General features: G+C 42.2%; 2 protein-coding genes across 2 annotated transcripts; both read left to right on the forward strand.

The window, feature by feature from the left end:
* The first annotated feature begins 18,991 nt into the window (after positions 1-18,991).
* Positions 18,992-54,412, forward strand: LOC117813283 (gamma-aminobutyric acid receptor subunit alpha-1-like). The gene is made up of 9 exons (XM_034684418.1): positions 18,992-19,112; positions 21,978-22,083; positions 25,990-26,102; positions 27,187-27,254; positions 31,467-31,687; positions 39,222-39,304; positions 40,431-40,574; positions 42,016-42,168; positions 54,301-54,412. The coding sequence occupies exons 2-9, from the start codon at positions 22,004-22,006 to the stop codon at positions 54,327-54,329; spliced, it is 891 nt and encodes a 296-aa protein (XP_034540309.1). The 5' UTR covers positions 18,992-19,112; positions 21,978-22,003; the 3' UTR covers positions 54,330-54,412.
* A 9,853-nt stretch (positions 54,413-64,265) lies between these two features.
* On the forward strand, positions 64,266-67,710 carry LOC117813284 (gamma-aminobutyric acid receptor subunit alpha-1-like). Its single transcript, XM_034684419.1, is given in 4 exon segments — positions 64,266-64,463; positions 67,284-67,361; positions 67,364-67,498; positions 67,500-67,710. Coding segments are annotated over 4 exon segments (504 nt in total). The 5' UTR covers positions 64,266-64,280; the 3' UTR covers positions 67,608-67,710.
* Positions 67,711-72,089: the final 4,379 nt, after the last annotated feature.

Consider the following 72,089-nt stretch of genomic DNA (forward strand, 5'->3'; position numbering starts at 1 on the left):
TTCCTTTTTGATAAAGCTTATAGTTAGAGCTGGATCAGGCTTGGACCAGGTCTTAGTTATGCTGCTATAGGCTTAGACTGACACACTGGGATCCTGTCTTTCCCTCTCTCACCTCTCTCTGCCTGTCTCTCACTTTAACTCTTCCTGTCCCATTAAAGTTACTAACCATAGACCTTTCTGGAGTCCCTGAGCTCCCTTGTCTTGTAGGCGTCTTCCTGATACAGACGTTCTGGACTCCAGCAGCAACAGCTTCTACTACTCGTCTCATCACTATCACCTCTCTCTCTTACTCCCCTCTATCTCTCTTTCAAGACCCAACTCGGTCAAGGCATGATGGCTGTCTAACATGAGTCTGGTCCTGCTGGAGGTTTCTGCCTGTTAAAGGAAGTTTGTCCTCTCCACTGTAACTTGCTAAACGCTGTGAGGTGCAATGCTCATGGTGGATTAAGGTGGGGTCAGACTGAGTCTGATCCTGTCTTGGTGTTGGGTCTCTGTTCATAATTTGACATAGAGTGGTCTAGACCTGCTCTGTTTGTAAAAGCGTCTTGATATAATGTTTGTTGTGATTTGGCGCTATACAAATAAAGATTGATTGATTGCTTTTGTGCCAATATTGCTCCATAGCGCCCCCTAATGACTTAAAAGGCCAGCCCCTCAAAGCTACTTTCACCTACATGCCTGAGATTCTTTTTGCATACCTACCATCCCAAGACCTACAAAACAGTCCCTGGGCGTCATCGTGAAATCCCAACAGGAAGTGCAGAAATCTGACTTGAATGTCTGATTTGGGGGATTTGCAGGGTACGCGTTAAAGAGATCTAGCCCTAGGGTTTTTCTCCAATCCAATCCCAACAAGGCACAATCCAAAGTAGACATATTGACGAGTAAAAGTTATCAGAAAACGTTTGCCAAATATAAAGAATGGGGGCGTGGCAGGAACATCAAACTCTCATGTCTCGCCACAAGCAGGAAATGGATTTTTTGGGGGGCTTTAAAATGCTCACAATCTCACCACAATCATCGGCCACTCATCCCCTTTAAACATTTTGGGGCTCTCATCCAAATAGTTCAAAAATCTGCCCAACAGCGCCCCCTAAAGGGTTAAAAAAAACAGGTAAAATACCCCTCCCCATAGAGGTTTTTATGAGCTATATGTACCATTTCGGACATGCTCATTCAGGGCATCAGGACGCACAAAAAAGCCTCTTGCACCCATATCAGAAACTCAACAGGAAGAGCGCCACCTAGCTCTGAATATTCAAAATGGCGCCCAACTAAGGGTGCATACTTTTGAGATCTCAGCCTATCTCAGGGTTTTGTCCAATTCAGTCCCAACAAGGCTGATCTGTAGACACATTGATGATTCAAAGTTGTTACAGGCTTTCCGTTCAGACTAAAATTGTGGGCGTGGCAGACTTTCAAACGCTCATGCCTCACCATAAACAGGAAGTGGATATTTGGGGGGCTTTAAAATGCCCCAAATCTCACCAAATCATCATGTGGTGGCTCACATCAGGTGGTGGTTTATGTGATGCCTCTAAACTTCTTGCAGAGACTGGATGCTTTCATTCGGTCAGTCCTGTTACTCCCATAATTTCAAATTAGGGATCAAACGCTGTTTATCTCTACGCCGATGACGCCTCATTCTTTTACTTCTTCTTTATGGGACTCAATTCAGCGCTTATTGATCTCCACACAAATAGAGACACTGTGCTGTAACTCTTCAGTGTACATCCTGCAGGCTGTTTACACTGCCACATCACTCCTCTTCCTCCCGCTCTTCACCACAGAAGCATGGCTGAAGGTCACGGATGACGGCGGCTCATTCTGCCAGGAGGCGATGGTGCTCATGCTAATCTGGAAGCTTTCCTTCACGAGGGGCTAAAATAAGACTTCATGATCTGTGATCCATTTCCCCTCAATCACACGGGATTCATCCATTCATTGGGCTTCATAATCCAGTCTGGATTTTATGTAGGGATTCATAATTCTACTACCTTTATGTTTTGTATTGATTTTAATATTAGTTTTTATTTTCTATTTTTGTTTTAACTAATTAGTTCATTAATTAAAAATGAGGTGCATGCTTAGGCTAGGCTAACAGTACCCTTGTTTTATTTATTTTTAAATACTTATTTATTTAATTTATTGATATTTTTTGTGCCTTTATTTTATCTTCATCTTTTATCCTTAACCCTTTTTTTAAATGTGCTTATTTCAACTATTCATATCTGTAATTGTTATTTTGATGCTTTAACTTATTTTTGATTACACATATATCATTGTGATGAATCCATTCATTGGGTTTTTGTCCACTGCTTTTGATTTATCAGCAACTGGACCCTTAAAATGACAACATACCCCCCAGAGCCGTTTTGTCAAAGCCTCATAATGAACGCTGACATCTGGGACGTAGCCTTTCCTGAACCACAAGAGGGAGAGTCCAGTCTGCTCTCATAAATTGCTTCATTATTCCAATTAGAAGCCCAGATTGCTATTGATGAGGCTAGACTGAGGTTACCTCATTGTGGATTTGAGGGACATATTTAATGCCGAACATTGATGCAGCAGCAAATATAACGTGAGTGCAGTCAGAAAACTCAATATGAATGTTTATGTTAATGTGAGCAATCAAAGATGAATCCCCAGAAGGGAGCGGGGGACTGACAATCTTCATTTTCTTCTTAAAGCTGCAGTTTTCCACGGCTTATGAAACAGACTGAAATGAATTTTGATGCATCAAGTGAAGAAGACATTTAAATAATGATCCAGTATTTCTAAACCGTCATCTTTAATGCCTGAAACCATCGCAGTGTGGACAAGATTCAAAAACATGAGACAGCTTCTCCTTACATTCTCCTCCACAAAGAGGCAGCATGATATTTCTTTGTTAAAAATACTACTCACACATGTAAAGGACAAAAACAGCACAGAGGTTATTGTACTGTTTGTCCACAGGGGGCGCCAAAGTCAATACAAACTAAAAGGTTTTTTTAAAGTTATATTTTGGGGCATTTTCACCTTCATGATCGGACAGCTGAAGAGAGACAGGAAGTGTGGGGGACATGTTCTATCTCTCAGACATGCAGTTATTGTGCTTATTGGACATAAATAATAAACAGTATTTAAGTACACACACAAAGGTAAAATGGACATCAATCAACTGGTCTGTTCTTCTCTTCTTTAAGGTTTAATATTTTAACAAAGAAATCAAAAAGCTCTCATGTTGAGTCTGACTGTTTCTCCACTTTAACAGCACATAAGCTCAGGCCTGTTTAGGGCAGCACCTGTGTGACAGGCTGACAGATTGACTGACAGCTCCATAGTTATTTAGCTGTTATGCCAAATATGACTCTCTATTACTCTGTCTATGTATATCATGCTTCTCTCTCTCTCTCCCTTTCTCTCTCTCCCTCTCATGTTCTCTGAGTGACAGCAGCTCACGCAGATTGATGCTGAAAGAGCGAGGAACAGAATCAGCCGTCAAGTCGTTCTGCACTCTGATCAAACCTGCAAACCTCTAATGTTTGTCACCCTGCTTTCTTACTAATCACCTATACTCCAATCTGATTGGTCCAAACCCAAACAATGGTTATCAATTATGCCCAGATATGTAGGTTGACAGCATGTGGGTGGACGGGGGAGGGAGTCTGCTTTCAGTCCAGCCTGCCCATGACTGACTCCTTGCATACTTACATATAAGCAGTGGCAGGCTGTTTGAGGGGGCTAAAACCAACAAGATCACATCCTTTCAAACCCCTGGTACCCACAGTTTAGGGTGAATTTAAATGTATGGAGGCAGAGATAAGAAGAGGGAGGTCTGGGGCATGTAAGACTTAATTCCCTGCATCATGGTGAGACCACTTGTGGTGGAAATGAAATTATGTAGAAGGAAACAAAAAACTATTGATATATGATTTATTATGTTACATAATTAACTAACATAATCAACTACAAGGGCATCCAGAGGGCACTAAGTGGGAACTAGAGCACACTTTTTTACCTGAAGTTAAGTAGAAGAGCATCCAGAGGACACATTTATGCATTCAATCCAATGAAGAGGAACCGAAAGGACACTTTATTGAGACTAAGAAAGACCGTAAGGACTGGACCATAGAGGACTGGAGTAAGGTCATCTTCTCTGATGAGTCCAATTTTCAGCTTTGCCCAACACCTGGTGGTCTAATGGTTTTACGGAGACCTGAAGAGGCCTACACGCCGCAGTGTACTCACACCCACTGTGAGATTTGGTGGAGGATCGGGGATGATCTAAGGGTGCTTCAGCAGGGCTGGACTCAAGCTACGAACAAGGTTACCTTGGAAGAAAACTCTGAGGATTGGTTTTGCTCCATGCCACACAGCTAGGTAAATCAAGGTCATGGGCCAGCCCAGTCTCCAGAGCTGAACCAGGAGAGGTCACGAGCCATCAAACAGAGCTGAGCTGCTTGGGTTATTACTCCAGGAGTGTCATAAAGTCACACAACAGTTATGTGACAGACTGGGGGAGAGCATGTCAAGACGCATGAGTGAAAATCAGAGTTATTCTACCAAATGTAGATTTATGAAAATAAATAAAGATAATGTAAATCTAGAAAACAAAATGTTAAAATGTCATTCTTTGATATCCAAGTATGAAGTTTGACATAGAGTATCCTGACACATAAGGGGAAGTGGAAAAATAAGACTCTGGTGCTTGCTGATTTTAGATTTTAAAATATCATCCACAAAATACACAACAAGACTATAAAAACGACATCTGTTGGATGAAATCTCATATGAAATGGTCACTTTTAAGCACTAGATGGTTAATGTCACGGCCTCATTTGTATTTCAAAAACTGCCTAACTTTGTAAGCTTCAATTAGAGCTCTAGATAACCTCTGTATCTTAAATATTAAACTTCCTGTGGCCATAAATACTTCACCATACCCCATGTCTGAGAGAACAGAATTTTCAGTGTCCAGCATTCCAATTGGAGGTTAGCCTGTTACCTGAATCTAACAGTGCCTTCATATATTCTGCCTCTGCTGCTATCTGAGGTGGAGATCATAAAAAGGGATTGTTACAGTAGGACTACGAATGCTTTAAACTAGATTCAAATGTATTTTTGAACATTTTAAATGGAGAAATCAGTGCACCAAAGTCAGGGCTGTACCTAGCGTCTTTTTTAATCTTTCCAAGTCAAATGATTTCATCCTTTTTGTAACCATGTCAAACAAAATGAATAATTGTTCATAGCCAATCACTGAACCCCTTCTTTGATTTCATGCCTCATGTCATTGCTCCACTACCACAGCAGTTTGTGGTGTAGTCTAGCTCTCTTTAAATCAAGGATTAACAGTGTTTGAAGTACACTTCCAAGTAGTACTTCACTGCACATTTTTGCACATTAATTTAATAATCATAATAATTTGAACACTTTCAAACTCTATTTGTGTTTAAATTGTGTTCTTTGCATTATTTGAGGTCTGAAAACACGTCAGTACTTTATAGAATAAAACAAAAAAAGGTGATTGCACTCAAACACAAACCTCTAAAGAGTCAAATCAGAGACAATGAGGACTTTGCAGTGGTCTCTTATTTTTTTGCAGAGCTGTTTTTGCACTTCTGCACAGAAAACATGTTGGTGCACTCAGACTTCAGAAGGAAGAAGAGTCAGAATATCTATAAAAGGAGCCGACATGACTCTATATCTATATATGCATATATCCATATATGTATTAATGCACGTCCGTTCTGTGTATGACCCTCGGCCCGCCCCATAGTTTGGGAAATCAGGACTCAGGAGTGAAAGCAGTAACATAACATAGTGGATGACAAGAAGAAATGAATAAAGAGAGTTCTGAATGGCAAGTTCAGCTGTAAAACACTGCCAGATGGTTCTCTGGACAAGAGTAAAGTTATCTGCATTTACTCTCCATGTGATGGAGACGCATGGACAAAGCATCTGTTGTTGAGCTGCTTAAACAAACAGGATGTTTAGTTAGTTGGATATTACATGGTGGTAGTGTAACCATGTAACTTCTTTCATCTCTTCAGATCTGTTAAACTTCAACATCGTTAACTAGAAACTTCATTAATGATCCTTCAGGGCTGTGGGGAAGAAAGAGTGACAACTTCTGCTGTGTGTCGTGATGCCTTTAATGACCCTTCCTCAACGTAGGACAAGAGCACATTAAACACATGTGACACCTTCACTTCAACTCAAAACCATATCGCCCTGAGCAACCTTAAAGAGGCAGTGCAATATATGGAATAGAAGTATTTGGAACTTCATTAAAGAACTCAATGATACAAATACTTCTCATCTTCCAGTAGTGTTACTAAGTAATGTTACATTCAGGTCAAAATGCCCTTTCAGCAGATTTGTTGAGCATGCAGTACCTCTGATGTTGTGTGGTGATTGTTCTGGAGAGTATTTGTCATGTTGTTTTGGATTGCTGCAATAATAATAAACATGCATTTGCATAAAGCAAGAATATGTGTCCACTCCCATGTTGATAAGAGTATTAAAAACTTGAAAATGATCCCTTTAAGGTACATTTAGAACAGATACAAAAATGTGAGATCAATTTGAGATTAATCACCAGTTAACTATGGACATCATATGATTAATTGACAGCCCTAATATATATATATATATATATATATATAAACTATAGGCAGAAGTTGGTCTCTGTGTGTCTGCAGCTTGGATTAACCGTATTGATGCCACAGAGTCTAAGACCATGGTCTGGCCCCGGGGGATTTAGGATCACCTCTGTGGACGGAGCTTCTGTGTTCATTGATCCTGGTCCTGAGTTACTGTATCGATAAACATTACCTCACAATTGGCATCATAACTCTGCAGCAGCAGCAGCTGATGAATAACTTGGCTGACTTTGGAGCTCTTTCTCTCAGTTCTCGGTCCCTGCTGCTGCGATGAAAGTCGTGAGCGAAGCTTCGCCTCAGTCACGAGGGGAACGCTCGCTCTACAGATCAGTGTGCCGTTCCAATATAAGAAAACTATTCTACTGTTGTAAAAGTGCAAACAGGACTTCTGTGAGTCACACTGAAACACTTCTCTCTTCTTGGCAGGGGAAACAGTTGTATTGAAATGAGCAACAGCAGAAGCAGCGTCACTGACTTCACACGTTTTAACCAGAGAATCAATACAGGGAAGAAATCTGTGCTTGTTTCAAAGCAATTAAGCACAGTACAGTGATCTTCAAGGGGAAGCAGTAAATTAAATGTAGGAGTTGATGTTTAACAGAGCGTGCTTTCATTATTTAATATACGAGTGTGTGCAGCAGGCCCCTGCTCTGCAGCGCTCACCACCTGACCTGTTCAAATATGCTAACAACTCCTCCAAACGCATTAATCAGAGCCGCACCAGTCAAAAAGAAAAATTCTCAGTGTTGGCTGCATGTTGGGAACTGAAGAGCAACTTTCTGTGGCTGCAGCCCAGAATAGCACCTCCATACAAACTCTCAGTTTTGCTGAATGACTGAATGATGGGCTCTAATGAGGTAGTAGGAGATGTGTGAAAAATCCTGCTTTTCCCTCCTCCTATTTCTGTTTTTATTCTGTCACTTTCTCTCTCTTCTACACACACACACACACACACACACACACTGACACCAGCGCTCTCTCTCTCTCTCTCAATCACAAAGACACACACACTCATAGGAATGCACACAAACACTCCTACACCTCCAGAAATAGAGGCAGCAACAGTCTCACTGAATATCTCTGGGCCCACGTGTTGATAATGTCACCTTCTCTGTGTTTCGTTACCCTGTGCTAACAATCAGAGAACATCTCTCTCTCTCTCCATATCTCTCTCTCTCTCTCACTCTGTCTTTATTTTGGGATTAGTGGGGTGTACGAGTGGAAGCGTCATTCCATATGATTGCCATAAATGCAGTTACGGTGCTGCACTGCAATTTCTACATGGCATCAGGAGAGGGAAGAGAGTTTATGATCCATTAATGTCAGCACTCTAACTTGTAAACTGCTCTCAGAGGAAATATCGGACAAACGGAGGACGACGTCCGAGGCTGTGGAGATTGAATCAAAGTGCAGATGTAGAGGACTTCTCTGCCGTAACAATCGTCCGGTCATCATAACACAGAGAGAGAGAACTGTGAGTTTGTCACAAAGAGGAATCCAGCAGATGGATGATGGTCACTGAGGGGTCATCAGGTTCATGCATTACACCCCAAAATATGAGAAATGAACACATTAATGCTTTTAAAGAAACTTTCTGGATCTTTTTGTGCAAACGTAGGCTGGGATAATCAATTATTAGACATCTTTGTGGATAGAAGAAGAAGAAGAAGAAGAAGAAGAAGAAGAAGAAGAAGAAGAAGAAGAAGTTGTATTTATAAAGCACCCCAAAAGGTTAAAAAGAATAAATACAAATTAAATTGAATAAAGTGATGAAACAGTAAATCATTAAATCATTGTTATAGAGGTTTTTTAAAAATAATAAATACATAAATAAATGAATAAAGGCATTTAGGACAATAAAATAAATAAATTCAAATTGATCAGTAAATTTGAAATACAAATAAATAAATTTTCATTTTAAGAATATGATGTCAGCACATTAGAGAAAATAGAAAAGGATATATTAAGAACATTAAAATAGTATATGAAAAAAGAAATAATAAAATAAAAAAAGCCAAACAATGACATTAAAATTAATTAGTTTAATAAAAAATAAAATAAAGTCATTAAAGGATAATAACAAGGTTTAAAGAAGAACACAACATCACATTAGAGAGAATAGAGAAGGATGGATAAGGAAAATAAAATAATAAATACAAAAATAAATAGAATAATAAAAAGCCAAAGAAATAAATTCAAATTAATTAGTTTAATAATGAAAATAAATAAAGGTATTAAAGGATAATAAAAAGGGTTTAAGATGAAAACAACAATTAGAGAACATAGGAAAGGATACAAAAATAAATAAAATAATAAAAAGCCAAATAAATAAATTTAAATGAATTAGTTAAATAAAAAATAACAATAAGTAAATACAAATAAAAAGCAGTTAAAAGGTGAAGTTTGTAAATGTGAGTCTTCAGGAGAGATTTTAAAGATGTCACTGACTCTGTAAGCCTTACCTCCTCAGGGAGGTCGTTCCAAAGTCAAGGGGCCTTTTTGGATTTGAGCCTGGACTCACCTGGAACAACCAGGTACACATGTGTCTGTAATAATCCAATAATAAAGCCAGACTAAGTGAGGTACAATATAAAGTGAGCAGGTGGTTATACCAATTAGAATTGCTTCAGAGTGAGACAAGACTCCTCTGTGTCTGCAGACTAATCAGCATAACTTACTTTACATTATCCTGCTTATTACAAGACTGCCATGGGAAGTAGACAAAATATATTTTAAATTGAAGAAATGTTCCTTTTTTTTTTATAAGGAAGCACCACAACATGACTTCCACATTCATCAAGTTTGATAGTAAAATAAAAATTTACATTTACTCAAAGTTATTTCAACAAGGTCAATTTAAGATCAGAAACATAAAGTCACAACATCACTGTGTGATGCTGATTGGCTGTATAGTGTAGATTTTTAGAAGGTAGAATCACCCACAGTGAAAAAGTATTTGATAGAAATCAACTCAGCATCAGAACAGATGGTCGGTGAGATTTTAAAGCCCAGGCCAAACTGAACTGTTGCGCGTCGGTTGGCTAAATCTCAGGGTTGTAATCAGTGTTATGTAAACTGACGAGCGAGAGCGCTGCTGCTGCTGTGCGGTCTGCCTCCGCTCCGTGGCCCCACTCGCCTGCATCCCAAAGCCCTGTTTGTGTGTATATGTTTAGAGTGAATGCACAAGTCAATGTTTCAGAGAAGGAAAGAAGAAGGAAAAAAAAAAGAGAGCCAGTCTGGACCTGGACCAAGATGGAGGAGCCAAAAAAAAGAGACTCTTCACAAGCAGGAGTTGAAAGTGAAAATTCAGACATTCAGTGGGATTTAAATGTGTTTTCTATCGCAGAGGCAATCGATTGACACCTCCAAGTGTGAGGAAGATGTCAGTACATCAAGATATACGGTTAAAATCACAGCCAAGTGTTGAAGCCAATGTAGAAGTGTGCACTTCTCCTTTTGGCCACTAGAGGCTGGAGTCATTAAGATTTATTTAGAGTGAGTGTGAAACCCAAACATGCTCAAAGGTGATTCAGATGAGCTGCACAAGTACAGTTTACTGTGTTTTAAAAAGAGAAGAACAGAAATAATAGGCCTTTTATTTTAGAACCTCAGAGTTAGAGTTCTAAGCTTCATGGCTGGTGTAAATTAAGTCCAAAGAAAACATATTATTCATTAATTATTCATTAAGTGTTTTTTTCACTTCAGTGTGAGTCTTAAAAGTTTGTTTCTCTTCTGAAGTATCATGGTTTGTGTGTTTGCATGAGGTGATCCAAAAGATGTATGTATGTATGTATGTATGTATGTATGTATGTATGTATGTATGTATGTATGTATGTATGTATGTATGTATGTATGAATATATGTATGTATGTATGTATGTATGTATGTATGTATGTATGTATGTATGTATGTATGTATGTATGTATGTATGAATATATGTATGTATGTATGTATGTATGTATGTATGTATGTATGTGTGTATGTATACATGCATGCATGTATGTATGTATGCATGCATGTATGTATGTATTCATGTGTGTGTATGTATGTATGTATGTATGTATGTATGTATGTATGTATGTATGTATGTATGTATGTACGTATGTATGTATGTATGTATGTATGTATGTATGTATGTATGCATGCATGTATGTTTGTATGCATGTATGCATGCATGCATGTATGTATGTATGTATGCATGCATGCATGTATGTATGTATGTATGTATGTGTGTATGTTTGTATGCATGTATGTATGTATGTATGTATGTATGTATGTATGTTTGTATGCGTGTATGTATGTATGTATGAATGTATGTATGTATGTATGTATGTATGTTTGTATGCATGTATGCATGTATGTATGTATGTATGTATGCATACATAAAATCAGCCAAGCAAACATAAGCATAAGCATGTTTCTTTACATGTATGTCTGTATGTATTCAAGTGGGTAGGTATGCGTGCATGTATTTATTTATATATTTACTTATTGACCTGTTGATATTCATGAATTGAGATCTCTATGTTCCACATTAAACTTCATGCTTTGTTCTTTCTCCTCACTTCACAGTAACTCTATATAACTCATGTCTAACCCATTGGCAGTATAAGGACAGCATGCAGTGTTTCATTGGCCAGTATCTCAGTTTAGAACAAACAGCACATGCATGAAGCTGTAGACTCAGAGCAGCTCCTACGCTTATGTTCATATTGGCATGGGAGCTAATTAAATGAATTATGGCTTCAGTCCCACTGAGATGATCTGTAACTGCATTAAAGGACACTGTGGTGCAGTTTACGAGCTGTGGGAAGAAAACTATTGAATTATATAACATGAAGAGACTGTTAAAGATTTAACCTTGCAGGAAAACTATCAACTGTGTCACTGTGGAGACGGACAGATTCAAACAATAAAAACAGAAAGTCTGATTTTTGTTTTGTTTGATTTCTTAGCTTCTATGTAAATGTCATCAGTGATCTCTAAGAACCTGCTGCATGCTCTTCCTCCACAGGTTGTCTTTAATGGACCTCACTGCCAGGAAGAGCAAACACTTAGCAGAGTTTGTTATGTTAGGAGGCCTCACGACGTATCAAAGTGCTGTACATCTTAAAAGCTGTGACCTTGTGAAACACTGCTGAGTGAAAGCTTATCACAAGCAGAGCACATTCACGCACATACAGTACATATGTGTGTGTACATGTATGCACGCACACACCCACACACTTCACACACATTCAGGTATGACAAAGTGATCCATTGAGTTTTGAATGCATGGAGAGCACTTGTCGGTACAAAGATGCAGCTGAGGCCTCTGGGTCCTTCATTCTATGTTAGCATGTTTATATGTGTGTATATATATATATATACTGTATATATTCAATAAATGGAGCTTCTTCTTTGGTATTCATGCACATGGTGTTTACAAACCAAGGCACACATTGGCAATCATGAATACTTCAAGTGTGAAAGATCAACTTGGTGGTGTAGTGCAGCCGCCTGCAGAGATTTAGGAACTATCTGCAGCTTTAGATTTCCCTCCTTATCTTTCCCTGCGTTGTGTTGTGTGCATGCGTGTGATTGTTTGTGTTTTTGAGTGTAACTGAAAGCTTGTAGCAAATACACAGGGCACAACAGCGTTCACATGTGGGATATAAACAGGTATTTGAGCACGTGTAGTATTTATATGTTTGCATGACAGTTTGTTATTTGCATTATTTGCATATTTGCTTGTATGCGTTCTTGCTAAATCATCTTGTATTTACTGTCAGGTTGATATTTTGTAATAGTTCTGTGCAGATTACATGTTGATTTAATATCTGTCCCTTCACGCTGCAGAATAAAGATGTTCAGTATTCTCTGTTGTTTGAATTTCTCTGCAGTTAAGTCAAAGAGTCTAACATCCAATCTGATGTATTTAGAGTAAATGCTGCTCGTGGTCAGTTAAAACTCTCTGATGCTACAGAAGGATTTGTTCATCTTGCAGAGTTCCTCAGTGTAAATAAAAAACAACCTGATTTCCAAAAATGCAGCAGAGCCAGAGGGTACAATATACTCAGGGACAGAAGATACTCCACGTATTACATGATGCTCACAACACAAAGAAAGATATATGTCTCTATGTGCTCACTGCTCTACAGGGGACATAGAGACAGAGATGCACTTCCTCCTCCACTGCAGCAAGTTCTCTTTTCTAAGAGATTCCCACTACAGGGACATTACTAACATGGTATCAAACTTCCCAACATTAACCCCAGAAGAGAAACTGTCAGTTCTCCTGGGGGAAGGGTCAGCAGCTCCTCTGGCGACTAAATATGTGTCTGCCTGTCACAGCCTGAGGGACGCACCATCCCATAATATCTGATTTTAGGTGAAGACATTGAGACATGCTGTATGGGTGACACCATCCTTCATTAATGCATATAAAATACGTATTGAATATATATGTAATGTATGTGTATGAATCTTATGTGCTTTGGCAACAACATGTCTTTGTTCATGCCAATAAAGCAAACTGAAATTGACATTTAAGATTTAAGTTTAACAGTGATTTTATCTTAAATATATTTGTCCTAACAGAAACAAATGTTTAAATAATCACAAATATTCCTCTAAATATGTTAAAAAAGTGTATCTGAAAAATGTGCATGTTTTCATGATGTTTTTGGAGCTAAATGTGGATCATTCTTTGTTATTCTTCCTCCACTTCTTGCACCTTTTGACATAAATATCTGACTTGGTGGTTTTATTTTTATAAAATGAACAAAATGTAATCTTCTTTGAATTTTAACCTCCTCAACAAATTACAATACATTCAAAACTCAGCTGCACGCCTCCTCACTCACTCCTGCTCCAGAGACCACATCACCCCAGTCCTCCAGAACCTCCATTGGCTTCCCATCCCCTCCAGAATACAGAGATCCTCCTCATCACTTACACAGCCCTCCATGACCTTACTCCCTCCTCCCTCACCGACCTTCTGCAACCTCCGCTCCACCAACGCCAACCTCCTCACCCCTCTCACCAAACCCAGGCACCGAACCTGGGGGGACAGAGCCTTCTCTGGAACTCTCCCCCCCAACACCTCAGACTCTCTCCCTCACTCACCAACTTCAAATAAAGTATCCAGTTTACTCCATAAGTGCAAATCATAGCCTGTGTGTCAACAGTAAACATTACTGTATGCACATGAATACAGATATCTATATGTATAGAAACTAATTTAGTGAATGTGTGTGTGTGCACATGCGTCTGTAGGTGTGTGTGCGTGTCACACAGGACTTGGCCTGACACAGTGAGTCAGAGGTGATGCCAGTTTCTCTCTGATTGCAGAGAGCAGCTCACAGAGGGGAAGCTCTCTTTTGTCTTCAACAACAGCCTGATTTATTCCTCTGGACGGCTGATTGAAGCGACTCGCCCTGACAGTCATGCTCTGCAGAAAGAGAACAACAGGCTACAGACACCGGGAGTGTAAAACCACTAGAAGGCCAGGTACCCAGTAATTTAGCAGCATCGACTTCTCTGAGTGTGCTCAGCTCCGTTTTTGGTGCCAAGCTTCATTCTGTCTTTCTTGTTTGAAGAGCTGCAACTCTGATTTCTCAGGCAGGTACTAGCACCTCTAGAATTCTGCACCTGTGGAACTTCCCTCTCAAATTAGCCAGTTTGGATGAATGAGGGATCAAAAAAAAGAGCAGGATGGATGTGTGTAAGAGAGAAGTGAGACACTGTTGGGCAGCAGACAGTAAGCCCGGGTTCAAGAGCTGGAGAGGCAGCTGAGTTTGAACCCGCTGGCACTTTGAGAAGCACAAGCCTGAGGGGAGGAAAGGAAGAGCACAAATCAAGCTTCACTGCAGTAATTGAACTGAAGCCTTGCACTTGGGTCCCTCCCTCTCTCTCTGTAGCTTCAGTAGGATCCAGCCAGATGTGCGCCCTGCCTGCTGTCGCCTACTGGACAGAGAGTGGTCTTCAGCGACCTTTTCATTGAGGACCTGAGCGAAGCTACAACTGGCTGCAGGCTAGAAGAGTCCCTGACTCACACACAGCCTCAGGAATCTCCAAAGCAGTGACATCACACGCCAAATGAAGACATTCCTCCCGTGTGAGGAGAGCGCCGGTCCTCTCCTAACAAAATGAAAAACAGCCCTCTCCACCTGTCCTCGTTTCATCCCTGTTAAAACGCTCCTCTGCCTACAAACACACTCAAACAGAGACTTCCTCCGCTGCTGTCTGTCTCTGTGTTTGTGTGTGTGTTTGTGTGCTGAAACAGAATGTGGAGGTGTGTGGATTGTGCATGTCAGAGTCATTAAAACGCAGGTGTTCACACACTAAAAAGAGGTCAGCTGAACCCTCCAGGGTTCTGAGTCCTCAAAGGGGGGCAACCTTCCCCTGAGAGACATGAATCCTGGTGATTTAAGTGAGGGATGAAGGCTCCATGGGACACCAGAGGGAGCACACCCAAACATGCACACACACACACACACACACACACACACACACACACACACACACACACACACACACACACACACACACACACACACACACACACACACACAAGCACAGCGTGAATGACTTTGAAAGATCAGATGGACAAATAGGAAGACACACACACACCTGTGACAGGGATGTTAAATGCCAACATACAAAGGTGTTAATGTGTGAGGGGGATAAGATTACCTCTGAATGTCAGATCACTACACTGTGTGTGTGTGTGTGTGTGTGTGTGTGTGTGTGTGTGTGTGTGTGTGTGTGTGTGTGTGAGAGGAAACAAATGATGAGTGTGTACAGCGCACTGATGGATGCACAAACACAGGAGGAAGAGAGGGAGGGAGGAAGGGAGGAGAGGGGGATGTAGTTTGACAATATCCCTTCTTTTAAAATTCAAAACGCTCTGTTCACAGCGAGCGATTATTTCCCCATAACCTGCACATCTCTCACCCAAATTACCGTCATCCATCTCTCTCCGTTTAGCCCCTGAATGCACACACACACACACACACACACACACACACACACACACACACACACGCACACACACATGCACACCTCACTTCACTATCCGTTCCCATCACCTGCCCAGAGATGGAGCTGTGAGGAGGAATGTGAGTCGCATTCGCTTTGCAGTTTCTTGCTTGAGCGGCGTCTCTGGGAATTCCTCTTAATTGATCAAGCGTGTTTCTTCTTCCTCTTCTTCTTCTTCTTCTTCTTCTTCTTCTTCTTCTTCTTCTTCTTCTTCTTCTTCTTCTTCTTCTTCTTCTTCTTCTTCTTTTGTTTTTTCACCTGAGAACACTAAAGTTGGGTGATTTTCACCCGTGCAATTGTGGTCATGTGATTGTCATTATGTTGCTGCTGTCTGAGTTGCATGGGTCCCTGGGTAGCTTCATGCTGCTCCCTGATGTCCCCCAAGGTAGGCCTGTTTCCATCCTACCATCCCTGTCTTTTTCAGCAGGCACATGTTCTGGTGATTTTGACCCAGCGTTAGTGATTGAGGGTAAATTCTTTGTTTATCTCTTCCACAGTTATCAGTGATCCAGGGAGAGTGTGCATCCCCTGGATATGGCTCGGTGTTCCGGTTTTAAAAGTGACCCTGTAAACTGGAGACCTTCAGCTGAACGTGTCAGTGTTTGTGGAGTTCACACAGCTGTTGAAACCACAGGCTTCCGGGTCAACTTTTTTTCATTTTTTTTGTCAATTTCGTTTTTTTTCAACTTTTTTTTTCCAACTTTTCTTTTTTTTTAAAAAAAAACTTTTTTTTTCAATTTTTTTTTTTTCAACTTTTTTTTTAAAAATTTTTTTGTCAATTTTTTTTTTTTGTCAAATTTTTTTTGTCAAATTTTTTTTTGTCAAATTTTTTTTTGTCAAATTTAATTTTTTTCAAAATGTTTCTTTTTTTCCAAATTTTTTTTTTCAATTTCTTCCAAAAACAATTCATAGTCATTGTTTTTTCCATCTGTGATTCTCTTGATTTCTCTTTCTTTCATTAGTTTTTATTTGTTCTATCTTTTTTGTATGTGTGTGTACTTTTCAAAAGAAGAAGCTGTGATTCTCTTGATTTAGCAGCTTGTAACAGTAGTCTTCTCTCAGACCACCGGGAATGCGTCTCTCCTCCCGGTGTTCCGGTTTTAAAAGTGACCCTGTAAACTGGAGACCTTCAGCTGAACGTGTCAGTGTTTGTGGAGTTTACACAGCTGTTGAAACACAGAGGGAGTTCCTGGGAATGCAAACTAGTTTAGTTTTTATTAAGATTTCAAAATATCCTCATCAGATATTTAATGATGGTCTAAAGACGTTTATAAGGGATGCATCCGGCTGAGAGTCTCCAGTTAACAGGGTCGCCGTTTAAACCAAAACACCGGCCGATCTCTGCGATCACGGCTTTTTGAGTTCAAAAGGATTTTAAAGCCGTGTTGAAACGTCTTTGCTACTCGCGCTTATCTCCTCTCACGTGTTGATTCAGTGAATCCATCTGTGATGAAATATAGCACCATCTAAAACAGACCAGCTGAGTCTCTTCATGCTAACAGGCTAACTGTTGTGTTGCTCAGAATGATACCAGCCTGTCCGTCTGCTTCTATGGTGTCATCTGTGATGAATGGCATTCCTCTTTGTGTTACTGCCCTCTACTGGTCTGGTGGTGTAGTGCATTTACTTATTTTACCCAATCTACCTGGGACATCAGCCCACGGTCAAAACACAGACAACAATAGGGGCTCAGGAACCTTTTAGTTCAGGGGGAAGTAGTTCTGGGGGCTAAAAGACCAGGAACTCTTGGTCGGAATGCACCTTATGAGATGTTTTATATTGAGAATTAAAAGAGGAGTGCTTCAATTTGCAATGTTTTGTTGTACTATGATATATTTTGATGAAGTATTTTTTATTGGGTATATTATATGATGGTGTTACTAAATGTTACATTAGTGTTCTAGGGTTAAGCTGTCTGCAGAGTAATTCTTCTCATTTGGGGGAACGAAAGGTTATTCAAACAAGAGAGAGAGAGAGAGAGAGAGAGAGAGAGAGAGAGAGAGAGAGAGAGAGAGAGAGAGAGAGAGAGAGAGAGGGAGAGAGAGAGAGAGAGGGAGAGAGAGAGAGAGAGAGAGAGAGAGAGCGATAGTATGAGACACGTCCCTCTCTCTCTCTCTCTTTCTCTGTCCTCTCTCTCTCTCCTCTTCCCTTGTCTCTCTCTCTCTCTCTCTCCTCTTCCCTTGTCTCTCTCTCTCTCTCTCTCTCCTCTTCCCTTGTCTCTCTTTCTCCCTCTCTCCTCTTCCCTCTCTCTCTCTCCTCTCCCTCTCTCTCTCCCTCTCTCTCTCTCTCGTCTCGGCTCGTGCTTGCGCGCCCCAGCTCAACGCGCACGCGGGCACGTGTTGGTTATGCATGCCTCGCACGTGCACGCGCGCGCAGAGGCACTATCGAGTCACATGCAGCGGCGGCGCTTTGAGGGGAAGCAGCTTGAAATGAAACTCCACATTACAATGGCATTAATTCCACGGAGGGAGCTCGGTGTGGTTGTGGAGGGTGTGTGTTTTATTTATCTCCCTCTGCTTGTTGTCTAAATTATTATTATTATTATTATCATTAGTTACATTAAAACACGCGCGTGCACCTGCAGCATCAGGTGAGAAGGACGGGATGAGCAGAGCGCGAGGAAGGAAAGTGGAAGAAGAAGAAGAAGAAAGAGATGACACGTTGGGATTGTTTTCTTGCTTTGGTGGATTCATGATTTATTAAAGTGTGCTCTGTGAAAAAGGAGTGTTTATTTTTACAGATAGATAGATAGACTGACTACACAGGCATATACACCCATGATGTCCCTCACAACTAATCACGCACATGTACTACTTTAACCACGCGTGAGGAGGCAACACACACACACACACACACACACACACACACACACACACACACACACACACACACACACACACACATTCTCACGTACACACACGCACTCACAGAGGAAACGTTGCACTGCAGACCAGACTGACGTGACTCCACTGCCAGCTCAGAGCTCTGCCTGCTCTGATGAAAATAAACCTCCAGTCCAAACTGAGGGCGAATAAAAACCCCACACACACACGAGTTGTCAAAAGCATTCTTAAATCAACAGCTGGGATAAATATGACTCTTATGCAACCATGAATTAGAGTGATGATGTGCTGAAAGCTGCACATAATAAAATAGACCTTGTGTTTTCCCCTCTATTGCCTCCTGCTGTATATGCAGTCCTTGGTCGGTGCTGTCCATGAAAATGTCCTCTGATTTGTAGTTTAACTTGAAATACGCAGATGACTACAAAAATAAACGCTGGGTATCATCAGCCCAATTTTTTTTTCCTCCCCTTGCAGATGCACGCAGCTCCGCGCGCCTCGCCGTGCTCAGCTCAGTCTTGAAGCAGCAGAAGATTTGTCTGTAAACAGAGACGCGGTGCTGTTGGTCTCGATGCGAAACGCAGGCTTTTAGGAGACGGTGAGTCCTTCGAGTGGGGATTTTATTACACAGAGAGGCTCGTGTCATCAGTGGAAGCTGGTGAGGGAACACCGTTGTCTTATTCTTTTTTGGGGAAGGTGTCTCTTTTTTTTTTTTCCTCTTTTGCTTGTGTGCGCGCGTATCCGAGCTGTGTCACCCCATCCGTGCTTTAGTGTGTCTGTGCTTCATATAGGCTAACTGTCCGTTTCATGAGTCCTGGTCCAAAGCTGTCTCGGTTGGTTGCGAGGCTGTCTTTGGGTACATGTCAGGGTGGTTTTTTTTTTATCCCCTTGGATATCAGGAGTCAGGCAGCTAGAGAACGCGCGATGGAAAAAAACACAAGGGATCCCATGTGAAAATGTAAGAGGATTTTTATTTAGCAGGCACTGAAAGAGAGATTAGGACGACAGCAGTGGAAGTTAAATTGTGCTGCATATAAAATGGGCGGGCTGCTCTTTATATCAGGTTGGTACAGCCTAAATTAAATGGTCTGCGCTGGAGATAAAGTCTCCATGCGCTCCATTTACTGGCACGATTAATGAACTAAAACCTTTATTTTGAAAGAGACCTCCTCATTGCATTGAGCCAGATTTGTTAGTTTAGGACGTTTTTTTGGTGTTGTTGCTGACAGACTGAGAGAGAGTTGAACTCACTACAGCATCACCAATGAACAGTGATGAGAGAGAGACCTGCGCATATCGTCAGCAGCCGCTTCTCCAGCCTCAAGCTAGAATTCGTCAGATCTGAGATCACAGAGGATTCTTCTCATTCAGACCGGCTAGGAAAAGAGATTCTGAAAAGTTGGAGGATATAGAACCCCGACTCATCTGCTGTAAGTCATTTTGCTCCATTTTGCTCGCCCTTTTTTCAATCCGGCAGAAGAAGCAGCAGAAGGGGGGAGAGAGAGGGGAGAGAGAGGGGGGGAGTCACACTCGGATTTAGAGAGCCACGGTTTGTGCTGCTGGACGCTGCTAGAATCCAAGACCAGTTTTATTGGGGAGAAGGGGGGAGTCTGCCGTCGAAATCGGGACCGTTTGAGGTGATATTTTAGGACTAACAGGATCCGTTTGATGCTGTGAGGAGGCTGCTTTCAGCACCACGGACAGCGCTCCGAATAAAACAGCATCATTTGCTTAATTACTCCGCCACGCACGGATTGGATCTCCATGCATGTATTTAGAGCAGCAGCAGCCTTGCAGAGGGATGCCAGTTGCATGCTAAAATGTCTCTCCATGCAGCTGATGATATGTTGAAACATCGTCGTGGAGACAGAGAGACAGAGAGAGAGAGAGAGAGAGAGAGAGGGGGAGACATTTCCTCTGAATAACTTAGAAAGTGTGCTTATGTGCGGGATTTTCTCCTCCATTCGTTAATCTGCATCATCCCTCTGCTTTGTCAAATCCTTGTCAACCAACGGATTTTTATTTCATGTCAAGAGGGCATTGTGCGTCCCCACATCTTCCACCTTGGAACATCACAAGCAAGTATAGCAGGGTATTGTCTCCTCTGTGTGTGGAATCTGTCTCACTGCTAGGATTTGGCGAAATTCTGCCTTAGCGTTTTTTTCCTCTTGAAGTGGAAAACTGGTCGCCTCGTGGTCACATCGAGTGTGCCTTCATCCAAATGGATCATAAATCCCAGCATTGTGTTTTGCATGCGCAATAGCGCAGGCTAATTGCACACATACTTTATGACCTGGCTGACATCATAGCTTCATGATTGAGGAGGAAGGGAACGCTCGTGTTTTTAGGAGGGATTTCAGGTTCAGGTTACTTTATTTGTACCTGTAGGTAAACTTGTTTTGCAGCCAGTGAGATGTTAGGTGGATACAAAATTACAAGATAGATGTCAGACAGAACAAACTACTTAATGTGCAGAACATGCAAAAATATCCTGAAACCAATCTAACAGTAAAAATAGTAAAATGAATAGACATGGTAAAATGATGAAGGTGCTAAAGGTTCCATTTAAAATGCACATCAGATAGAATCACATGAATAAATAAATCACACAATCTGGACTCAAGTCTTAAAATTGGAGGCTGACTGTGTGAGAAAATAAAAGCTATAGCTTGTTCAGCTCAGTGATAGCAGCAGGAACAAAGCTTTTCTTGTGACGCTGTGTCCTGCACCTTGAGACTAAAAACCGTCGTCCAGAGTGTAGAAGCTGGAAATCACCGTGCAGAGGGTGTGAGGCGTTATTTGGGCTTGATATTGCGGTATTGCGCGTTTCACTTTGCAGGGTATTAGGGGAGGCTGTGCACAGGTGCTACAGGCTCACACGGGCTGTTATGTGGTCGATGATGTGTTGCCTTGTTATGTCTTCTTAATCATTATGCGCTACAGATGCAGACACACTCAGGCGTGCGTATTGAGCTATGAAAGTCGTATTCATTCCGGATTCCTCCTCTCTCATCATCGACATGCTGAGCACTTCTTCCAATCCGGTCTCCCACATAGTTAGGGTGTAGGATATGTCTCTGTCAGGGTGACAGATAATCCACAATGATGATGTAAATCTTCGAGGGGGGGGGGCGCGTGTGTCAAGTGGCATGTGATGGCCCAACGCATGTGGCAGGGCCATTTGGTTTGATTCATGCGCTGTCAGTGAATCTGTGAGGGATGTTAAGGAGCAAAAACCTCCCATAAAGCATCTCCAGCGGGACAAGGTCTTCACTCCTCACAGCTCCCACCTCCTCCACCTCTGCTGTTGTTGCTTTAGCACATCTACATGTTTGTTGACACTTGATGTGGTGACATATTGATGGGATGGTGGGGGGGTTAATGCTGGATCTCTGGCTCCTCTGACTTGGTAATGATGCTCATTTTCTCCCTCTCTCTCTCTCTCTGTGTCTTTGACCTCCAGCAGTGAAAGGTCCTCATATTGCAACTATGTGTGGACGGAGCAGGACGGCCTTTCTGTGTCTGTGGGCTTGCTTGCTCGCCGCCAACAGCGTGCTGGGTGGGAAGAGGTAAGAAGCAACTTTAGCTTACAGATGCATGTGTCTTTGCTTTGCATTGGATGCTTTGAAATGACATGGAGGACACAGTTATCTGCACTTAACATTAGAGTCAAAATCCAAGGTCAAAAGTGTTCTTTTGGAGACATTCTCTTTTTGAATTTGGATTAAAAAAGTCTAATTTTCACTGTTTCGTTCACTGATTTCTTCTGTGGCTTGGATTTTGGATCTTTATGCAGAGTTTGCACCAAAATCCAAGTGAAATATTTGTTCTCATTCTTTAAATATCGATGCAACTCTGTTATTCGGCTAACTTACATCTGAGGGACAAACTTTAAGGCCAAACTGCATGGGGGGAATTATTTGACAGAGTTAGATCCAAACAGAATTCACCATCCAGTCAGTTTTAGTCTTTAAAATGTGGTCAAATTCTTAAAGAACCACGCTGTGCACCCTCTGTGTTGATATTGTGTCTTCCTCATGCTTCGTCTTTGGGTTTTCACAAAGTTTTTACAGCTTTCAGAGAATATTCACTGCTTTTAAAAACTGGGGCACCCCCACAGGACGCCACACGCTCATTATTGCATGGAGTTAATAAGAAGTGCAACACAGAGAGTGAAGACGAGGAGCAGAAATAGACACACTCTGAATGTTTTTGGTTCTGTAGACCTGTGGAACAACATCTCTGTCCTCAGATCGCTGAGCTGAGTGAGTGTGTGTCGCTCAGTGATATTTGGCACACATTTGCTCACATGTGTTTGTGACAGTGACTGCAGGGACAGTAGGGTCCATGTACAGACACACTTCTCAATGTCAACTCGGATGTGTTGGATGTCACCTAACCAGAAGCAGACGCGCAGTGAGAGAGAGGGAGAGGGAAAGAGAGAGGGAGAGTGATTGGACGAGAGATGACAGCAATAAGATCCAACGTCATGTGACTTGCAACTGCATTAATTCCCACATGATTCAAACGCTGGGCAGGCTGACATGTGTAGCAGAGCTCTAAACAGTGTCATCAGGATGCACTCGTTGGATTCACGTGGGTAACTTTGGCAGGGAATAAACACGCAGGCAAGATAAATGTGGGAGTAGAAACTCCAGGCCAGAAAGTACAATTCATCTGCTTGATATCTTTTGATTCCTGTGGAGAACGGCGCAGGAACTGATGGGATCTCACTCATCTGCATGGTTGAATAATTCAGCAGAGCTGTCATAGGTGGTTGACTTGAACACTGACGTCTGGAGATGGTCCATATTTCTCCTCTCTCTCTCTCTGTGACAAACCACAAACATCCACACGGCGCAGGGAGGCTACGTTTCAGTCTGTACACACTGAGCGCGTGCAGAACACAGATGGGATGTGTCCTATTTTGTATACGGTGCATCTGCGATACATCGTTATTGCAGGCTGATTTGATCCAGGTTTCAGATGTGCGCTGACTTATGGCTGAAGGGGAGGGAGGCGGGGGGGTTTGATTTACTGCAGGTTTAAGAGAATGTTAAAAATTACTGATTACTTCACCGAGGAGCTGTCACCACAAAACTGCAAAGCAATTATCACCCAAAGATTTAGTGAATAACCCAACCCCCCCCCCACTCCTTTCCTCTTTTTGAAGTCACACACACACACGCTCTCACACACACCTTGGGGGATTTCAACAAGACACGGTAATCAGGAAGACCTAGCACTCTGCTACAGTATGTTGCCAACGAGAGAAATTGCCTTATAATTAGATATCCAAGTGACGGGAGAGAAGGAGAGAGAGGAGAGGAGAGAGAGACATTTCCAGAGTGAGTGTGAACAGCACTGTTGCTGTTCAGATGACCTGTAGATGGGGATGGTGTACAATGTTTTATGAGGAAGTGGCCCCTGGCTGATAAACATGTGTATTCTTCCACAGCACCTTTTCCCCCCTTCCCTATTATTTCTTCCTTTTCCTTGAGATTCAACCTCAGACGCTCCTCTGCATGTTTCCCTTACACACTGTAAAAAATGTCCGTCTCAGAGAAGCAGAGAATCACTGCATCCATTCTCATGTGTAGAAATGTAGGGGTTGAATAAACTGGAAACACGTTTGGTCAAAGAAAGGCTCAAAATGTATTTTCACCATCTCCTCCTCTGGTTTTTAAAGACCCATGAGTTCTCTCTCCTTCATATGAAATGCATCTTAATTATAGTTTAACTTGAAGGACCCAAAGGACAGTGTAGCTTGTTCCTTCTGTTTACAGAGTCTGAAACAAGCGGACTGTAACCCCCAGGGCACACCAAAAACTGTTCTGGCGTCGTGATGTGATTTGGCAAATTGGAAATGCGTGAATAAATGTAGAAAGCAGGAATATTAAGGAGGGAGGGAAGAGGAGGTGTTTTTAATTTTGCCTCCGCTGATTTGCTTTCCTTATTTATTCATAATTGGCTTCACAGACCCGAACAAGACAGATTAATTATTGTTTTGAATTTGAAAGTGTTTCAAAGCTGTTACCTCCGCGTATGACGCTGAAACTAAATTGCTCATCTCAGTTTGTGCAGTTTGGAAGCTGGCTCTGGTTCCTCACACAGTTCCATTTGTTGGTTTTTTTTCTTTTTGGCAGATAGAATGCAGCCTCACAAATGAAGTGAAAGTAGTGGCAGAGAGATTCACATTAACCCTTTTATACAATTCCATGTGTGGCGTTTTTTTGATTTCTGCTTTCAAAGCGGACTGTTTAGCGGCTCAAACTCAAAGCTGCAGGATCTCTGCTTCAATCCCACAGCCGCGTCGTCTCCTTCCAGTTTCACTCAACAGAAATCCTCACCTTATCCCAACCTCTGCCTTTTATCTCCCCCGCCGCCATCTCCATCTTTTTCTTTCCCCCTCATCTTTGTCGAGTCCTCCTCACAGACGCCACTCTCCCTTCCCTCCTGGCGCAGGTCCCCGCTAACTAATCTTGATGACCTCTCCCTCTCCTTGGAGCCTTCCAGCTACAGCAGAGCCCTGTTTCCAAACACTGTTTATTTTTGCATGCAATCAAAACCATACACTAAGAAAAAAAAAAAGAGGGTGGGCTTAATGCTCAGCGGCACACTATAGAAGAGACTTTCATCTGATTGTTATCAGCAGAAACACACATGCAAACATATGCAGGGGGTAAGTACACACACACCTCCTGAGTGTACAGAATAAGCATGCATTAAATCAGGTAATGCAAACACACACATGCACACACACACACACACACCCTCTCTAAACATTCCTGTGGCGTCCCTGCATATATGAGGCTCAATTAAGGGCTGTATGCCTGATTATGAGTGTGCTGAAATATTTATGCTGGGAGATGCAGCAAACTCGACTCTCACAATCGCTGATTGAGATTGTTTTGGGCGTTGCTGTGAGCATTTTGTTTCATGTTCAAAGAGCACATTCAGCCAGGCCTGTGTGGTCTATAAAGGACCAGATTAGGGGATAAATAATGGAGTGTGATTCCTGAGACTGTCACTTGTTGGTGTCGGTTTGACATCATGCATACCAAGAGAACTCCATCTTTTGTAAACACACACATGTCCCCAAAGGGATGATAACAGATATTTCCCCCTCTGTGGGATTCTTCCTCCTGTGTTCCCCTCTTTCATGCACCAATCTATATGATCTGACCCCCCCGGGTGAGACAGTGAATACATACTGGGATAATACGCCGCTGTTACAGATTTCACAAAGTTCCTGGTCCATTTTTACACAGTGTGACTCATGATGCACCCTGTGCTTCCCATGTTGGTAAGCACAGCCATCTTGCTAACTTCAGAGCCCTGCTCCTCTGTTTTTGTGTCTTTGATTTATGATTCATATGCAGAGTTTCTTTCTACTCTTTTGGCAGTTTGGATCATGGTTTTGGGGCTCTAGCTGTGACGACTTTAAACCTTCTTCTTCTCTGCTTCTTTGCCAGCTCTGGGCAGAACGGCATGACAGATGAACAGAAAGATAACACTACAGTGTTCACCAAGATCTTAGACAGCCTTCTGGATGGCTATGACAACCGCCTCAGGCCAGGACTGGGAGGTCAGTAAACCCGAGTCATTGCATGTTCTTTGTCCCTCATGGTGACTGTTTGTTGTGTTCCCTGCAAATATGGAAATATCCTTTAAAAGAAGACTCTCCCTGTGCTAAGCTGCTCATAGTAATGTCTGTGTGAGTTCATGTGATGGAGGCAGGTTTGCTTTCAGCGTCAGATTGCATGAGGTGATAATTAAAAGACAGAACTGGATACTCTTTCTTCACCTGCTGCTGAATCGTCACAAAGCAAGCACTTCCAAAAGAACACAGCTAACGTCATTTTACTGCGTGGGCTCCTCTTCACTCTATTGTCAACTGTCCATTGTTAGAGAGAGAGAGAGAGAGAGAGAGAGAGAGAGAGAGAGAGAGAGAGAGAGAGAGAGAGAGAGAGAGAGAGACAAACAAAATGGCAGAAAAAGAGGACGAAGAGGAGACAAACCAGAGACAGAGAGAGAAGGGAAGGAAGCAGAGAGTGGGAAAGAGGAGCGAACAGGGAGAGATAATGTGAGAACCGGTGTGTGAAGGACACTGAGGATCGCACAGCGTGATGCGGCGGCAGGCTTCAAACACACAGATGAATAAAAAAAAACTCTTCCTGCTACAAGTTCAACTGCAGAGGGGAAGGAATTATGGATTATGATGGGTATCATTCATAAATCACGCTGTCACATTTCAGTTTCAGAATCAGCAGGAGCAAACTCTCTCTCTCTCTCTCTCTCACGCACACACATCACCTCTGCCACCGCCTCAGATTGAATCGTCAGTGGACCTATTTTTCCTCTCAGTGTTACGGAGCCAGAGTGGCAGATTTTCTGTAATACAAGAATACATACATTTATCAGGAGGCTGAAGCAGTGTACGGGTAATGGGGCTGACACTGAAGCCAACAGCAGCAGCAGAAATGCTTATCGACGTCCAAAATGGGAATTTTGATGCTTTATTTTCCTGCAATGTGTGTGTGTGTGTGTGTGTTAGAGCTAATGTTGAGTGGATCAGAGGCTATAGCCAGGTGGGTTTGTATTAACAGGTAGTTAGGGGCTAATGAATGCTACTGATAGTCACTCACTCTGGCAATTTCCTGCTTCAACAGAGCGTGTAACTGAAGTCAAGACTGACATTTTCGTGACTAGTATTGGGCCAGTTTCGGACCACGACATGGTAAGACTCTTTCTGCCTTTTTAAATGTCACCAGTCTCCCCCGTATCCCTCCACTCCACACCCTCATCTTGTGTTCCCCCCTCCCCTCTCTCTCCCCTCTCTCCCTGGTCTCTAAGCTGTGAGATAATTATTAATTTGATGTTTCATTCCATTAATGCCTGATGTGTTAATAAACCTGTCGCTGTACGCTCCACATAAACACTCGTACCTTCGACTGTTTGTGCACCTGAGTTCTGTTTAGTAATCCTTGCTTTACATGCTCTGTTTCTTTAGGCTTTAGAGGAAGTAAGATTTATTTATAGAGCACCTCTAAAGAACAGAGGTCACAAGGTGCTTTACAACAGCAACAATAGAAAACATTAACAGGCAAAACAGAGATTACAAATACACAAAAACAGACAGATTCAACAAAGGCAAGTCTAAACAGAGAGGTCTTCAACTGCTTTTTGAACCTGTCCACAGAGTCTACAGTTCTCAGCTCCACAGTGAGACTGTTCCAGAGTTTAGAATCCCTTTAGTTTTAAACCTGGTACGAGGCACAACCAATAAACCCTGATCAGAGGACCTCAGAGTCCTGCTGGAGTTCTAAGGCTTCAGCAGCTCCCTGATGTAGACTGGAGCCACTAAACACTGAGCGCTCTGTACACAACAACAAGAATTGGATAAACTGGATCCTACATTTAACTGGAAGCCAGTGCAAAGCAAGGAGGAAGAATGTATATTTCATGCACATGCTGATCCATCTTCACAGAGAAATCTGCTGCTTGGAAACATGTGGGTATTAATGTTTAAAGCTGGGGTTGGTGTTCAGATTTAGATCCACTTTCTGTTATAGTTAAAATGATCTTCATGTCTTGATGGTAATCAATACATAAGAGCCCTATCTACTGAAGGTTTGCATGTATAAAAACACCTGCAAACTTGATAGCGCACACAAAGCTGATGTACTGACCGGCTGCACCGATTGTGTCTGTCAAATCAGCAAAATAGCACCCGCAATCCATTTAGTGTGTTTGCAGAACTCATGCAGATTATCAGAACGTGCAAAATACCGTGAGAATGAGATGCAAATGTTATCATTTAGCACCTGCAATGTGATTTCTCAAACCTGAAAGCGATTGCGGTTGGTGTTTTTGCGTCTATATTTAGCACGTTTGAAAGGCAGGTGCAAACTGGCACAGCGTCACTGCTGCACCATCGCAGTTACTCCCAGTGCGTTCATCTCCTGTGCTCTCCCCTCCCTCTTCATTCGCCGGCGGCTCAGTTGAAGGACTGCCACTGAATGACCTCCTGACTGTTGCCCGGGCGTTGACGGCCAGTCAGCACAGACGCAGCAGCACTGACCAGCTGCCTCTTGTGCGCAATGATGGCGGTGGAGTGTCACAGCAGAGGGCGTGCGCCACATTGGACACAGCTCTCACCTCCTGTGCGATGGCCTGTAACACATCCGCCTGATTTCTTTGTTGCTGCAGCAACTCCAGATCAATGTCATCATAACAATCTGAACGCCTGCACGCAATCATAGAAGATCACGCGCAACACACACAGAAATAGAACATGCAACTGTTTTGTTTGCACACGCAATTTAGCGCTCGTTAACCTGCACCAACCAATCCCTGCCATCAGGAGCCAAAGGATGAAACCAATCAGATCCCATCCTGCCGTTCTGCCCGCCTCCTGTGATAATGTGTTGGTGTTTTCTAACCGCTGAGTGAGACATGAGTTGACGTAGTGCAAAACACAAACCATGTGCTGAGGACAGGTTTGGAATCAGTCACCATCATATGGTCGTGAATCAGCGGCGCTCATGCATGTGAGCGGGGGAGGGGTTAGAAGGAGTCCTGACGAAATGCTACATTCAAATTCATGCTAGTTTTCCATGACTACCAACCCTATCTTTAAGGATGAAGACGTAGCAAGAAAAGAGAATTAAATAAATCATATGATGCGATCAGGGGGTGGAGCCACACAGCTTTGACTTGGGGGTCCAAACAGGGGCTCTGACTGTTGAAGGGTTGGGCTAACCCCAAACCTAGGAGGGTTACTTCCAATAATCACATCTACTTTAACTTCTTCTTATAAAATAATTTAACTAATGTTACATTTTTGAAGATTTCTAATGTTAACATTAAAACCAATCAACCAATCAATCAATCAATCAATCAATCAATCAATCAATCAATCAATCAATCAATCAATCAATCAATCTTTATGTATTAAGAGCTTTTCACATAATGACATTGTAACACAAAGTGCTGGACAAGAAAAACAACTTCAAATAGAATAAATTAAGAAAAAAGATCCCAGCCCCGACCCCAAACCCACCCCATAATCCTAAGGTTAACAACACAATATGCAACAATAATATTAAAAACAATAAAATAAATAAATAAATAAAAAAGCTAAATAATTTGCTGAACGAACTGAGGAAACACTCTCATGATATCTTAATGAGGAAACACTGGAGGTAAAATAAGATGTTAAAACTCAAAACAGGAAATTAAAATCACCAAAGTGAAATACATTTGTAAGATAATAAAAGTCTAAAATATTAAACCATTAAAAGAAAATAAGATGTGAGACTTAAAATAAATAAATAAGTAAATAAATAAATACAACTATTAAAGATAATAATGAAAATTAGTTAAAAGGACTAAAAAGGTCGGTCTTGAGTTTTAAATGTGCTGAACTCTTTAAGGACTCAAAATGAAGATGATTGTTTAAAGTCAAAGCATCAATAAAAATAATATTCAAACCCACAGAAACTCCTGTCTCTGCAGCTCGCTGAAACACAACAGCTGAGTTGAGTATAAGTAATGCCTCTGACATGGCAAACAGCCAATCATGTTTAAGACTTCCAGGGTGGCCAATCAGTTTTCAGAGGTGACCATGACCACCTCCTGGCTCCACCACTGGATGCGACTGATGAAACATCATGACTGTCTTGAAGTTCTGGGCTTTAGATTCAAATATTTGAATGAGGAAATGCAACATTGCTGCAGAAATCTGCACTTTGATATGTTTATATTTAGAAGGTCGTTCACTTTGGAGACTCCTGTAACAGTAGGATGAGAATACGTGACGTAGCTGGCAGCGAATGTAAAGCATAAAGAGCCTCACTTTGAAATTCAAATGCACACATCAAAACGTGAATCATCACCTTTACTGATTTTTTTTTTTTTTAAATTCTGCTTCCATATGCTCTCCTTCAAAAAACGGCTGCAGGCTGTTCAAACACGAGCATCTGATCTTTACCCCGTGCACCGGAAACCAATTAATCTCCTCCAAATGTCTCGCTGCTTCTCCTTCACCACTTCAAGTAAAATAAAAAACTGCACACGTGAAGTGTGTGTCAGTGTGTGTGTGTGTGTGTGTGTGTGTGTGTGTGTGTGTGTACTCTATTTGACATAATCTCAGTTAATTGCTCAAGCTGACATGCAGCTCAGGACGTTTTTTTGCTGCTGTGTTGAAGCCAGAAGGAAGGAGCTGAAGAACATTTTCTCCATCTCCAGTCTGTCCTCTTTTTTTCCTCCTCTTTTACCTTGAAGCTTTGTTTCAGTTCATACTAATTATCCTAGTGGGGAAAAAGAGAGAGAGAGAGAGAGAGATGGAGAGAGAGAGAGGGGGAGGGGGTGAAGACAAAAAAAAAAAAAGGCTGAACTGTAATTTTTACAGCCTCCCTTTACTCTGTCGGCCCGTCATGTGGAACCATTAAACTCTGCTCTGAGCTACACTCATTAGCTGCTGCCGCCAAAATGAAATGTTCTCTTAATTTTGTGTCCAGTGCTTCCTCTTTGTGTCCAGGGTCATTTTGGTTACAGAGGAGAAGAAGAAGTTCCCCTAAAGATAAATGCTAACAATAATCCTTTGTGGCACTTAGCTAACAATGCAAGACCCAATGAGCAATACAGAGAAACTGATCCCCCATTTGCTTTAAGAGTATTAAACTGACATGACCATATTTGAATAAGAAAATCAAGTAAAGTGGACGGGAGGGGATGACACAATGGAAGCATATTCTTTAAGTTACCAGATAGAAAAGCATCTGCTATGAAAGCTAAGTCACCAGCAGGGGAACTAGGCCGACACGTCATGAGAGAGGCGATGTAAAGAGGAAGGTACAAGTGAGGCAGCATCATCCAAACCAGCATCAGAGGGATTCAGTATTCAGAACCACTGTCAGAGTCTCACCTGTGTTCCCTCCCCCTGCAGGAGTACACCATCGATGTCTTCTTCAGACAGAGCTGGAAGGACGAAAGGTTAAAGTTCAAAGGTCCCATGGCCGTGCTGCGTCTCAACAACCTCATGGCCAGCAAGATCTGGACCCCCGATACCTTCTTCCACAACGGCAAGAAGTCCGTGGCCCACAACATGACCATGCCCAACAAGCTGCTGCGGATCACAGAGGAAGGCACCCTGCTGTACACCATGAGGTAGGACTGACGCGTTTTTAACCACTACACCGGTGCAATGGAGGATTTTAGAGTGGAGGTGCTTGGAGCAGAAGCAGAAGATGACTTGGTGCCATTTAAATATCAGTGCACATCTGATTATCAGGGGGAGAACGGAGGGTCAAGGACAGCCTGGGTTTGTGTAGTCTGAACTGAAAGGGGGTGACTAACGTGGTTTTATGAACAATCTGCTAAAACACCATGAAAAGCCCGCCTGGTGTGAGCTCTCTGTGATTTTCCAAAGCGCCCGAGCATTTAGCAACACGGACAGTTTCTCAGTGATTCTCTAAAACAGTTCTGTGCAGACACATTACTCAAATTGAAGTAAATTATGTTTTTTTGGGGCATTTTCAGCAGAATTAAAGCTCATTTGGTGCATTTGAAGGATGTTTTAGCAGCAGCATGGTGTACGCTGGATTGACTCTTAATTGCCGTTGGTAAAAAGAACACCTGCCTTTTTTACTGAAGCTGGTTTGGTTGGTTTTGGAAATGTGAGAGCTCAGAGACCACACCAGACTTTAGCTGTCACTGTAAACAGAAGGATGTTCTTCTTTTAGAGGTTGAACGTCACGTTTTTAACAATTGTTCCTCGGTGTTTTTGCTGTGTGAAGGTTTATTGATGTTGTCCGGACAAAGGGTGCTTAGCTTTGGAGCCGGCTGTAGTCCCAGTCCTAGTCCAAGCTGTATTTTGTGCTCATCTTTCTGTCCCCACATGTCTTATAAGTCCACCAAGCTGTCCCTTCAGAGATAAGGAATGGAAATGTTTGAGCTATCAGGCACTGGCTATACAGCTAAGTTATGAAGCAGGCATTATTGTGGATTTTGGGATGGTGTTGGTTATAAGATCTGAATAAAAGACAACAATCCATCAAATTTCATCATTTCTTTAACATCTTTGCATTGATGATGTTCTGTTTTAATGGTTATTGGATGTTTAAGGGTGTCTTTAGGTAAATTGGGCTTCACCTGCTGAAAAATACAATGTGCAAGAATTACTGGTGGTTTTGGATTTGGAAATGGGATCTGTTGTTCTTCAGTAAAACATCTGAAACAACCAGATTGATCTTTTTGATCTTATTGGACTTCTTCTGGTTTTAAAGGGGATTAGAAAACAGTGGAGATCTTTGAATTTAGGCCTTTAACTACAGAAAATAACTAACATTACTTTCATGGATTAATGTTTTTGGTTCTTTGGTAATAAGATCTGTTAGAGACTAAAATAACTGGAAACAACCAGACTGAGCTCTTTAGACATTTTCAACAACCTCTCTTTTGTGCATTACCATAAATGTGTTTTATTGATGTGGTTTCAACAGTTACATAATGGAATATAATGGTAATCCTTCACTCCATCAGGCTTCAGATACTTGAACACACTTGTAAGAAGGAGTCATTGTTGGTTTTAGGTTGTTTTCTTGGCAGTATAATAAAGCCTGAAACATCAAGACTCTGCTTTTTAGAGTTAAAGGACTTCACATTTTCCAATAATTCTTCCTTTGTGTGTTTTATTTGTGTTGCTTTGTGGTGTAGTATTGAAATAATGGACATGTTTGGCTGTAGTTACATAATGGAATATAATGGTAATCCTTCACTCCATCAGGCTTCAGATTCTTGAACACACTTGTAAGAAGGAGTCATTGTTGGTTTTGTTGATTTCTTGGCGACAAAATCAGTTGTTATATAAAAAACCTGAAACATCCAGACTCTGCTTTCTAGATTTATAGGACTTCAAATGTTCCAATATCTTATTATTTTGTGCACAGTATGGGAAATAATAATATCAATACTTTTTAATGTAATCATTTATTATATTTTTGGAAATGAATGGACATTTTTCCAGATACCAGGCTTCAACCACACAGGATATCATGTTAGTGAAAATGATTTCCAGTTCTTCTTTTCTTTTATGGTCATTGAAATCTTTTCTTTCTTCTCTAAGATCTCTAAGATTCATAAAGACTAAAATAACTGGAAACAACCAGACTGAGCTCTTTAAACATTTTCAACACCCTCTCTTTTGTGCGTTACAAATCGTGTCTTTTATTGATGTGGTTTCAATAATTCCTGTAATATAATGGTAATCATTTTCTCCATCAGGCTTCAGATACTTGAAAATACTTGAGAGGAAGATTCATTGTTGGTTCTGGATTGATTTCTTGCCGACAATATCTGTTAGATAAAAAAAACCCTGAAAGAACCAGACTTTACTTCACATTATCCAATAGTTTTTATTTTGTGCACAATTTGGAAAATAAAACATTTTTCTCATGTAATAATTTTGTAATTTTTTTGGGAAATGATTGGACATTTTTCCAGATACCAGGCTGAGACCACACAATAAATCATGTTAGTGAAAATGATTGTGTTTTTGGTCATTGAAGCTTTTTCTTTCTTCTCTCTTCTTTTCTAACGTTCTTAAATATCAGTTATTCTTTGGTGATAAGATCTGTTAAGACATTAAATTAACTGGAAACAACCAGACTGAGCTCTTTAACTTAACATTTTCAACAACCTTTATGTTGTGCATCACCAAAAATGTGTTAGATAAAAAACTGAAACATCCAGACTCTGCTTTTTAGATTTATAGGACTTCAAATGTTCCAGTATCTTTTTAATGTGTGCACAGTATGGGAAATAATAATAACAATGCTTTTTAATGTAATCATTTATTATACTTTTGGAAATGAATGGACATTTTTCCAGATACCAGGCTTCAACCACACAGGATATCATGCTAGTGAAAATGATTTCCAGTTCTTCTTTTCTTTTATGGTCATTGAAATCTTTTCTTTCTTCTCTAAGATTCCTAAAGACTAAAATAACTGGAAACAACCAGACTGAGCTCTTTAAACATTTTCAACACCCTCTCTTTTGTGCGTTACAAATCGTGTGTTTTATTGATGTGGTTTCAATAATTCTTGTAATATAATGGTAATCATTTTCTCCATCAGGCTTCAGATACTTGAAAATACTTGAGAGTAAGATTCATTGTTGGTTCTGGATTGATTTCTTGCCGACAATATCCGTTAGATAAAAAACCCTGAAACAACCAGACTTTACTTCACATTATCCAATAGTTTTTATTTTGTGCACAATTTGGAAAATAAAACATTTTTTTCATGTAATAATTTTGTAATTGTTTTTGGAAATGATTGGACATTTTTCCAGATACCAGGCTGAAACCACACAAGGAATCATGTTAGTGAAAATGATTGAGTTTTTGGTCATTGAAGCTTTTTCTTTCTTCTCTCTTCTTTTCTAACGTTCTTAAATATCAGGTGTTGTTTGGTAATAAGATCTGTTAAGACATTAAATTAACTGGAAACAACCAGACTGAGCTCTTTAACTTAACATTTTCAACAACCTTTATGTTGTGCATCACCAAAAATGTGTGAGATAAAAAACTGAAACATCCAGACTCTGCTTTTTAGATTTATAGGACTTCAAATGTTCCAGTATCTTTTTATTTTGTGCACAGTATGGGAAATAATAATAACAATACTTTTTAATGTAATCATTTATTATATTTTGGAAATGAATGGACATTTTTCCAGATATCAGGCTTTAACCACACAGGATATCATGTTAGTGAAAATGATTTCCAGTTCTTCTTTTCTTTTATGGTCATTTTATCTTCTTCTCTCTTCTTTTCTAACATTACTTAAACATTGTTTTCTCTTTGGTAATAAGATTTGTTAAGACATTAAATTAACTGAAAAGAAGCAGACTGAGCTCTTTAACTAAACATTGTCAACACTCTTTATGTGCTGCATCACCAAAAACAGGTTTTATTGATGTGGTTTCAACAGTTCTTTGAATATAATGGTAATCATTTTCTCCATCAGGCTTCACATACTTGAAAATACTTGAGAGGAAGATTCATTGTTGGTTCTGAATTGATTTCTTGGCAACAATGTTTGTTGTTAGATAAAAAAAAAAACTAAACTTCACTTCACATTTTTAAATAATTTATATTTTGTGCACAGTTGGGAAAATAATAATAATAATTTCTATGTAATCATTTTATGATATTTTTTGAAAATAAATGGACATTTTTCCAGATACCAGGATGAGACCACACAAGAAATCATGTTAGTGAAAATGATTGAATTTTTGGTCATTGAAGCTTTTTCTTTCTTCTCTCCTCTTTTCTAACATTCTTAAATATCAGTTAGAGATCTGATCTGTTAGACAATACAAATAACTGGAAACAACCAGATCCATTTGTTCTATCTTACTGTCTTCTTCTGGTGTTAAAGGTGACATATCATGCAAAATTGACTTTTTAATGGTTCTTTACCTGAAATCTGTGTCCCTGTCTACAAACCCCCCGAGAATGAAAAGACTCCATTCTGCCCCTGTTCTGATTTCTCCACCTTTCTGTAAATGTGTGTGAAACCAGCCGTTTCAGACTTCAGTGTTTTTGTTACGTAACAACAATATCCGGTCTGTAACAGGAAGTCAGAGCTCAGAGCTTGTTCAGCCCATAGACTGTATAAAATACAACTCAACCCCTCCTCCGTTTTTCATTCCCTGCACACATGTGTGCTAACAAGGAGCTTAGGAGGGAGGCATGCTAGTTGTAGGCTGTCTTAATAAACACAAAGGTCGCTTTGACTCCCCACGTCTGCAGATTTGAAGATGTAGTGGATGATTTTTATTTGTCATGGATAAGTGCTAGCGCTAGTTAGCATAGCTACATAGCTACATGTCGTAGCTGTAGCTGTGTACCAAGACACACGTCGACATACTGACAAATAAAACAACAAGAAACACTAAATCTGTGACCAATCCTTCAGAAAAGGTCCCGCTGCCTTTCTGGCAGAGATCGGTTTTACTCCCCACGTCTGCAGATTTGAAGATCTAGTGGATGATTTTTATTTGTCATGGATAAGTGCTAGCGCTAATTAGCATAGCCACATAGCTACATGTTCATAGCTGTAGCTGTAGCTGTGTACCAAGACACACGTCTACATACTGATAAATAAAACAACAAGAAACACTAAATCTGTGACCAATGGTTCAGAAAGGTCCTGCTGCAGGCGCCTCTCCGTCAGGATCAGATTCTGGATCAGATTCAGAGGGTTGAAGTAACGCGGGTCTGTGAGCAGCCGTGTATATTCAGCCAACATGTAAACATTAGATCAACGTGCTGGAGAGCCGAGGCACATCCACTTCCTGAGGGGGCGTGGTCAGAGAGAAAACAGAGTGTTCTGAGGAGGACTGAAGAAGAGGGGTTTTCAGGCAGACCAAAATCTGATTTCAAAGTGTTTTTTTGAGCATAAACTTTAAAGACATGTTTTGGGGACCTCTTAGACCAATATATGTTGATGAAAAAAGCGTGATATGTCACCTTTAACAGTGATTAAAAAACAGTGGATATATTTAACTAAAGGCTTATAGCTACACAAAATAACTAACATTTTAATCTTCATTGATAAGATCTGTGAGGGACTAAAATAACTAGAAACAACCAGACTGAGCTCTTTAAACATTTTCAACCACTTCTCTTTTGTGTGTTACCATAAATGTGTTTTATTGATGTGGTTTCAACAGTTCTTGTAATATAATGGTAATCCTTCACTCCATCAGGCTTCAGATACTTGAACACACTTGAGAGTAAGATTCATTGTTGGTTTAAGGTTGTTTTCTTGGCAGTATAATAAAGCCTGAAACATCAAGACTCTGCTTTTTAGAGTTAAAGGACTTCACATTTTCCAATAATTCTCCTTTTGTGTGTTTTATTTATGTTGCTTTATGGTGTAGTATTGAAATAATGGACATGTTTGGCTGTATGAGGCTTAAACCACACACCAAAATCACAAAATGACTTCCTGTTCTTTGTTTTTGGTCATTGGAGGTTTCCCTCTGATAATGTCCAGATTAAACATTTTAAAGCTGCAGTATGAAACATTTATAACATCTTCTTCCCACCCTGAAACACATTAATCCACCTTACACTGTGACATGCAGGGATTCACAGATCTAGTAAATTCCTGTTTTTATGTGTTATTACTTATTTATTGTTCTTTAGAGACCACAGTCAGCCATTTATGATATCACATTTACTTTTATTACATTTCCCCCTTTTTTCCATTCTAGTGTTCAGCAGTAAAAAAATAAAGCCGCTTCATCCCATCATGATTTATCACGATCGGGATGCTTCCTGACAGTTACAGCAGGAAGATAAGGTGCATGACCAGCTGAGCTGAGCTTCAAACCACTCGTGGCACCTCAGTAGCCTTCAGTGGAGGGCGGGTAAATAAAAACCTGAGGGCTCAAACCTTGATGCACACCAACAGAGTGATTCTAATGCGAGCTGTCTGCAGCCAGGATCGTAAAACATTTGTTTTAGCATGTTTACTGGCGGCGTTGGGGAGGGGGGAGGGGGATGGGGGGTCAGAGGCGGAGCCCTGTATTGCTGTCACAGATGAGCGAGATGAAGGATGGATGGGAGATTAGTGTGTCACGGGTGGCCTGACATGCTGTTTTTCACAAAGCTGTCAGGAAATAGAAACCCTCAGCTGAGACGACCGGAGAGGTTTCTGCAGTTTCACTGTTTGGTGTGCAAAAAAAATACAACACCACGTGTTCCTGCTTCCTACATGTTAGCCTTAAATCAGGCATGTCCAAAATACAATTACGGCCCAATGTCCATTTATTTATGGCCCCAAGCTTCCATCTTAAAATGTGTTATTTATAGCAAAGAAATTAATCACATTCTGAATCATCTGTACATTTGGCAGCTTCTTTCAAGCTCACAAACAAACTAAAGTCAATCCAGAAACGTCTCAAACAGCTTCATATGGACTACTTGTATAAAGCCAAAGCTCTGTGAATTCTGCAAGACGGCAATAAAGAAGAAACACAAGAACTCTTAAAGCTGACAGGTTTTCAAATTAATGTTTTTATCATGATGTGAAAATGTTCTTTATGAACACTAAAAGTTCAAAAGACACAAAAGAGGACACAAGACAAGATCCAAATTATGACATTGTAAAGAAAAGGTCAAATTTGGTGCTTAAAAAATGTTCAGAACTCAGGAAAGTAATTATTTTGTTCTTAATTTTTTGTCTGCTGGTCAGAACAGTCTTAAAAACAACATGAAGAAGAAGTGTGATGAAATCCAGATCATGATCCTTTCATAGGAAAATAATGAGATAATATTTTTCCCACATTACCCGACCCGAATGAAAAACATTTTCCTCCAGAAGAAGATGAAGTTTGCCAATATTTACATGGTACTTCCTAGTTACTGTTTTATTGAGAAAACATTTAAAATAATTGTTATTAAATATTTCATATAGAACTTTTAGGATTCCAAAGTCTCAGTAGGAGCCACTGGCCCTGAGGTATTCTGACAACATCATATGTGGCCCTATTTGAAAAAAGTTTGCACACCCCTGCCTTAAATCCTCTTCATCTTCCTCCAGTGCACCGTCACTTGTTCTTTCCCCTCCTTTCTTTGCACATGCTCTGTCCATCCTTACATTCTGTGCTACTCTTTCTCTTCCAGGCTCACAGTACGAGCAGAGTGTCCCATGCACCTGGAAGACTTCCCTATGGATGCTCATGCCTGTCCGCTCAAGTTCGGCAGCTGTAAGTGGCCTCTTCACACACACACACACACACACACACACACATGACCACACATGTTCACAAACACACATGTATCCCTCTGACACACTGTCATCATCCAACTGGAAGCACGAGTTCCTGATAGGGGATGACAGTGCGGTAACAGCTGTCCTCCCAGAGGATTTGTTCCCACCAAGGCCCCTCTGGTCCACCTCATTCAACCCTGTAAGACCCTAGAAGACCCCTACGTACGGACCTGTGTTTACCCACAGTCGCGGTGTCTGTAATACTTCCAGAACATCACACCAGCTGCTCACTGCTGACAGCTTCCTACCCTCAGCATCCTTGGAGAAGACGTAGCGAGAGATAGGAAGATGGAGAGGAAAAAGGGAGCAGAGGCAGTGGGGGAGGGGGACAGAGAGCAAGCAAAAAAATACAGCAAGAGTGAAACAGATAGAAAGCGTCAAACTGCCTCTCCGCCATCCTCTCGACAGCTGCACAGCGTGAGTGAGAGGACCGAGCATCAACCCCCCCTTCAAATTGAACTCACTCCCTAAATATTTCAGTGATGAGCTCTCTTCCTTATGCTGCAGTCTGCAGAGGAGCCATCCTTTTCCTCTGCAGTGGCCGAGCCACACTGCGGCTTTGACAGGTCGGGTGGCCGGAGGGAAGGGAAGACTGACTTGGCTCTTTTGAGGTCATGTTGTCCTGTTGTGATGTTGTTTGTTTGTTTTCTTATAAGTCCAGGGGATAACATGAAGTGACACAACATCACATCGCATCACGTGCTGAGATGTTGGCAAAGAGGCGGACAAAATAGGAAGCAGGGGCGAGCTTAGATGATAAAAAAGAGATGAGATAAAACACTTCCAACAAGGTGAAAAGGAAAAGGATAATAAGCTTCAAAAGCAAACGAGACAAGACAGGCAGGTTTGAGATGAGAGCAGGGAGACGAGATGCAGGGGGACAAGTTGAGACGAGGTGAGGATTTAAGTGGAAGACCTCGTTTCAGATTTGTTTTTCTTTTCCCTTCCTGCGGGCATCCCTGCCAGCTCTGAAGACGCAGCCCGAAAAAGGAGCGCCCACGTGACGAGCAGACAACCAGCAGCAAAATAATTTATAACTTTTTTCACTCTGTCCTCGTCAGACGCCTACACCCGAGCAGAGGTGGTGTACGTGTGGACCCGAGGAGCTGCCCAGTCTGTGGTGGTGGCGGAGGATGGGTCCAGGTTAAACCAGTACGATCTGATGGGGCAGAGTGTGGACTCTGGTGTGGTGCAGTCCAGCACAGGTGGGTTTTTCAGTTGGATCATGTTGTGCATTTAATTAAAGCTTTGACTGGGAAATGAAAATAACTGCTCTTTTAATCCAGCACAGGCAGGTTTGAGGTGGATTAAATGTTCCTCTTAAAGCTCCTGTGAAGAGTTTGTGTCTGGTATATGAAAGCAGCTGCAGTCACACCATCCCCTCTTTATGACCTACAAAGCTAACAACACTATCAATGTCTATGTTGTTATTTTTAATGTGCATTCTATTTTATTTCTTTGCATTTCCAACAGCAAAAAATCTCAGTTACTGATTTATTTAAGTGTTAAAATGAGGCAAATTTAATGATTTTGTTAAAATGTGCAGAACTGAATCAGAAGAAGTAATCTGCCTGTTAAAGCTCCAGTGAGCAACTTCCTGCTTGTGTCCACTTTGGCGCCCCCTGTGGACAAAGCTGTACTTGCAGTCTATCATCTGCTCTTGTCCTTTCCAAGTGTTCACCATTCACACTCATCCTTTATCAGTCAAACATATCACTGACTGTAGTTCTCTACTGTGGAAAATGCAAAAGAGGCTGTTTTGTCAGAGTGCCGTTAATCTCTTCATCTGACACCTCCCCTCCTGCAGCGCTTGTGAGCATTAAGAAAAACTTAACTGCATATGTTATCTCCTTGTTGGTGGTGTTGTTTGCTTTTTAAGGCCATAAAGAGGCAAAAGTATTAATTCCAGCCTGTTTCATAACACCCTAAAAACTCCTCACTGGAGCTTTAAATGCACCAATTGGACATTTTCAGCGTTCCCATAAAGAAAAAGCTTAAACACACACACAGTCATCTTCATAAATCCCAACTGAGAGCACCAACAGTCTGAAACAGCAAATTTTATCGCTCTCTGTTTGACAGCCACGTCCCAGATTTGATAATTTCCCTACCGGCCATTACATCCTCTTCCCACCTCCTCCTCTTCCTCCATTGATACTGGCACAAATTAGTGACAGCGTAAAAATGGGTGACCTGTTTGCAGTGATGTTGGCCGCAGGCAGAAAGGAATGCTTTAGACAGCTCTTTCCCTGAAGCAATGCTGAGCTTTACTTGCAACAAGCCCCCCCCAATGACTGCATCTACCAAGCGTTATTCAATAAGGAGCGTTGGAACATTTTATGATGGGGAGATTTATTCACTAACGTCTCTGGATGTTGAGAATCAACATATTGTTTCATGCACATTAAACTCCAGTGTGGTTCCTGTGTGTTTGTGATTGCGCTCTGATGAGATGGATCCTGCGTGGTTTGGAGTTTGCTGACAAATCACGCCCGCAACCGCGCCAATAAATCTCACAATGAAGTCCAAAAACACAAGCAGCCATTTAAAAAAATGCAGCACTTAAGTCTGCAGGGAGGAAGTATAAATGTTGTCTAAAGTTTATCCGTGCACTTGTTCTCATATCTTCATGTCTGTCGTTTGCAGGAGAGTATGTTGTGATGACAACCCACTTCCACCTGAAGCGGAAAATTGGTTACTTTGTGATCCAGACGTATCTCCCCTGCATCATGACAGTTATCCTCTCCCAAGTGTCGTTCTGGCTCAACAGAGAGTCCGTCCCTGCCAGGACTGTGTTTGGTGAGTTGTCTGCTCTCCTTCCCTTTGAAACATCTGTGCTGAGAGAAAATGAGCCCAGAAAACAGAAGGTTTCAAATCTGTTCCTGGAAAAATCCATTTGGCAGATATGATGACAGGCCACCAGGATTTCACTCCAAACTATAGTGCTGTTGAGCAAGGAGCTAATTGGGCTGCTTAAAGATGGAGTAAAGCAGGAAATGATCATCTTAATGGATCACATGCAAAATACTTTGGGGTTATTATGCAAGAAATGCTGTGTGGTTGTTTTTGTGAAGACATACAGCACTTCTGATTTACATGAACACACTTCCTGAGGTTGTTTTAAAGCATCCATACATTCTGCTCCATCTCTCCTTCACTACATGACTTTGTTTTGAAGCGATCTCAGTCAGAAGAGATTTCAGATTCTGATTGTTTTTTGGATTTTTCAACCATGACTGCAAACGTGTGAAACACCATCTGCCTTTTCTTTGAAATGAAAAACATCTGACGCGTTCCACTAATTAAAAGCAACTGTGAGACACACAGCTTTTAAGCACACTGCTGTCGATGACCCTGGAGTGCGGCTTCGCTTCTTCACACAAAGATGAGAAAATGTTCTCACTGTCAGTGTTTCTGACAACTCACGAGACAAGGCCTCAGTGTGAGGGAGACGGCTTCAATGGAGGAGGGTTCTCATTATGTTTGATTGAGTTTGATGACTGATGGCTGATGGCGAGGGAGAGTCTTTCATGTGGACGAACATCATTAACCTCTTAGACACCGTGACTACACAACAACGTCAGGACTCAGTTCCATCATCACCACATCATTAAACCTCAATCCAGCAAATATAGGTGCCCTAATGTGGGATTCCACATCCCATCTGAAGCTTTTTAACACACAGCAGGACCACCACATAGAAACACACTTAGACATGCACAGACAGAGAGTCTTCTCCATTCTGAAACTACACATTGTCACAGTCTCTCAAACGCCTCCAGTCTCAGATACCCCTATTGACCGAGGCAGCTTCATGGCCGGTTCAGATCCTGCCTGTACGCTGAAGTCACTGAAGCTGAAACCTGCTCCATACTTATGTGTCAAATCTACACATTAGCACATGTCTTAAATTAGCATAGCCTCATACCTGCACATATAGCCTGACATGCATCTCACAACACAATGAAACAACACAGACAGCAAGCCCTGGGATTGGTCCGCTGTGAAGCATTGTCATTTCCTGTGTTTACAATACGTCCTGTATCGTCGTGGTCGTCCCTCGTCTTCTGCCTACACCGGTTCAGCAGCAGTACGTCACATCTCCTCCAATCCCTCCTCTCTTTTCTTGTTTGCATTAATAGCAGTGTGATCACCTGCTGCTCAACATTTATCAGCTGCAACTCCAACAGACCAAGAACCAGGAAGTGGTGATATAACAGGGATTAAAAATCACACTGCAGACTAGCGTTAAAGCAGAGTACTGCAGAGTGACGCAGACAGTCCAATGCTAAAGTATGCAGTGGACATGATGGCCACTATGGTTAGCTAGAGGCAAGGCAGCAGTATAAGCTAGGCTTAAGTGCCAGTTGTTAGGATCCACTGCACTCTGCTGTAACAGCCTTTATTAAAGCATGTGACACAGCAAATATTCTCAATGGCTGATACATTTGACAATTAAGATGAAGCATGGTCTGCAAGGAGAAATATGTTTTGGCGTCATCCACATAGGGAACCAAAATCAGCAACATAACTTTAATTTTTATTTTTATTTTTCAACAATTTTCTTTCTTTTTTGCAATCCTTATAATTCAAGTGTCTGTGCCGTATTCAATGTTGCTCATCCGTGCCTTAAATTGCCCCCTGGGGACAAATACAGTTTTTTGAATTGAATTGAATTGAAGGCAGTTAGCTTAACCTAGCCTATCATTTTCTAAATGCTAGCATGCAGCAGAGACATTCATGTGTGGCTAAGATTCAAAGATCCCTGAGTCACACGGTGTTTCTAAGTGGCAAACTCAGAGAATTGAAGCCAATGCAGAAGTGCTATAAAGCTGCAGTTCCTTGAGTGTCCACTAGAGGCTGGCTGCAGAAACACAGGAAACCACATACACACCCATTCAAAGAGACGATCTTTACAGCAGAAATAAACATGTTTACAGTAATCTGGAGAGCTCATTTCTCCATCAACACTGTACGGGGTGAGTTTATGTATAACTTGTTATTTTTGAAGATATTAAATGTATGAGTGTTGCCCAAATAAGGGCGTGGCTGACTTGATTGAAAGGTGGGAACACTGTAGCTGTTAGCGAGGAGGCTAAAGCCCCGCCTCTTTACCTCACACTAAGTTAGGTTGAGTTCAGCATTTCCAATATGGCAGCCGCCGCCAATCAGCTTCAGAGACAGCTCTGGTTTTTCATGTTTAATATCTACAAATAGAAACCTGTGTATTATTATAGAAAGATGAATTAATAGTGAATATAAAAGGTTAGTGAAGAACACATCCTTGTTTGAGAATCTGCTGTATCTGTATTCTGCCTCGCCTGCATCACACAAAGACTGCTTCCTGCTTTAACGTCATTGGTCAGGACTAAATGTTGGACAACAAGAAACTAAAATCCTGTTGATGCCAAAATATTTCCCCTGGCTCACAGATTATCTTGATAACTGCGTGTAGCTGTTTACAGAGATTGGTTTAATCTGTGCTCAGACAGTTAGGAGAGACGGACCAAAGTCTGCAACCAATAATTTGAGAACAGCACAGTGAGTGACTTCCTGGGTGCTCTGCTGGTTGCCTGGCAACTTGGCAGTCTTGACAGAACGATATCAAAGATCCCTCGTCAGATTCTCCACAAGAAAGCCGATAAACGTGCTTCCAAAATGTCAAACTCTCCCTTTAAAGTAGACGAAATGTTGAAAAGGCTGATTAACAGTTGCTCAGTCAGAGCAAAGCGTTCTCTCTCCTCCTCTTCTTCTTCTTCTTCTCTCGTCTGTCTCTGCACCAACGAGGTGAGCGGGAGCTTTAATCAGTCGTGGCTGGCTGCAGTAGAAATTTCAGGCACGAGGCTCAGTGTGAATTCAGATTTACGTGCTCTGAATGTGTTTCCACAAGTGTGTGTGTTTGTGCCCGCCTGCCTGTGTGACGAAAGCGTTCATCAGTGTGCGTTCGCGTGCACAGATCTGCCCCGTGTGTGCTCGGCATGTGAGTCTTTGTATGCGTGTGTGTGTGTGGTGAGTATCTGTCTGTCTGTCACACTAATGTCTTACATAATAGCGCCCAAAAGGAAAGCTCTTGCTAGTCTGCAGCATGCTCGGTAGCAGCAAAGCACAGCAGCAGGCAGAATGTCCTTGAGTTACCTCGGCCTCCACTCTTTGCTGTACTTTTCTCTCTCTCTCTCTCTCTCTCTCTCTCTCTCTCTCTCTCTCTCCCTCTCTCTCTCTCTCTCTCTCTCTCTCTCTCTCTCTCTCTCTCTGCCTCTTCTTCTTTTCATGGATGTCACTGTCTCCCCTGGCCCACGACTTAAAGAGCTTTCACAAAAACATTATACATGCAGCAGACTTCACAGTTCTCCTCTTGTTTTCTGCAATGCTTTGGTGCCTTAATATGCATATATGGATGTGTATGCATGTGTGTGTGTGTGTGTGCCATAGCTTGCTAGCTACCTGCGGTGCTCGTCACGTGTCCAGGGGAAATGAGGATGGCCTAGATTAGATTCAGACAACTATCTAGGGCATGTGTGTGTCCCTCATGCTATCATTGTGGGTTCTGCTTCATGAGATTACATGCATGCACACATGCGCACACACAGTTGAATAAACACATGTGCACGCTTTTTTTTTTTATGGAGACACAGAGCAGCAGAGCATCCAAATATACTAGGTAGGTCATCGCCGTGATTAATATGCATCATCCGAGACGATGGCAGATGAATGAGCCTGTTCCTCAAAGAGGTTACAAAGTCAATACGGCTGTAAATGAATCATTAAAAAGACATAGCAGACAATCAAGATCATTCAGTGCCATCTTAATCCTCTGGCTATCATCTGAGTGGAGGATTTATGCCGTTTATCAAACCATTGAACATGTGATGAGAGCTGTATGGATGGATGAACACAAAGAAGCGTCCTCTCAAGCTGCTCTTATGATGCTCTGTACGCCTTTAGAGTAGTGAATTATGTGCAGAGTGCATCCTATATGAAAAGTAAACCGTGATCCTGATTCAGGAATAATGTGTCATATGTTCCATTAGGACAGAGGTTAACATTTGGTCCCAGCTTGTAATGTTCTCTGGGTTCAGTGGTAGTGGGGGGGTGAAATGTGTCTCAGCACCTCTGGTTCCATTTGTCTTGTTCCAACATTACGTCGCTGTATACAGTGATTATTTTTGAAAGCCGGGCTTGTAAATGGAGCTGTAAACGCTCAGTGAGAGTGATGTGATGCAGACAGATGTCAGGGTGTTGAAACAGGCAGCTGAGGGGCTCGGGAGCTGTTTCAGAACGCTGATGAACACAAATAAGAGTGAGAACACTGCGGTGTAGAGTTCCAGTGTGAGAACATTCATATCAGTTTAGACGGGCCATGTGACACACACACACACAGAGAGAGATTTAAAGAACATGTTGTTCCCATGATGAATGTGTCCCTGAACTGTACCTCTGATTGTCAAACAGTCAGTGATTGCTTTCATTAGCTGAACAAGGAAACAAGCACTGACTTCCTGGTTGTGTCTGCTTTTCATTAAAGGTGACATATCACGCTTCTTTCATCAACATATATTGGTCTAAGAGGTCCCCAAAACATGTCTTTAAAGTTTATGCTCATAAAAACACTTTGAAATCAGATTCTGGTCTGCCTGAAAAACCCTCTTCTTCAGTCCTCCTCAGAACAGTCTGTTTTCTCTCTGACCACGCCCCCTCAGGAAGTGGGTGTGGCCTCGGCTGTCCAGCACGTTGATCTAATGTTTACATGTTGGCTGAATATACACGGCTGCTCACAGACCCGCGTTACTTCAACCCTCTGAATCTGATCCAGAATCTGATCCTGACGGAGAGGCGCCTGCAGCAGGACCTTTCTGAACCATTGGTCACAGATTTAGTGTTTCTTGTTGTTTTATTTGTCAGCATGTCGACGTGTGTCTTGGTACACAGCTACCAACGTGTAGCTATGTGGCTATGCTAACTAGCGCTAGCACTTATCCATGGCAAATAAAATCTCATCCCCTAGATCTTCAAATCTGCAGACGTGGGGAGTCAAAGCGACCTTTGTGTTTATTAAGACAGCCTACAACTAGCATGCCTCCCTCCTAAGCTCCTTGTTAGCACACGTGTGCAGGGAATGAAAAACGGAGGAGGGGTTGAGTTGTATTTTATACAGTCTATGGGCTGAACAAGCTCCGAGCTCTGACTTCCTGTTACAGACCGGATGGCGTTGTGACGTATGAAAAACACTGAAAACTGAAACGGCTGGTTTCAGCACACATTTACAGAAAGGTGGAGAAATCAGAACAGGGGCAGAATGGAGTCTTTGACTGTTCAGGGGGTTTGTAGACAGGGACACAGATTTCAGGGAGAGAACCATTAAAAAGAACATGTTGCATGATATGTCTCCTTTAATGCTAGCTGTATGAATGGATGCATGAATAATTAGCATAATGCGTCCTATAGCTTAGCAGGAAAACAGCTTCAAATGAAGTCCTACACTGAGCCACAGTATGATGCTTTAGGTACTCCTGTCGTGTCACGACTGTCAAATTCCACCAGATCCCTCTCTGATCTGTAACAGCTCTGGATCTGATCGGTTTCTATTCTACTCAATGTGTTAACTTCCACTGGATCCACTCCGTTGCGTTCCGGCTGCGTCTCTGATCCGGCAGGTTGGAGTCCTCCGGATCAGATACACAAGACTTCTATTTCTGCCTGATGCTTGAGCACGACACATCAATCAATCTTTATTCATATAGCGCCAAATCACAACAAACGTTTTCTCAAGATGCTTAGGAGGTCTAGACCACTCTATGTCAAATTATGAACAGAGACCCAACACCAAGACAGGATCAGACTCAGTCTGACCCCACCTTAATCCACCATGAGCATTGCACCTCACAGTATTTAGCTAGTTACAGTGGAGAGGACAAACTTCCTTTAACAGGCAGAAACCTCCAGCAGGACCAGACTCATGTTAGACACACATCTGCTGAGACCGTGTTGGAGAGAGGGATAGAGGGAGATGAAGAGAGAGAGAGATGATAGTGATGAGACGAGTAGTAGAAGCTGTTGCCGCTGGAGTCCAGAACATCCGTGGTCTGCTACATATTCTCGGTCCAAACGCAGATCTGTGAGAGCAAAGACTCCTAAAAGCAATCCTGCTCACTGAGAGGAATCACTAAAACCACACAAACACACCTGAGTCATTCATCCTGCAGACACCTATTCACAGCTTGGTTCTTCTTTGTTTTCATTGGAGAGCAGGAGCATCGTGTATCAGAGGATGAACGAGTGCTGTAATGCTCTGTTATTACTACAGATGTGATCAGGTTTATGTTTCCAACACAGATGTCCAAATGTGACAGAGGAAACCCCATTAACATGAACGAACGCAACACCAGGACTACTGTTTAAATTACAGCGTGTCTATGGAGCGCAGGCTCGGCACTAAATCTCGCTCTCAAAGCCGACCCTGTAGATGAACAGGCAATTTAAAAACCCAGCAGTGGGTAGAGTTATCTTATTTATCATTGTGCCGATTAAGAGGCTGATTAGTTTAGAGTTTGGTGGAAAAAACTGTTGGTGTTTTATTTATTTGCAGTCCGAATGAAATCCAGAAGGAAACAGGAAATGATGGTGCTGATATCTCTCTCTGTGTCTCTCTCTCTCTCTCTCTGTTCTCTCTCTCTCACTAAGCTGTCAGCGACAGCAGTGCTCAGAAGATTAGCTCGCTTCCTTCTCTCCTCTTTAAGAGTGAATGGCTCTGTATTTATTGGTTCTCCCATGATGCTGTTTAATGTTTCTGCTCATTAAGGAATAGCTCCTTGTGTGTGCGTGTGTGTGTGTGTGTGTGTGTGTGTGTGTGTGTTGTAAGTTTGGTTTCTTCATGCACAAAAGCGAGTGTGTCCATGTTTCTGTGCTATATGTGCACATGCTGCTTGTGCACCGCTGGGAGCTCATAAATACATGATTACTAGGTGATAATAATGTAGGCAGTGCTACTATATACTGTGTGTATATAAGTGTGTGTGTGTGTGTGTGTGTGTTTGTGGCACGGTTCCCATAGCTGTACTGCTGGCACAGTCGTTTAGCGTACCTGCCAATCAGCGTGTCGATTTATTCCTCCGTTTATGTAAATGCTTGGTGACGTAGCGCTGCTGACGGAGGTGTGTTTGCGAGTCAGGCTCCCCCCCCGAGACTTCAGTTATTGATAAGGTATGAATAAATGAGTAGCTGCCGCACAGAGGAGACGATGATAGACATCCAACAAAGACAGCTGCCCTCCTGGGACCGGTTGAGGGGATATAGACAGTTGTTTGACAACTCCCGACACATCGGTGGTGCTCATTCATCAGCAGGATGAACGTGTTAGACAACAGATGCAGCTTCTATAATTCATTACATTTAATCCTGCTCATTAACACACATCTTTCTATAAGTCAAAAAATTATTAATCTGATTTTATACACATGCAGGCATCCACATGTCAGATTTTATTTTATTATTGTGAGGGGTAAGGTTTGGAATCTAGAGCTAAAGCTAGATATAGTGGTTATGAAAAGTCAGCAAGTCCCTGAAACTAAAGATAAGACATGTTGCTATTTAATATTTCATTGCCTCTTCCTCATTTTCCCTCAATCTTAACAGCATTTCTGCCAATGTCAAGCCCTGTGTAAGTTCAAGTATAGACTAAACTAGCACTACTTACCTTTAAAGGTACAGTGTCAATCAATCAATCTTTATTTATAAAACACCAAATCCCAACAAACGTTCTCCTCTTTCCAAACAGAGCAGGTCTACACTGTACTCTAAAGACCCAACATCAAGACCGGATCAGATCCAGTCCCATCTCACAGACAGGACTCAGTCTGATCTCATCTTAATCCACCATGAGCAGAGCACTTTGCAGCATTTAGCAAGTTACAGTGGCAAGGACAAACTTCCTTTAACAGGCAGAAACCTCCAGCAGGACCAGACTCATGTTAGACACACATCTGCTGAGACCGTGTTGGAGAGAGGGATAGAGGGAGATGAAGAGAGAGAGAGAGATGATAGTGGGGAGACGGATAGTAGTAGTTGTAGCAGCTGGAGTCTGGACCACGTCCACAGCAGCAGAGATCCAGAGGAACCTACGAGACAAGGGAGCTCAGGGACTCCAGAAAGGTCTAAGAAAAGAGAGAAGAGAGGGAGACCAGAAGAGAGAAAGAGAGGAGAAGAAATGGTGAAGGAAAGACAGAAGGAAAGGAGGGATGAGAAAAGGAGACATAAAGGATGAAGAAACATGGAAAGAACAAGAAAGAAAGAAAGAAAGAAAGAAAGAAAGAAAGGATGAAAGGATGAATAACAGACCCCAAAAAAGGAATCTACAGCAGAGATCCAGAGGAACCTACGAGACAAGGGAGCTCAGGGACTCCAGAAAGGTCTATGGTTAGTAACTTTAATGGGACAGGAAGAGTTAAAGTGAGAGACAGGCAGAGAGAGGAGAGAGAGGGAAAGACAGGATCCCAGTGTGTCAGTCTAAGCCTATAGCAGCAGAACCAGAGAGATTGGTGACCACTCACTAAATAGAAAATGTTGTCCGTACTAGTTTGTCCATTCTGGGCTACCGTAGAAACGCAGCAGCACAAGTTGGCAGCACTAATTTACAAATACTTAAGAACATGATATTCCATGCTCCAATAACTACACACTGTACCTTTAAAGGGTTGCACCAGCTGAGATACGACTTCAATCTGAGCTCTGAGTAGGTGTGAAGTCGGTTACATTGCGGTGGGATGACTTGGAGGAGGAGGAGCAGAGGATTTTGGCAACTGCTCTGCATCTGCATCTTTTAAAAATGGAGGATGACTTTGATTTGTAGTTGCACTTATATAGACATAAAATGCATCTGTGAGTTTCAATCCTGAGGAGATGATAGGAGTAAAGAGCAACAGAGCAGCGGTGCACCTTTCATCACTTCAAGTTAACAGAAGTTACTTTCAGCCAGAAACTGAAACCAGCTAGTTTCAACATGTTTAAGAGTGGACTTTGAATCTCTTCAGATACAACCTGTGCAGAGCTAATGCAACAGGCCTCTGAGCTTGCACCATAAAAATCCTGCAGTGACAAACTCCCAGCAACACAAACCATGTTCTGAAACATCTCAGTGAGACGTGGTTTTATGCAGCATGGAAAACCTCTGAAGGCTGCTCATTGCTTTTTATAATCCTGCTCATAAAACAATCTTTGCATCTCTGAAAAGTCGATGAACTGTTGGTGGAATCGCTCATTAAAGAGAAACTTTATTGCAGGAAAGTCAAACTCAATTAAATCTAAAAACTCAGAGCAGTTTAACTCAAAACCAGCTCCACAAATCTCCCTCTGACGTTCCTCTGTGAGACGTGGCCCATGCAGCACAGAAAACAACTTCCATTAGAAGTGTCTCAGAGTTTTTAAACCCTATCCTACAGGCCTGAGAATTAAACAGTGAGCGCATCAGATGCTAATGAACAATTTGTAACACTTCATTAAGAGCGACTTTACGGCGAGCGTGTCAAACTTCGGCGCCGTTCATCGCAGTCCAGTTAAAGGAGTCTCATTCCCGATGTTTCCATGAGACGTGGTTGATGCAGCATGAAGAACAACTCTCACTCGGCGTGTTTGACGAGTGTTTTTAAAAGCCCACCCTGAGCCCTGAGCACAAACACAGTCTGCACGTCTGTGACTGCCACATGAGGAGTCTGTGAAACACTTCATTAACATCCACTTCATGACACGAGGCATGAGTCGACGTCACACACGCAACCCTTCAGAGAGCGTGTGTCCCATTTCACTCTGTCCTTTTGACCTCGGCCCACATTCTGATTGTCATGTTTGATTGGTTGGCTACTCAGTCAAAACACTGTCAGAGGCAAATTTAGGAGGGAGGGAGAGAGAGAGAGAGAACAGCCATTTTACATCCCGCTCTGTTTCCGGAGGGCTCTCTCTCTCTCCCTTCCCCCCCAACAGAGATTTGAGATCTGTAGCCTGGCTGTCCTCCAATGGCAGAGCAACGCATCGTCCCTCCCTGGCTTCAGATTGGTCAGATAAAAGCTGAAGCCTGACGTTCACAGCGCCGTCAATCAAGTGTCAGAGTTGGAACCAACAGAGCAATCAATAACTTGTCAGAAAGATCAACAACAATAACCCCCCGAGTGACTTTGCACCTTCTGCTGAGGAGCCGTTTGACCCCACAGGACGAACAGAGTTGAACTCTTGCAGCATGTGAATTTATTTTTAGCCATCCAAGGAGCAGTTTATTCTCAAGACTGCATCTTCAAGGAGTCAGACGAGCATTCAGACTCCATCAGTCAGAGGTTTGCATTAGCTGTGTCAGAAACAGATTAACCAAGAGGATGTTATCTGTCCTGCGTGTAGAGCTGGGCGATAAAAAGATGTTATTATGATAAATATCACATCATTCTTTTATTTCATTTTAAAGGCAGATTGTGGTCCTGAGTGAAGGTTTAAATCTGGATTTAGTTTTCTGATGAGCTTCTTGAATCCCTTATTTCTGAAGCTGCTAACAGGAAGCAGGTCTTTTGTGTAAGATGAGATGTAAGTGTTAGTTTGTAGATTCTCATTTTTCTCAGATAATCTGATTTAATTTGACAACAAAGATAAATCAAATAGTGTAATGTGTATCAGCTCATAGAGCATTGTTTACTAAGGGTTACAGGCGGAGTGATGTTGTTTCCCACAGTGCAGTGAATGCATCACGGTTATTCAGAGGTTGTCTCCATGCTTTTCCTTTCCCCACATCCTGAAAGTGTATTTAATGAAGTGTATTAATCCTCCTGTTGTGTTTGTTTCTTAGAGACAGCAATAATGTTCCTGGGTCAACTTGACCCGGGGAATATTTAATCATTCAAAAGTGTCAGAAACCCAAAAAATCCCAATTTACAATTTCTTCATCATATCATTAACTCCATTACTAAACATTTAAATCAATATTAAGTGCATTGGTGTTCTTTAATCCTCACAGATCATGGTCTGCAGTGTCTCACTGAGAGATATCACAGGTCTTTTCTTCCTGCAGTGGTCAGACTCCTTCAATTTCCCTGTATGTGGGGCGAATAAAGAACTATCTTATCTTATCTTATCTTCAATTAGGATGACTCACTCATTTTTATGAAAATTCATGTTAAACTTTTTTTTAATCTACATTGGAGAGTGATTGGGGTGAAATATGTCACACAGTTGCAAAGAAACATTTAGTATTTGTCACTTCTGACTCCTTTTAGCTTCAACTTTGACTGCTGGGTCAAATTGACCCATGAACAGTATCTATGTAATAGAAGCATGCAGGGTGGTTTGCAAATGTGTGAAATGAACCATTTTCATTTTATATGTTGTTCATGCTAATTAAGCTAAGCAGATGAAGTTTCATAGCCAAAAACTTTAAAATGGGTCAATTTGACCCACAACATAACAGGAGGGTTAAGTTAATAGTTAACGCCGAGTCGACTCAGTGTCAGACTGACGACTCTGCTTTGAGTTGCTAGGTTTTACATTTTCTTCAGTGTCGCTGAGACCCGCCTACCTCTTACCCTGCGACATGATTGGCTGTTCAATACCTTCTTCCTCTTGTTCTTCCTCTTGTTCCTCTTCTTGTTCTTCTTGTTCTTCTTGTTCTTCTTCTTCTTCTTCTTCTTCTTCTTCTTCTTCTTCTTCTTCTTCTTCTTCTTCTTCTTCTTCTTCTTCTTCTTCTTCTTCTTCTTCTTCTTCTTCTTCTTCTTCTTCTTCTTCTTCTTCTTCTTCTTCTTCTTCTTCTTCTTCTTCTTCTTGTGGTTTGGGGGTCTAACTACAGGTTTAAACATATCAAACATTTGTTGTATTTATATTGAGAATAATTGCATCATGATAATTATCTTTATTGATTTATCGCCCAGCTCTACTAAAATGCACATTTGCACTGTTTGTCCATCCCAGCTTCCTCTCGCCCGCTGCAGCAGCAATGATGCCCTCCTTCACCTCGTCATTCATCACCCTCCATCTCTAATTTACTTCCTCCAAACTTCCTGACTCCACCATCTTTCTCTATATCTTCATTTATTGTGTATCTGCAAACAGAGGCAAGAACCTTGTTAGCAGATATATATCATATAAATCAAGTGTCACTGCTCGTGCACACTGGGGCTAAATTGAGTGGAAGGAAGTCCCCAGAATTGAGTTACACCACTATTAATCCAGTTAGAACTTTCCAGATCAGTGACTTTGTTCATTAAGAGCCTTCAAAGCTTTAAGTCTATTAGTTACAACACGTCAAAGGGAGTCATTTAAAGGCAGCTCGGGAGCCATGTTCTAATGAATCAACTTCCCCCTGTTCTAAATGACTCCTAAGTAGGACTATCACTAAACAGACACAAGGGGGATCCTTCTTCCTGGGGTGGAAATGCACCAATTACACACACACACTGAACACACACACACACACACACACATGCAGAGTGTTGTGAAGATGCACAAACAGCCTTCAAATAAATCAGTGTGTTCATTCAACAAAGCGTCATGACAGTCCAATTCATCCACCGTCCCAAATTTTATCACCAAATGTTGTTTCTCTCTCTTTTCATTTCTCTCTCTCTCTCTCTCTCTCTCTCTCTCTCTCTCTCTCTCTCTCTCTCGCCGCGTTCGAGACGTTGGAGGAGTTGGAAGACTTGTTTCCATGACAACAGAGCTCGTCAAACACACTAAAAGTACATACGATTCCAGGCATCTTTGTGAGGACTTGCGTAATAGCCAGTGGTGCCTTGCCTTCGCCCGCCCCCGCAGAATTAGATGATTTTACTGGCAAGAGAAATACCTGACAGATTGACACCGCTCTGTGGCCGCCCATCTCTCCATCCATCCATCCATCCATCCATCCATCCATCCGTCCCTCCGTCCACCTTCCCTTACCTGCCTTAATCCCTTCCATCAGAGATCCCACGTGTTATAAAATATGCATTCAAGCCTTCATTCTCCTCCCACGCTCACATTTTGGGGCGATCTAGTTCCTCCTCAGAACAGATTCTCCTCTCAGTGTTTCTTCATCCTTCGTTTTTTCTTCCTCTTACCATGAGAGGATGCTGCGCTCCTTTTATGCTCCAGCTACCTGCCGAGGCCGTAAGAACACACGACGGCTGCAAAGTCACTCTGCACTGGCTGTTCTCCAACGCAGAGCGTTCATACAGAGTTATAGAGTCACGCTCCACTAGGAGTCTGAAGACACAGGGCCTCACTCACCGACCTTCAGAAGGGTTTCTAACAGACGACAGGTTCATGACCGCTTCTTAAAGTGCAGATCTGTTCTCACCTGTGTCCTTAAATTAGTTTGAAGCTCATGCTCAATGTTCCTCATTAGCATAGATACACACCCCTTAAACGCCCATATAAGGGCATGACACTGCAGGGCCACACAGAGATCACACAGGCCTGAGAGAGGAAGAGGAGAGACATCGGTAATGCGCATTTGAGTTTAACTGTTTGAGCACTTTCAAGTAAAAAGATGATTAATTATCTGGAAATTGAGATTTTAATTTACTGATTTTATTTTCCTGAATGTATCTTTTATATATATATTTATTCTATCTTTAATATCTTATTTTAATATTATTTAATTTAACTTTTTCTGGTATTCAACTAATTTTATTTTGTTGATTATATTTTATTGATTCCAATATTGTCAGTTTTTATTTTATTGATTTTATCATAAGGATTGTTTCATTTTTATATATTTTATTGTATTCTATTTTAAATTATCTTAATTTAATTTAATTATTATTATTGCTATCTATAATCTATCTATCTATCTATATTATTATCTTTCTGGTTATTATCTGATTTTATTTTATTTATTTTATCTTAATGATTGCATAATTTATATATATTTTTAGCATTCAATCTTTGATATCTTATTTTAATATTGTTTTACTTCATTTTTCTGGTTTATATCTGATTTTATTTTATGTATTTTATAGAATATTTTCATTGTATTTTCTTTAAGTATTTCACTTTCCTCTGTCTTGGTTTAGCTTTGCATCATTTTGCATTTTTGCTGTTATTTTCTGTCTCTCTGGGTTTTTTTTTTTTTTTTTGGTGAAGCAGTTTTGGGCTGCATGCTGGAATTTATGAAAGGAACTAAATAAATACAAATGAGTTAATTTGAGTATTGGGATGGCCAATCAGATTTAAATGGACAAGTCAACAAGACTTCACCAGACATTTAAAATACTCTTAAAATCAGACTTAGAATAAAAAAAGCAACAAGAAACAAACGGATCTACCACTGCTTTTTAAAAATGTCCTCAGAGTTCACAGATCTCAGTTCCAAAACTATTCCAAAGTTTGTGAGCGACAACCTCAAACCTTCAGTCTTCTCTACTTCTGAGTCTGACAGTGAACGTCTCAGACCCCTGCCCCCCTCCTGGTACGCCCCTGCCCCTCTCTTGACAAGCCCCTGCCCCCCTCCTGGTACGCCCCTGCCCCTCTCTTGACAAGACTGCCCCCCTCTTGGTACACCACTGCCCCTCTCTTGGTACACCACTGCCCCCCTCTTGGTACACCACTGCCCCTCTCTTGGTACAGCACTGCCCCTCTCTTGGTACACCACTGCCCCTCTCTTGGTACGCCCCTGCCCCCCTCTTGGTACACCACTGCCCCTCTCTTGGTACACCACTGCCCCTCTCTTGGTACACCCTTGCCCCTCTCTTGACAAGACTGCCCCCCTCTTGGTACACCACTGCCCCTCTCTTGGTACACCACTGCCCCTCTCTTGGTACGCCCCTGCCCCCCTCTTGGTACACCACTGCCCCTCTCTTGGTACGCCCCTGCCCCTCTCTTGGTACACCACTGCCCCTCTCTTGGTACACCACTGCCCCCCTCTTGGTACACCCCTGCCCCTCTCTTGGTACACCCCTGCCCCTCTCTTGGTACACCACTGCCCCTCTCTCGGTACGCCCCTGCCCCCCTCCTGGTACGCCCCTTCCCCTCTCCTGGTACCCCCCCTGCCCCCCTCCTTGTACGCCCCTGCCCCTCTCTTGCTACACCACTGCCCCTCTCTTGGTACGCCCCTGCCCCTCTCTTGGTACGCCACTGCCCCTCTCTTGGTACGCCCCTGCCCCTCTCTTGGTACGCCCTGCCCCTCTCTTGCTACACCACTGCCCCTCTCTTGGTACGCCCCTGCCCCCCTCTTGGTACACCACTGCCCCTCTCTTGGTACACCACTGCCCCTCTCTTGGTACACCCTTGCCCCTCTCTTGACAAGACTGCCCCCCTCTTGGTACACCACTGCCCCTCTCTTGGTACACCACTGCCCCTCTCTTGGTACGCCCCTGCCCCCCTCTTGGTACACCACTGCCCCTCTCTTGGTACGCCCCTGCCCCTCTCTTGGTACACCACTGCCCCTCTCTTGGTACACCACTGCCCCCCTCTTGGTACACCCCTGCCCCTCTCTTGGTACACCCCTGCCCCTCTCTTGGTACACCACTGCCCCTCTCTCGGTACGCCCCTGCCCCCCTCCTGGTACGCCCCTTCCCCTCTCCTGGTACCCCCCTGCCCCCCTCCTTGTACGCCCCTGCCCCTCTCTTGCTACACCACTGCCCCTCTCTTGGTACGCCCCTGCCCCTCTCTTGGTACGCCCCTGCCCCTCTCTTGGTACACCACTGCCCCTCTCTTGGTACGCCCCTGCCCCTCTCTTGGTACGCCCTGCCCCTCTCTTGGTACACCACTGCCCCTCTCTTGGTACGCCCCTGCCCCTCTCTTGATACGCCCCTGCCCCTCTCCTGGTACGCCCCTGCCCCTCTCCTGGTACGCCCCTGCCCCTCTCCTGGTACCCCCCTGCCCCTCTCTTGGTACGCCCTGCCCCTCTCTTGGTACACCACTGCCCCCCTCTTGGTACGCCCCTGCCCCCCTCCTGGTACGCCCCTGCAGTCTGTTAAAGATTTCTGAACGCCTACCTGTCATCCCCATATTCCTGTGAACAGCCTCCTCTCAGGGTGTTATCCCTTTCTTAATTTGGCTTCAGCTTCTAGAATAAAACAGAACAGAATGTGAGCACATTTCTCCGTCCAGTATCTGACTGGGTTTCTGCGTGGGTGTGTTTTATTCCTTGAGGGAACACAAATGACAAATGTAGTCAGTGAACATTTGCAGCTGAGTTAAATGTGAACATCTTGTGACAAGTTACTAAAAAATCAAATAAAAAGAATGCTGCATGTTTCTCCCTAAAATGTTATTTGGCTAATAGAAATTAGCTGAGCTGAGATGAAAGGGTAGGAAAATCTGTCTTGAAAATGTGACTAAGCATCACTTGGTATTTTCATATCTCCTGCCGCCATGCATTCCCTCAACAATATACCAACAAACCATTCAATGCCCTACTTAGCAGAGGGTGCAGTGCAGTACATGGTCATGTGTGGGTTTTACAACATCGAATATACACTGACTGCAGCATAAAAATACTTCACATCCCTGTGCATCCAAATGTGGCCTCCTCTCTCTTTCTCTCTCCTGTGAGCTTAAACTTAGATCAAACTGAATTGATTACCGCTTGTTTTTCCTTCTTTCAAGTTGAACTCACGCCGAGTTCGATTACACTCTGTGTCACAAAGAGACAGGTGTTAATTTTTACCATCCCTGTGTGTCTTTAATAATCTAATCCAACACAAATGATCAATCTGGAACGTTTTCATAAAAGAACAGGCGTGAAAAGCTCAGAAGGAACTCAACAATAAATGATACAGAATAAATAACATTGACCTACTTATCTGTTGTTCCCTTTGCTGTGATAATGAACGAGAGGGATGTATGATCATGCAGCTTGTGTACCTTCTATGCAGATGCAGTAAATCTATCCGAGTTGTCCCGTTCAGTTATGGATAAAGATCATTTCTTCTGCTCTGACTAATGAGAACATAATAATCATCCTTTATGCTTCATGTCACAGCACCCAGTCAGCTATGCCAAAAGCATGTGAAAAGAGAGTGGGAGGATGAGGAATCGGTGATTCATCCCTTAGCGCTTCATCAGAAGTGAGGAGGAAGAGTAAGGAGAATTTGTAATTCGGAGGGGGAAACAGTAACATTTGAGGACACGTGTAATTACTCAGTACCGGCTGAGGAACAGAGGGACACGTCATGTAATCGATGCTAAGTCTTTACAAATCACTGAAAACACCAAGAGGAGCAGGCTCAGCTGATCTTCTGTTGGTTTCTTCCTTTAAACACACACATGTGTAAACTGAAACTGCATTAACTGATTTCAAAAACAATGACGGCAGCGATGAAATGAGTCACGGCAAGTAATGGGGCAATTAACAGAATTCAGCAGCTTAATAGGAGGTCTTTTATTTTTCTGTCTGCTTTTGAAGTTAACTTGATAGAACTATGAGTGCACAGAAGCAGGAGATTTGCTGCGTGACCTATTGGTCACTAAAATGACTGAAAGTGGAATAACTTATAAAGAGTCTGAAAGCAGCCGCCCCGAGCTCGCTGATTACACTCAAATTACTTTCCTGTCATCACCAAAGCACCCAGCAAGCCGTGCTTTCAGACAGAGCAGAAGAAACGCATGCATTCCTTTATTTACATCCCTGTGTTTCACTCAGTCACCCACTTTAAAGCAGCAGACATGCTTCTTACACTGCTGGAGGACGAGCGGCGTACTGGTGACACGCCACAGAGGGGACGGGCTTTCCAGTCTAGGATCCAGCCATATGCTGCCGGCTCCTATTGTCATGCCGTCAGTGTTGGCACACGCCGCCAGTGACTCATGTCGTAGCATACCAACGGCCACTCTCAGTCTCACCAATCACTCTGTGGAAGAATCAGGGGCGTGGCTAGAAACAGGGGCCTTGAAATCTCAATTACCCCCAAAAATCCTGAGCTGTGATTGGCTCTCTGCCTCGTTAAAGGTGGGATGGGTAAAAATGAGGACTTGGACCGTGCTGCAGACGGATTCTGTTGGTTTTCTTTGCATCTATTGTGGAAAACTCTGTCACAATCACAGGACTTTAACCCTCCTGTTATGTTTGTTTCTTAGGGACAACAATAATGTTCCTGGGTCAACTTGACCCGGGGCGTATTTAATGATTCAAAAGTGTCAGAACCCCAAATTTAAATCTCATTATTAACTTCATTATTAACCATTTAAATCAATATTTAGTGCATTGGTGTTCTTTAACTCTCACAGATCATGGTTCAAAGAGGATAACTCACTTGTTTCTATCAAATTCATGTTAAAGCTTTTTTTTTATGTACATTGGAAAGTGATTGGGGTGAAATATGTCACACAGTTGCAAAGAAACACTTTAGTATTTGACATTTCTGACCCCTTTTTAGCCTCCACTTTGACTGCAGGGTCAAATTGACCCATGAATGGCTGGCTGTGGCTCAGTGGGTAGAGTCGGTCATCCATCAATCTGAAGGTCGGCGGTTCGATCCCAGCTCCAGCAGTCACATGCCGAAGTGTCCTTGAGCAAGTCACTGAACCCTGAATTGCTCCCTCTGTTGTTCAGAGGTGTGTGAATGTGAACAAATCTGATCAGCTAACACTGATGGTCCCTTACATTAGCATCCTCTACCATCAGTGATGAATGGGTATGAATGGGTGAATGTGACGAGAAGTGTGGTCAAAAAGACTAGAAAAGCGCTGTATAAGTACAAGTCCATTTACCATTTGAACATTATCTATGTAATAGAAGCATGCAGGGGGGGGGGGGGGGGTGCAAATGTGTGAATTGAAGCATTTTCACGTTATATGTTGTTCACGCTAATTAAGCCAAGCAGAAGAAGTTTCACAATGAAAAAACACTTGAAGTTTAAAATGGGTCAATTTGACCCACAACATAACATGACTTTAACTTGTAGCTATGCAGATGTATGTATGTATCTGTGACGTCACCTGTCTGTTCCTGAAGCCCTGTTTTGAAGCCAATCGTCGGTGGGTGCCATATTGGAAATGTTGAACTTCTGTCAAGCTAGTGTGAGGTAAAGAGGCGGGCTTTAAGCCTCCTCGCTAACAGCTACAGTGTTCCCACCTGTCAATCAAGTCAGCTGTGCCTCTCATTATGCAGTTATGAACAAATTCACCCCCTGTACAGTGTGTGCCGCTATTCAGACTAAACTCATTTTTTGACCCAGGCTGTAAACATGTTCATTTCTGCTGTAAAGATCATCTCTTTGAATAGGTGTGTATGTGGTTTCCTGTACTTCCAAAGCCAGCCTCTAGTGGACGCTTGATGAACTGCAGTTAACACTCCTGCATTGCCTGGAAGTTGCCGCTTGCTACAACGCCCTCACCTGTCCATGAAATTAGCCGTACCCTGCCTAATTATGCAGAACGCTTAAACTTGATATAATCAAAACAGGAGTTATAAAAACTGATTCCTGTGCAGGGGTCACAAATAAAAATAAAGAGATACAGAGACCAAACCTGTTTTATGCACCACGTTCAATTTGAGAAGAAAAAAAGAAGGTATTTTTATGTATGGCCTCCAATTGAGTTTCCTTGGCTTTTAACATCAGCCTCTAGTGGACACCTGAGGAACTGCAGTTTTTAGCACTTATGCTACCCCTGCACAAGTCAGTGCCACTAAGTCCAAAAGTCTAATCCCTCCTCAGTAGTCATGACTCAAAGAGGAAGAAAAACTATGACCCTATAAACAAGTCAATCAACATCTTTATCTTTTATTTTTAGATGAAAGTCTTTAATTACTTTTGCTAACAGTAATTTAATGTGTATGTTTTGATTGTTCAAAGTCCCAGACGTCTCATGCTGAGAAAATTCCAGACATTAGCTCAGCATGAAGGAGCCGTTTCCAAAAGACGTTTCAAATCGGATTATCATCACTTGAAGAGTAAAATGAAAACTTCTGAGTGTTCTGAGGACTGCCTGCATGTATGTATGTATGCATGTTCTGTGGGTCTTTTAAACATGTTAGTGTGCCTGCTTGTGTGTGATCTACATGTGTGTCTTTTACATAAACATGCCCTTCCACATGTGTGGGAGGGTCGTCTCTCTGCATATTTTATGAACCCTGCATGGAGCCAGCTGTTCCTCCTGAAAGCTCAGGTTGAATTGTGGATTGTTTGCTGCTCGGGCTGATGTTATTTGGTGTGTAAACATCTGCAGTCGCCTGTTCTGCTCTGTGATGAGCACCGCATCGTTAGATATGCTCTGACCCAGTTCCTCTGCCTCTCTGCACAGTGTGTCTCATTTCAGCTCTCAGCAGCTGCAGTTTAGAGATTTGGTTCTTCCAGGGCTGACATGGACTCCTAAATATGAGACACTTGATTTAAAACATGCAGAAAAGAATTAGAGTTTCTGCTTTTTCATTATTGATTTAATGTAGCTGCTTGTGCATCATTGAGGCATCAAGACCAGGCGACTGTTTCACTTGCTGTTAGATTACAACTGCATCTCTGAGGCCTTACAGCGCCTGCTCCTTTCTCTGTTTATGAAACAACACACATCATCTGCATACAGAGATTACTGCTTCTATATGACAGGGGTTCTCAACACTTTGGGGCCAGGGACCCCTTACAGGTGGAGAACATTTTCCAAGGACCACCTCATAATTGTAACATATATTAAGCACACATGCTTACTACCATTTGCACTCTTAGGTGCCGTTGGAACGATTTGTATTGTAAAACATATCAAGGTAATACTTCAGACCTGTTCACAGTGATAACAGGAAACACTTCACCATCTGTTTCTGGTGGATGTGTTCCTCTCTCCTTCACTGGAAAGAGTCTTTAGTTTTGTCCTTATCTTCCAGGTGATCAGATCTTGCTTTAGCTTGGCTGGCTTTATAGCTTCGTTCGCTAACACCTGAAGACACATGATGCATTTTGGTCTCCTGTCACTGTTCTCAATGAAACAAAACTCTATATGTTACAATGTTACAATGTCATTTAGCAGAGCCTTTTAATCCAAGCGACGTACATACGAGAACAAAGAACACACACAAGTAAAGATCTAGACAAGAGGAAAACAAGATCAGAAGAGGAACAAGTGATTCAAGTCCATTTGGGTGCAGGTACTGCCAAGCAGTGTAAAGGCAATGCACAAAGTAAACAAACCATTTAAGACCTTCATTATCATCATCAACAATTATCAATCACCCCATAATGACCAAAGTACCAAGTGCTGGGTCACTCCAGACCTGAACACAGAGTCCCAGAGTAGACCAGCCAGTGAGAGTCAACTGTAGCTGGAAGACATGAATCTGCCCCTGGGGACACAGGGAGAACAGTCTAGCTAAGTGCATAGGCTTCCTAAAGAGCTGGGTCTTTAGCTGTCTTTGGAAAGTAGAGAGGGACTCTGCAGATCGAATGGAGTTGGACAATTCATTCCACCATTTAGGGACAACAGAAGAGAAGAGTCCAGCTAGGGATTTTGATTTTGAGGCCTTGTGTGCTGGAAGCACTAGGCTCCTTTCAGAGGCTGAGCGTAGCGGGGAGATATATTGTCTTAGTTTAGCTAGCTTGGGCTTAGCATCACTTGACGATGTGAGCTGATTTAGAAATGGCTCCATGCTAGCGAGCTAGTAAGCAAAGCTACGTAGTAGCAGGAACAGTTGTGACCGGGGTGAAGTGTGAATGAGTGATACGTGACAGATTGATGTGAGTGTCACAATCACATCAGTTTCTATTGGCCCAAAGTCAATTAGGGTGGGAGTAATGGACACAATATGCTGGTTTCATTGGTGCAAATGGTCCTCATCTGTTTGTATGCTGTGAATGACACAGCATCATTTTAGAATTTATTAGAAATGCATTCTAATTATTTCATGGACTCCACTCCTGCTATATGACACCAACTGACTTCCCATGTCTGTTTTCACTTTGGTAAGAATCACAGAATCATATTAACATCTCCGTCTCCTCTGTCTCTCTTCCCCTGCAGAGTGACCACCTTCCTGACCCATGACCACACTCAGTATCAGCGCTAGGAACTCCCTCCCCAAAGTGGCCTACGCCACAGCTATGGACTGGTTCATCGCCGTCTGCTACGCCTTCGTCTTCTCGGCCCTGATCGAGTTCGCCACAGTCAACTACTTCACCAAGAGGGGTTACGCCTGGGACGGGAAGAGTGTGGTACCAGAGAAGGTAATGAAAACTTTGGACTATATCGCTAATGGTGTTTGGGGAAAGAAAGGTTAAGGGTAAAGGAGTGAAGGAGATTAAAGTCTAGACTAAAGCAAACACGACCTTTCAAATGAAATCTCTTGATTTATGGTTCAAAGAGTCACCGGAGAGGACAGTTAGCACTTAGCAGCTACAGGAGCCGGGCCAGGCGGGGAACATTGTGTTGTTGTCGCCACCTCATCTCATAGAAAATGCAATTTGAGTAACATGACATGAACATTAATAGTTTAGTGTTCATCTTGTGCTTTCTGCTCCACTTGTCTCTCGTGCTGCAGTTAGCAGAACCACAATCTGTTGTAGCGCAGCAGATGAGAAATATAACCGGCTCTCTCTTTCATTTAAGATTACTGAGTTTAAAAGTACCTCATTAAGAGGAATGTTTAACTCTGGAATCTCAATGTGGAAGCCAAAGCTTGTTTTTTGGTTGATACTTTTGGTCGTCCTTTTTATTTTATCACTCCATTACGGCGGCTGACAAGGGCAGACAGTCTGCAACGATCCTCGTCGAGGGAAACGTGTTGTAAATGCTCAAACAATGCAAATTCATAAACACCTGCAAGAGACTAAAATGAATTGAAATGTGCTGCAAAAAAAACTCTAAAAACATGCTGTAAATACTCAAATGATGCAAAAGCAAAGACAAAACCAGAAACAACTGCAAAACAAAAATGCTGCAGAACAAGATTTCAGAATAAAAGCCTCTACGCCTGTTGGGGTGCTGAAGTGAAGCATCTGTCAATATTATCAAGACATAGAAGAAGACCAGACACTACATTCAATAATGTGCATTTTCAGAACACATAACCATGAGTAGAGTGTGTGCAAAGACCACGCCTTCATGTCTAATGTGGCATAATTTGCAGTTAGCTACAGATCTCAGTGAGTATGAGCTTCAGGAGCTTCAGGAGCTTCAGGAGCTTCAGGAGCTTCAAGAGCTTCAGGAGCTTCAAGAGCTTCAGGAGCTTCAGGAACTTCAGGAGCTTCAAGAGCTTCAGGAGCTTCAGGAGCTTCAGGAGCTTCAGGAGCTTCAAGAGCTTCAGGAGCTTCAGGAACTTCAGGAGCTTCAAGAGCTTCAGGAGCTTCAGGAGCTTCAGGAGCTTCAGGAGCTTCAGTAGCTTCAGGAGCTTCAGGAGCTTCAGGAGCTTCAGGAGCTCAAGAGCTCAGGAGCATCAGGAGCTTCAGTAGCTTCAGGAGTTTCAAGAGCTTCAGGAGCTTCAGGAGCTTCAGGAGCTCCAGGAGTCTCAGGAGCTTCAGGAGCTTCAAGAGCTTCAGGAGCTTCAGGAGTTTCAGGAGCTTCAGAAGCTTCAGGAGCTTCAGAAGCTTCAGGAGCTTCAAGAGCTTCAGGACCCTCAGGAGCTTCAGGAGCTTCAGGAGCTTCAAGAGCTTCAGGAGATTCAGGAGATTCAGTAGCTTCAGTAGCTTCAGGAGCTTCAAGAGCTTCAGGAGCTTCAGGAGCTTCAGGAGCTTCAAGAGCTTCAGTAGCTTCAGGAGCTTCAGGAGCTTCCAGGAGCTTCAGGAGCTCAAGAGCTTCAAGAGCTTCAGAAGCTTCAGGAGCTTCAGGAGCTTCAGGAGCTTCAGAAGCTTCAGGAGCTTCAGGAGCTTCAGGAGCTTCAGGAGCTTCAGGAGCTTCAGGAGCTTCAGGAGCTTCAGGAGCTTCAGGAGCTTCAGGAGCTTCAGGAGCTTCAGGAGCTTCAGGAGCTTCAGGAGCTTCAAGAGCTTCAGGAGCTTCAGGAGCTTCAGGAGCTTCAGGAGCTTCAGGAGCTTCAGAAGCTTCAGGAGCTTCAGGAGCTTCAAGAGCTTCAGGCGCTTCAGGAGCTTCAAGAGCTTCAGGAGCTTCAGGAGCTTCAAGAGCTTCAGGAGCTTCAGGAGCTTCAGGAGCTCCAGGAGTCTCAGGAGCTTCAGGAGCTTCGGGAGCTTCGGGAGCTTCAGGAGCTTCAGGAGCTTCAGGAGCTTCAGAAGCTTCAGGAGCTTCAGGAGCTTCAGGAGCTTCAGGAGCTTCAGGAGCTTCAGGAGCTTCAGGAGCTTCAGGAGCTTCAGGAGCTTCAGGAGCTTCAGGAGCTTCAGGAGCTTCAGGAGCTTCAGGGGCTTCAGGAGCTTCAGGAGCTTCAGGAGCTTCAGGGGCTTCAGACTGTCAGTATAGTAAGAAACAGGAAGTACAGAGGGTTACTGTGAGTCTGTTATGATTCTAAAAGTGCAGGATGATGATGAAGGTACTGAGGGAGGCAGGGATGTAAGTCACAGTTCTCTCCCTATCTCTGAAAAACCTCAGCGGGTGGTTTAGAGGTAGTGAAGTTGCAGTTGCTAACTCCTCCAGCTGATGCTAACGTTACTCTCTGATATCATACTTGCCCCTTTCTCATCTAACCAATGAAATCAGAGTCTGGTCTTCTTCTCTGTCCTGTGGATATGAAAGCTGCTCACAGATCCTCACAGGTCTGATACACTTCAGCTGTAGAGTCTGCCTTTGCAGCACATCTTATTTATCATTTGCAGCATATTTTCAACTTTTGCATTTGTTTTTGAATTTGCATTTGCAGCACGTCTCTCCTTATAGAAATAACTCAGGTGGTTGTTCATCATCTGCCCTTGCCAGCCACTTGCACTCCATGTCTCCGTCCCTGAATTCACAGTAACCTATTCTGGAGAGACAGGCTGTAAGCACAGACCAGAATGATCTCCTACTTAACCTTCACACCAATAGTTGTGCAAAGAAATAAGAAGCTTCTCTCCAAAGCCTGACCTCTATCTCTTTTAACTTTTATTCCCATCGAATGAATCCAGCAAAAGAAGAAGAAGGAGTCCCTCCTGAAGAAGAACAACACCACGGCCTACCCAGCTGCCACTTGCTACAGCCTTCGCACCCCAATATTGCTAGGGACCCTGGATTGGCCACTATTGCCAAAAGCGCCCCGCCGCCTCCAACTGAGCCCAAGGAGGAGCCAAAGCCCAAGCCTCCAGAGGCCAAGAAGACCTTTAACAGTGTGAGCAAGATAGACCAGGATCGCCAGAATAGCCTTCCCTCTGCTCTTTGGAACCTTTAACTTGGTCTACTGGGCGACCTACTTGAATAAGAAGCCCAAATTGCAGGGGATGAATCCACACTAATCCATGTTTCATTCCTTTTCTTCTTCTTCAATGATATCTGTAATTCTCTTTTGTTTTTTTTTTGTTTTTTTTTTTCATTTTCTTTCTTATTCCTCCTAAAAAAAAAAAAAACAGGTGTTGATTTCAGACAAACATGGTGTCCATGCTGGTTTGAATTCCCAGTGTTGCATTGCTTCTATGTTTACCTAAAGTTGACTTTGAAAAAACTAATAGAGAAAAAAAAAAGAATGACAAAGAAACAGACTTTGAAAGGGTGTTGTTCAGGTCCTCAGATGATGCTACTAAGAAAATGCTACTATAAATATATAGCCAAGAGAATGCTATTCTACAACTGCACATGGCCCATACTTGTTCAGGGGCTTTTCTTTCTTTGTTTGTTCTCTTGTTGATTTAATCATGGAAAATCACAGACATGGAAAAAGGCACTGTGTATATGCATGGTCAGGGCATCTTATTGTTTCTATTTATTTATTCAGAATATAGATCAACATCAACTGATAGCTTAGTTCATTTGAAATCAGCAGCAAGACGCCACGCTCGGCCTCTCTTTCAAAATGTCTTCAATTCTCTGTAGATGTTTTACAGATTAATTATATCATCCTTCAAAAATACGTTAGGGGTTTCTGCAATAGCAATAAAACATGTCTCAGTGGACACACCATTTATTTAGGGATTAAAAATAAACACTAAACCCAATCATCATGTGCGCAGCATTGAAAATATTCTTATTTCCTTTCACAGCGTTGTAATATTACAAAGTGTTAGAGATGTCAATATTATGTTTAAGCTTTGCAGAGTGTAACTCAAGGGTATGTTTATTGAATACATGGAAGAGTCCATTTTTATTTTGTATCTTTGTTGTTTCTGTTCATGATCATTTCTACAGGAAAAAAAACAAACAGAGTATATACTGGTCTAATTCATGCTTAAGTGACTGTTTCTCGCCAAGTTTAGCATTCCATTCAAAGCTGCTTTCACACTGAAGTTCAATATTGTTCAACATGTGTGTGTGTGTGTGTGTTGCGCACGCACTGACGGCAACAGCAGAGAAACAACATCAACAGGGTAAACTGAGATGGCTAGTTATGAGTAAGAATGTAACAAAAAAAAAAATACATCTCAAATCCTGGAGTGCAATTTTGAAATAGTATATGGTATTAAAACACTCATTATTTATGTGTCAGTTGGTTTCATTTCTGGTGGGGCCTCATTTTTCGCCAAAAGCGCCATTTAAAGCAAAGTGAGGTTAGCTTCGCTTCAAAAGGGGCGGGGCACGCCGAGAGCGAGGGAGGAGGAGGAGAGGAGGAGGAGGAGGAGGAGAAGTGCCTTTCCATTTTCAGAGTCGAAGCTTTGATTGACTTTGTGGGTTGATGGCGCGTCTATTTTTTTCCCATCCCACTATTGTGTGTGTGTGTGTGTGTCCCACCCACCCACACCCACACCCCACCCACGCCCTTTAGTTCGCCATTTCTTCTTTCAGTTTTACAAATTTGAGACGTAACACTCAGAAAGTACCAGCTACACTGCCTTCAGTATCACACGCCCGTTTGGACTCATTTGTTGCTGCTTGTCTGTGAGCAACAGCGAGAGGACAGGGACAGAGACAGACACAGAGAGAGAGGACAGAGGAGACGTTGAGGAGAAGTGGCACTGTAATCTTGCTTTAGCCGGCGCTGTGTTTCGCACAGAGGACTTGTCTTGTAGTTCTATGATAGTGACGAAGATGAATATATTTTTGTAGCATGATGTCAATCCCTCTTCCAAGATATAAAAAAAACAAAACAACAGAAACTAACGCAAATGTGAGAAGAATGCTTTTTCCTTTCTTTGTCTTAAACATTGCTTGCTCTTCTTTTCTTTCAGCGTACTAACAGATTCTTTAAAGAGACACACGCTTCTTCTCTGACGTGACACGCTGAGGTTTCTGAACAGTCCATTTTAGATTATGTTGATGTAGCAATATTACTTAGCAAGGGCTTTTCTTAGGACCTGAACCTGACACTCAGTTTTGGGGGGGGGAATATCCATTGTAGCTTTACACTGACCCCTCTACTTGTAGTTTTCACATGGAACTCTAGGAGCTACTGAGACGAACAGTCATCACGTTGTGTGTCCATCTCGGGTTATGAAACCTCTGGCTCTTATTCTTGACATCTCTTGCCAGAGAGTGGGGGTGCTTTGTATTGCATTATGGGTTGTGGGCGTGTTTTTGTTTCTTTGATATGTTTTTCAGGCCAAAAGGCACGCAGGAACCCTGCAGGAACTCTGTGTTTGTGCGCTGGGGTGAGGAGATCAAGCTAACGCCAGAGGGAGAAGGACAGACAGATCGGAGGTTGTTGTTGTTGTTGTTGTTATTATTTGCATTATCATTACAAACCTTTCCAGTAATGGAGGACGTCTTTGCGAACCACGTGCAAGCGGCGCTCCTCCATTAACAGCCACTTAACCTACGAGCAGAGGGTCATGGAACTGCAGAGTTCAGGGTGAAGAGTTGTATAAAGATATTTGAATTCTAAACTATTGTATGTATGTTTATTATCATGAAGAAAAATCTATATACATATGTAAAATACATAATGCATACAGTATTTGATTCTATTAATGATATTAGCTAAGATGATGATGAATATTGTTTGTATTATCAACCTATTGTTATGCATTTTGCACATTTAGAAGAACAATAACATTACATTTATGTAGTCAGCTTCATGCTATGCAAGGACAGCTTTGAACCACATCATTGACCTTCTCTCCTTGACCATTGTGTTTCAGATTTACAAGCTATTATACAAAAAAAGAAAAAGAAAAAAAGCTTAGCTTTTATATCAGCCGCGCTCACATTAGCGTTCTTTTCTTTTTCTTTCAACCATGGCTATACAGGGTGTCATCACAGAAAACAGAGGATTCTCACTTTTCTTTGCGCTTTGGATTTGGAGGTGGTTGAAGGGAAAATGGCTTTCGTTGTTGATTGCACTTTTTCTCCAGAGACTTGCAATAAAGTGATGGGACTGAAAACAAAACAAAAAAAAAACACAGGAGCAAAAACTGTAACAAGATCACCTTGTTAACAATATTCTGTTCATTTCCTTGAGCTTGTTTATCATTATGAAAATGGAGGCTGGTGAAAATGTTCCTTTTTTGCTAAATGGATCATTTTTGTTTCTGCTTTACTTTCTGAAGCTCAGTGAAATCACAGGGAGCACCGACCGACCGCCGAGTGTCCACTTTGACAGGGGGAGGAAAACAAAAACAAGAAGTGAATTTTGTACACGTTCTGTTCTGGGAATATCTTTGCTATAAGCCCCCTATCTTGTACTCCAAGCAGGATCGAACAAATGCTGTAGACCATTTGCAAATCTTTATAGGACCAGGCCTGGTTTTGCTACATTTACTGCTCCAGAGAGAGAATGTGAAATATGAGGCACAGTGCAATCATGAGCTTCCAACTTTTACCTTCACAGTCATATGCAGAGCCGACATGTAAATATCACATTTGTAGGCACATCACTCGTTTCTTTCCTCATGTTTGATGCAAGGTCCATTGCAGTTCTTAGCAGCACTTGCTTTTCAACATTGAGTCTTTGGTTATTCCTAGATACCTACTGGAGTTTTCTTGTATTTTTATCAAGCGAAATATGTTCTGATTTTCACTGAAATGTAAAAAAAAAACTAATTTTCTAAAGCACAAACGTTGATTAGAGAAACCAGAGTGAGACTGTATACATATGGACGGACACCCTTTCAGAACGTACACTGTACACACACACACACACACACACACACACTCCCACACACACACACGGTACACAGGAATGTGTTGGTCGATCAATGAAACTGACAAAGGGTTCTGATGGATGTAGATGAAATGGTGAACCTTCTGTAAATGTTTTCTTTTGTTTCTTTTGGTTATGATATGGCCCTGTAGAATCTGATTCTCTGCATTAGTCTTTAAATAAAAAGAAAACAAATGAAAGTCCTGGCTACACCTCTGTCCTTGTGCTCTGGATCCATGAAAACTACAGATCTGTGTCACCGCAGGAGGAACGGGGGAGTCAAGAGTTTACACTGCACGCATTAGACATGTGTCACAATCAGCAGCACACATTATTGGACATGTAAGATCCTAACAACATAAAGTGATCGATTGTTTAAAAGCATCATATCTTAGAAGTTCAAACCCTGCATTCACACCAATAAAGAGAAACACCTTCAAAGGATTTCTGCAAAAACAGGTTTTAAAAATGAGCCCAAACATGAAAACTTCAAATGGCACATCAGGATAACAACGCCTGATTTTATTCATTCTAGTCCACTTTCAAGTAAACTCATGAATGTTTCATGCAAGTTAAACTTCACCAATCAGCTCAGTTTGTCCTGACTAGAGACAGTGAAACATCCCATCAGTCAGACTCACAGTTTGTCAACAACTGGAATATCTCAAATAGGATCAGACGGACTTCCATGAATTTTGTGACACCCTGG

Source organism: Notolabrus celidotus, chromosome 5, assembly GCF_009762535.1.
Source record: "Notolabrus celidotus isolate fNotCel1 chromosome 5, fNotCel1.pri, whole genome shotgun sequence".
Lineage (NCBI taxonomy): Eukaryota > Metazoa > Chordata > Actinopteri > Labriformes > Labridae > Notolabrus > Notolabrus celidotus.

Coding starts and splice junctions, on each gene's coding strand:
- LOC117813283 (XM_034684418.1), top strand. CDS start 22,004: ATGTGTGGACGGAGCAGGACGGCCTTTCTGTGTCTGTGGGCTTGCTTG. Junction 26,103..27,186: donor CCTCAGGCCAGGACTGGGAG/GTCAGTAAACCC, acceptor CTGCTTCAACAG/AGCGTGTAACTGAAGTCAAG. Junction 31,688..39,221: donor ACCCTGCTGTACACCATGAG/GTAGGACTGACG, acceptor TTTCTCTTCCAG/GCTCACAGTACGAGCAGAGT.